Source organism: Triticum urartu, chromosome 5A (genome assembly GCF_056163025.1).
Source record: "Triticum urartu cultivar PI428250 chromosome 5A, HENAU_Tu73, whole genome shotgun sequence".
Classification (NCBI taxonomy): Eukaryota; Viridiplantae; Streptophyta; class Magnoliopsida; order Poales; family Poaceae; genus Triticum; species Triticum urartu.
Genome location: NC_141877.1, coordinates 452,904,749 through 452,976,837, shown reverse-complemented (window position 1 = coordinate 452,976,837; position 72,089 = coordinate 452,904,749). Strand labels below are relative to the sequence as shown.

At 46.6% G+C, this 72,089-nt stretch overlaps 1 long non-coding RNA gene and 1 pseudogene across 10 annotated transcripts; one reads left to right on the top strand and one right to left on the bottom strand.

Annotated features, from left to right (window-relative positions):
* The first annotated feature begins 50,896 nt into the window (after positions 1 to 50,896).
* On the top strand, positions 50,897 to 52,918 carry LOC147971874 (uncharacterized; annotated as a pseudogene).
* A 5,912-nt stretch (positions 52,919 to 58,830) lies between these two features.
* Positions 58,831 to 65,919, bottom strand: LOC147971873 (uncharacterized). 10 transcript variants are annotated; one of them, XR_015604877.1, is made up of 12 exons: positions 65,325 to 65,919; positions 64,917 to 65,237; positions 64,714 to 64,813; positions 64,559 to 64,633; positions 64,401 to 64,474; positions 64,072 to 64,304; positions 63,158 to 63,748; positions 63,023 to 63,040; positions 62,028 to 62,239; positions 61,687 to 61,813; positions 59,699 to 60,996; positions 58,832 to 59,582 (listed from the first exon to the last, which is right to left on the bottom strand). It is a non-coding gene; the product is annotated as an uncharacterized LOC147971873 (long non-coding RNA). The 10 variants fall into 10 exon arrangements; XR_015604882.1 differs by having other exon boundaries at positions 58,833 to 59,582; positions 63,158 to 63,242; XR_015604876.1 differs by having other exon boundaries at positions 58,831 to 59,582; positions 63,158 to 64,304.
* Between the last annotated feature and the right edge of the window lie 6,170 nt (positions 65,920 to 72,089).

The window sequence follows — 72,089 nt, the reverse complement described above, 5'->3', positions numbered from 1 at the left end:
ACATTATATTAACGAACTGGAGCTAGTGCCGTATCGCCCTAGGTTATAACTGTCTCATGATGGATATCATCCAATAAGTCACCGATCCCATGCCTACGAATTTATCTTATATTGTTCTTGCTAAGTTAGTACTGCTATCATCACTGTTACACTTGCTACAAAATTACGGCTATCATTGTTACCGTTACTATTGTTGCTGTCACCACTATCCAAACTATCATATTACTTTGCTACTGATCATGTTGCTGCAGATAATTAATCTCCAAGTGTGGTTGAATTGACAACTCAGCTACTAATACCTTCAAATATTCTTTGGCTCCCCTTGTGTCGAATCTATAAATTTGGGTTGAATACTCTACCCTCAAAAATTGTTGCGATCCCCTATACTTGTGGGTTATCAAGACCTTTTTCTGGCGCCGTTGCCGGGGAACATAGCTATATTTGTTGAGTCACTTGGGATTATTATCAATTTATCACTATGAAGAATCTGAAGGATGCCAAGACTAAGATATTTCCCTCAAGGACGAGGGGAGGTAAGGAACTGCCATCCGGTTCTGCTTTAGATTCACCTTCTGTTATAAGTAAACTTGCAACACCACCACATGCTATTAATTCTGATATGTCGCTAGTTATTGATGATGCTACTTCTACTATGGATAATACTTACGATGATGCTAGTACCTTGCTTGATAATGATGATGTGCCACTTGGTGATTTTCTTGATAAACAAATTGCTAGAATAATACAACATGATGTTGTTGAATCTGATGATGAGCTTGAAACTGAATCTCCTGAAACACCTTCTAGAACTAGTCTTCCTAGATATGAATTGCCTAAGGTACCGGAAGGTTATGTTATGAGTGAGGAGACAACTAGAGATAGTTTCTTGATTGCAAAGATAGAAATGATCTAGAGAAATTATTATGCAAGTATAAAGAAAAATCTCTGAATGCTAGAATTAAATGTGATCCTAAGTTTGCTACTTCACCTATCTTTATTGATGATAAGGATTATGAATTCTCTGTTGATCGAGAGTTAATTACTTTGGTTGAATCTGATCCTTTCCATGGTTATGAAACTGAAACTATTGTGGCACATCTTACTAAGTTGAATGACATAGCCACCCTTTTTACTCATGATGAGAAAACTCACTATTACTTTATTCTCAAATTATTTCCGTTCTCATTAAAGGGTGATGCTAAAGCTTGGTACAGTACTCTTGCTCCTGGTTGTGTGCGTAGTCCCTAGGATATGATTTATTACTTCTCTGAAAAAATTCCCTGCTCATAAGAAACAAGCTGCCTTGCAGGAAATATTTAACTTTGTTCAAATTAAAGAAGAGAGTCTCCCACAAGCTTGGGGGAGGCTTTGCCAATTACTTAATGCTTTGATTGATCATCCTCTTAAGAAAAATGAAATACTTGATATCTTCTATAATGGACTAACCGATGCTTCTAGGGACTTCCTAGATACTTGTGTTGGTTATGTTTTCAGGGAATGAACTGTTGGACAAGCTGAGGAATTATTGAATAATATATTGAAAAATTATGATGATTAGACTCTTCCTGAACCACCGCCTGAACCCACTCCAAAGAAGAGGGGTATATTATATCTCAGTCCTGAAGATATGCAAGAGGCAAAGAAATCTATGAAGGAAAAAGGTATTAAAGCTGAGGATGTTAAAAATTTACCCCCTATTGAAGAAATACATGGGCTTAATACACCACTGCTGCCTAAGGTGGTAGAGGTAAATTCTCTAATGAGGTTCAATGATAATGACAATCCTCACAATATGCATCCTAACCAATGCCTTTATGAGTTTGAAAATTATATTAGAAAACATGATCACTTCAATGCAAATGTTATGAAACAATTGAAATACAATTCTGATATGATTGCTCGCTTGAGTGACTTGTTATTTAGAATATCAAATGATGTTAGAGGTGTTGGAAAGCATGCTTCTATGGTTCGAACTCAGTTAGAACAAGTTGCTAAATCTCAAAGAGAATTTCTTGATGAAATGAATACTAATATGCATGACTTTGTTGTTAGAGTTGCAGCTAGAGGAGGTAAAATGACTCAGGAACCACTTTATCTTGAGGGACACCCAAAAAGAATAGAACAAGATTCACAAAGGAATAACACTCCTGCACCTAGTTCTTCTAAAAAGAAAAAGAAAAATGATAGAACTTCACATGCTCCTAGTGAACCTGAAATAGAGAAACCTCCTGACAATGATAATGAAACTTCTATCTCTGATGCTGAAACTTAGTCTAGTAATGAACACTCACCTAGTGATAATGAAAAAGATAATGATGATGTTCATGAAGACTCTCAACCAAATAATAAAGAACCAGACAATGATGTTGAAATAGAACCACCTGTTGATCTTGATAACCCACAACTAAGAATAAAAGGTATGATAAAAGAGACTTTGTGGCTAGAAAACACGGTAAAGAAAGAGAACCATGGGTTCAAAAACCTATGCCTTTTCCACCTAAGTCAACTAAAAATAATGATGATGAAGAATTTGAACGCTTTGCTGAAATGCTGAGGCCAGTCTTTTTGTGTACTCGCTTGACTGATATCTTGAAAATACCTCCTTATGCAAAGTATATGAAAGACATCATCATTAATAAGAGAGAAATACCGGAAGCTGAAATCTCCACTATGCTTCCTAATTATAGTTTTAAAGAAGGAGTGCCTAAAAAACTTGGAGATCCAGGAATACCAACTATACCTTGCTCCATCAAAAAGAATAATGTGAAAACTCCTTTGTGTGATTTAGGAGCTGGTGTTTGATAGGTCTCCAACGTATCTATAATTTTTTATTGTTCCATGCTATTATATTATCAACCTTGGATGTTTTATATGCTATTTTATGTGATTTTTTGGGACTAACCTATTAACCTAGAGCCCAGTGCCAGTTTCTGTTTTTTCCTTGTTTGAGAGTATCGCGGAAAAGGAAAATCAAACGGAGTCCAATTGACCTGAAACTTCACGAAACTTATTTTTGGACCAGAAGAAGACCACAGAGCATTGGAGATGGACCAGAAGAGTCCCGGGCTGCCCACGAGGGTGGGGGCGCACCCACCCCCTTGGCGCGCCCCCTGCCTCGTGGACAGCCCGGAGACCCCCCTGACTTGTTCTCGGCACCAAAACCTCTTATATATACTGAAACTTCCAGAAAGAAACCTAGATCGGGAGTTTCGCTGCCAGAAGCCTCCGTAGCCACGAAAAACAATCTAGACCCATTCCGGCACCCTGCCAGAGGGGGGAATCCCTCTCTGGTGGCCATCTTCATCATCCCAGTGCTCTCCGTGACGAGGAGGGAGTAGTTCACCCTCGGGGCTGAGGGTATGTACCAGTAGCTATGTGTTTGATCTCTCTCTCTAGTGTACTTGAGGTGGAACGATCTTGATGTATCGCGAGCTTTGCTATTATAGTTGGATATTATGATGTTTCTCCCCCCTCTACTCTCTTGTAATGGATTGAGTTTTCCCTTTGAAGTTATCTTATCGGATTGAGTCTTTAAGGATTTTAGAACACTTGATGCATGTCTTGCATGTGCTTACCTGTGGTGACAATGGGATATTCACGTGATCCACTTGATGTATGTTTTGGTGATCAACTTGCGAGTTCCGTGACCCCGTGAACTTACGCATAGGGGTTGGCACACGTTTTCGTATTGACTCTCTGGTAGAAACTTTGGGGCACTCTTTGAAGTTCTTTGTGTTGGTTGAATAGATGAATCTGTGATTGTGTGATGCATATCGTATAATCATACCCACGGATACTTGAGGTGACATTGGAGTATCTAGGTGACATTAGGATTTTGGTTGATTTGTGTCTTAAGGTATTATTCTAGTACGAACTCTAGGATAGATTGAATGGAAAGAATAGCTTTGTGTTATTTTACTACGGTCTCTTGAATAGATCGATCAAAAAGGATAACTTTGAGGTGGTTTCGTACCCTACCATAATCTCTTCGTTTGTTCTTTGCTATTAGTGACTTTGGAGTGACTCTTTGTTGCATGTTGAGGGATAGTTATATGATCCAATTATGTTATTATTGTTGAGAGAACTGGCACTAGTGAAAGTATGAACCCTAGGCCCTGTTTCCTAGCATTTCAATATCGTTTGTGCTCACTTTTACCACTTGCTACCTTGCTGTTTTTATATTTTCAAATTACAAAAACCTTCATCTACCATCCATATTGCACTTGTATCACCATCTCTTTGCCGAACTAGTGCACCTATACAATTTACCATTGTATTGGGTGTGTTGGGGACACAATAGACTCTTTGTTATTTGGTTGCAGGGTTGTTTGAGAGAGACCATCTTCATCCTACGCCTCCCACCGATTGATAAACCTTAGGTCATCCACTTCAGGGAAATTTGCTACTGTCCTACAAACCATTGCACTTGGAGGCCCAACAACGTCTACAAGAAGAAGGTTGTGTAGTAGACATCAAGATCTTTTCAGGCGCCGTTGCTGGGGAGCTTAGCGCTTGAAGGTATAACTTTAGATCTTGCAATCGAATCTTTTTGTTTCTTGTGTTATACTAGTTTAGTTTATAAAATAAAATTACAGAATAATTGGAATTGAGGGTGCCGGCGTTCTGGGAACGGGGGTCCCCAGACTTGCCTGCCTGCGGCCTGTGGTGTGGCTCAAAGGGGGGCCCAGCACGGCCCATTTTCATCGACACAGACCCAAGACCCTCGCGAGGGGCCAAGCCTCGCGGGGCGGACGACACGGAGCTTCCTCAGGCACGGCCTCATCAGGCTGGCTCGTGAGGAGGCGGAGAGATCAAGGCGGGGTACCTCACGAGGTGCCTATGACGCAAGCAATGCGATCAAGGGCGCCAGGCGGGCGCCAGCCCGCGCAGTGTCCTTATTTCCTCTTTGGTGCAAAGGGAGCAAGCGCAGGCGAGAGCATCAAGCAAAGGCACCCGTTTCGGTGCAACGAGACCAAGAACAGCCCAACGGCAGGGAGGAAGTCATTGTGGAGCCCAAGCCAGCGTCACCACCAGAGCCTTTGGCAGGCGAGGACCAACTTTAGTCAGGATAAGTGTACCAGATGTTCCCCTTCAAAATGGCCAATTGTTGGCGCCCTTCCCGCTCAATATTTGAGAAGAGGCCCAGGGCCTTTGCCTATAAATAGGACTAGCCACCACCAGGGTAGGGGGGATCGAGGATCGGCCAACCCAGAAACAAGCTGGGATCGGATCGAGTAGCATCACACAGAGAGAGAGAGAGAAGGGTGATTGAAATCCTCCTAGCAGTTCATCCCCCAAGCCAAGCACAGACCCTTGCGAGGCTGTTCCTCCTTGTATTGCTCATCATCATCAGCCCAAGAGGTAATCCACCACACCACAAACTAGAGTAGGGTATTACACCACAATGGTGGCCTGAACTAGTATAAACCCTGTGTCTCTTGTGCTGTTCTTTCCATAGCTTAGATCTTAGCGTGGAGGTGGGGTGCAGGTAGGTAGAAGGAGAAATCTCCGTGCGCACCCCAGTGTTCGAACCTCAAGAGTCTGCCGGAACCCGAAATCCAACATTTGGCGCGCCAGGTAGGGGTGCGCCGGGATTCGTCTTCCACCGCCCCGTTCTCCTTCGACCATCGCGTCCATGTCTGACGCTTGTTGGGCCCGCGCCGAGCGCCGAGCCGCTCTCACTTCCCGCGTCGCCCAGACGGCTCCTGTTGGCGGGCGTCTCGCCGTTCCCCGTCACCTGCCGTCAACGCAGCCACCGGCCCGGCGGGAAACGAGCAGCAAGCGTCGTCTCAGCATCCGTCCGTGCGGCAAGACGGCCGCACCACTACTCCCTCGCTCACCCCAGCTGGTTCTTCGTCCCGCGCACTCCGCGCACCCATGGAGGCTCGAGCTGCGCTCATCGCAGCAAACGAGCTCCTGCGCTACCGTCCCGTCGACGACGTCTACGAAGAATGGCTCGACCCCGTCGCCGAGCTCGTCCGTGCCGCAGGGGGCTCTCCTGCGCCGTCCGTTCAGCTGCACCGCACCCCGCCCTGCGCGGGCGACGAAGCTCCAGGGGCGCCCCAGCCGCCTCCTCCTCAAGAAGGCGCCCAGGCTCCAAGGCACGTGGCCCCTGGGCGGAACCCGCTCCGTCAGGTGCCAGCGCGGCAAGAGCAGAGCTGCCAAGAAGTCCCTCGCCCGCAAGAAGTTGCCCGGGCGCTCCCTACTCCGGCACGTTGCGGCCATGCTCCTGCTCCCGCACGTCAAGACCCCGCGCTGCTCCCAGCTGCAGCGCATGGGGACCTGCAAGACCAAGCTCTCCGTCACACAAGGCCTCTTGTGGCCACAGCAGGCTGCCGTGCCTTCACCATCGAGCTACGCAGCATCGCGTGGCCTGGCAAGTTCAAGCCAGACCTGCCTCCTCGTTACGACGGCACGGCCGACCCTGCGGAGTTCCTCCAGCTCTATGAGCTGGGCATCGAAGCTGCCAACGGAGACGAGAAGGTCATGGCGAACTTGTTTCCCATGGCGCTCAAGGACGGGGCCCGCACCTGGCTCCTGAACCTAGCTCCAGGCACGATCTCCTCCTGGGACGAGATGCGCACCCGCTTCATCGCCAACTTCCAAGGTACTCGTGACCGGCCACCCGCCGTGAGCGACATGCGCCGCATCAAGCAACAACCCGGAGAGACCCTGCAGAAGTACATCCAGCACTTCAACAACGCACGCCTCAAGATTCCCAAGGTGACCGAGGAGGCCATCATCTCAGCCTTCTCCGATGGCGTGCGCGACGTCAAGATGAAGGAGGAGCTGGCGATGCATGAAGGCCTGTGCACTTCCTTGGAGCTGTTCAACTTGGCGACCAAGTGCGCCAGGGCTGAGGAAGGGCGTCTCTCCCTCCTCGAGCTTCCTGCCGCAGACCCAGAAGAGAAGAAGCCCAAGGCCAAGGATGTGAAGCGCAAGGGGGATGCCGTGCTCGCGGCAGAACCAGACACCAAGCGGGGCAGAGATCAGCCCGAATCTTCCAAGGGCAGTCGGTACTGTGTGTACCACGACCTCCACACCCACAACACCAACGAATGTCAAGAGCTCCGAGCTGTGCGAGAAGGAAGGATCGGCCGTCGTCCCGACCGCGGTGACCGGGGCTACGATCGAGGAGGAGGAAGGAACGCAGGACGCTGGGAAGACCGCTGCCCGCGCCAAGGGTGGCGCGATTGACCTCGCGAGGATCGCTGGCAAGACCTGCCTCGCAAGGGAGACTGGAGGGATCAGCCTCGCGAGAATCGCCCGCAAGGCAACGTAGGCCTCCCTCCGCTGCTACCGCAACCAAGGAGAAACGAGGACCGCCATCAGGACGAGGGGGCTGGGGGCTTCCAGGAGCCGCGCGCGATCGCCTACATCCTGGGCGGGGCTCAAGCCCCAGCCTCTCAACGCATCTTCAAGCAGTTCGCCCGCGAAGTGAATGCAGTCCTCCCCAAGCTCAAAGCCACGCGCCCTCTCAGGTGGTCGGCGTGCGCCATCACGTTCAGCTCAGCGGATCAGCTCAAGTGTGCGGCCACGGCCGGAGTCCTCCCGATGCTTTGTTCCCCAATCATCAGCAACGTGCTGGTCACCAGGACCCTCATCGATGGCGGGGCAGGGCTCAACGTCCTGTCCGTGGAAACATTCAACAATCTCCAAGTGCCTTACAACCAGCTTCAGCCAACCAAGCCTTTCTCCAGAGTCACCGACGGCTCCACGGTCCCGATTGGGCAGGTCCGCCTCCCTGTCACCTTCGAGGCACGCAACAACTACCGCACCGAGCTCATCGACTTCGACGTCGCTCACATTCGCCTGCCGTACAACGCCATCCTCGGGTACCCAGCGCTGGACAGGTTCATGGCCGTGACTCACCACGGCTACAACGTCCTCAAGATGCCAGGAAGTGGCGGAGTCATCACGGTGCCCTGTGAAGAGAAGGACGCAGTGTGTTCCCTGGAACGAGCCTTTCAGGCCGCATCACTGGAAGACCCGGATCGCGGAAGCAGGAGGCTTCCCGAGGCCACCCCCAAGAAGAAGAAGACATCGTCCGGCCCGGCTCCTCAGGAGGCAGGCCCCTCAGGGCCCGCGCCTGCCCAGGGGGGGACCTCCTTCCATCGCATAGGAAAGCGCACCCGGCGCCCTCCTCAGGAAGGGCTCGGGGGCTCTCCCCTGGAGGGCCACCGACCTGGCTAGGGTCACGAGGGAGGCGCTTGGGCACCACATGGAGGCGTGTTTCGAAGCACGTTTCCCTCAAGAAGGAGTAAGGCAAGGAGGGCCAGACCCTCAGGAGTTCGTCAGCAAGGCCATTCAGGAGCTACAGGAGTCGAGAGTCATGAGAGGCGGCCGCCGCCTACCAGCTGTGGCTCCCCATCCAGGCGAGGATGGTGGGATGCGCGTCTGCATCGACATACCAGGGCTCAATCGAGTCACCTCTCTGGAGCGCCTCTGGCCCTCATGAGTGGGGCGCTGTGAAGGTCCGCCCCACAGCTACGTTTGCATGCCTTACGGCTTGCCGAGCGCGACTGCCACGTACCAGCGCCTCATGAGGGGCATCATGGAGGCTCAAGAGGCCAGGCGTTCCACAGCCCTGGCGGAGATGGAGATGGTCCGCGAGGAGCCACCACCGCCTCCGGAGCCTCCCGAAGCCCCTGGGCCTGGGGGCTCGTGAGGATCGGCTTCCGCAGCCACCAAGTCTGCTACACCAACGCTGCTTCGTCCTCAACATCATCAGGTGACATCTTTCAAGTTTCATTTCCAGCTGGGAGCGCCCCCGGGGCTGCATTATTCCCAGGCCGCATGGGTCCGTCCTTGCGGCATGTATCCCTTTTATTTCATGTTGTTAGCTTACTTTGTTGGGGGCGCCCCTCGGGCTGCATCATCCCCAAGTCACTCGGGCCAGACCCAGCGGCACGTATCCCTTTAGCGTTTATTTCCGGCTATGCGTTCGACCCACCATGCTTGATTATTTGATGCCGGTCCACGGCACCTCTTCTTCTCCATGCCGACCACTTGCACGTTAAAGGGGGGTACCTGAGCATCGCGACTCAGGGCTCTTACTGGCTCTCCAGCCCTCACCCTCTGGCCTTGTCCACGGCATCGCGACATGGCATACCAGCGACGGCTGAGACCAGCTCGAGGGCCGGGACCCGAGGACGTAGAGTGCCGGCATCTAACCAAATTTGCAGGAACACATCACAAGATAAGGCCCAGTGCCAGGCACAACCCGCCTAGAGGTAGGGCCCCGTGAGTCCCGCGCTGGCTCACGGGTGCCCATATACACCTCGCCAGGCCCTACCGTGCCAGCCACGTGTCAGGGCGGGGCTGTACACGCCCCGGGGGCTCCTCCCGGAGGGGAGCCCCCTCCCACGTACCAGTGGAAGCACCATGCTCTGCGCTAGCTGACGACACTGCCGAGGAGCGGCTATGCCCGTACACATACGGAAGCGCTATGCTCCGCGCTGGTGATAAACAACTGAGGGTGGCCCCCGGGCCGCATTAACCTCAGGGAGCCCAGAGCTCAGTGTCTAGCCTCATCGTAACGCCTCCCCTCGGGAGTGCCGCGCGAGGGGACTGGGCACGGGGGCTGCGCTTGGGTCACGCCCAGACGCACGCCACCTAGCCAGCCCCCCCCCCCCGGGCCTGGTTCGTCGCGCGTCTCTCCCCGAGTGGAGCCAAGGTACGAAGGCCGTTTGAGCATCAAGGGGGACTCCTGAGCATCACGACTCAGGAGCCTAACTGGTCACGTAGCCCGTCACTCCTTGGTCCCGTCCTGGTTTTCGGTCGGGGCTAACGGCGGCTGAGGTATGCGCGGGGCCGGGCTCTGCAGACGTAGAACGGTAGATTCACCCACATCTCACCTCCCTACTTGTTGTTCATGCGCCAAGGGGGACTCCTGAGCATCGCGACTCAGGAGCCTAACTTGTCACGTAGCCCCTCACTCCTTGGTCCCATCCTGGTTTCCGATCGGGGCTAACAGCGGCTGAGGTATGCGCGGGGCCGGGCTCTGCCGGCGTAGAACATAAAGCAAGTAGGAAGGAAAAGCGCAAATTTCAAGGAATTCAAAAGCAAATATTACAGTCCACACTGTTATCTCAATGCCAAACGCAAGTTTAAACGCCTCCCCGAGGCATGATACATGTGCAGGAATTGAAGGCAGGACAGGAGCCACAACAGAGTCACTTGTCGGCGGCGGAGCAGCGCGGAGTGGCTTCGCCTCATGGAGCAGCAACCGGAGAAAGCAAAAAAGCAAAGCCTAGGCAGATGCCGCTCCTTTATCAACATGCGCGGTTGCTGAGGCGCTCACGTCCAATCAACCGCCACGCGGCGCCCAAGGCCACAGGCTATTAGGGCCCGCGGCGCTTCGCTCTTGCCTTTTCACCTCCCTGCATGGCCAAGTCCGGGCGCGCCTTGGGCCCGGGGGCTACTGTCGGCGTTCTGGGAACGGGGGTCCCTAGACTTGCCTACCTGCGACCTGCGGCATGGCTCAAAGGGAGGCCCAGCATGGCCCATCTTCATCGACACAGACCCAAGACCCTCGCGAGGGGCCAAGCCTCGTGGGGCGGACGACACGGAGCTTCCTCAGGCACGGCCTCGTCAGGCTGGCTTGTGAGGAGGCGGAGAGATCAAGGCGGGGTACCTCACGAGGTGCCCGTGACGCAAGCCATGACGATCAAGGGCGCCAGGCGGGCGCTAGCCCGTGCAGTGTCCTTCTTTCCTCTTTGGTGCAAAGGGAGCAAGCGCAGGCGAGAGCATCAAGCAAAGGCAAACGTTTCGGTGTAACGAGACCAAGACCAGCCCAACGGCAGGGAGGAAGTCATTGTGGAGCCCAAGCCAGCGTCACCACCAGAGCCTTTGGCAGGCGAGGACCAACTTTAGTCAGGATAAGTGTACCAGATGTTCCCCTTCAAAATGGCCAATTGTTGGCGCCCTTCCCGCTCAATATTTGGGAAGAGGCCCAGGGCCTTTGCCTATAAATAGGACTAGCCACCCCTAGGGTAGGGGGGATCGAGGATCGGCCAATCCAGAAACAAGCTGGGATCGGATCAAGTAGCATCACACACACACACAGAGAGAGAGAAGGGTGACTGAACTCCTCCTAGCAGTTCATCCCCCAAGCCAAGAACAGACCCTCGTGAGGCTGTTCCTCCTTGTATTGCTCATCATCATCAGCCCAAGAGGCAATCCACCACACCACAAACTAGAGTAGGGTATTACACCACAATGGTGGCCCGAACTAGTATAAACCCTGTGTCTCTTGTGCTGTTCTTTCCATAGCTTAGATCTTAGCGTGGTGGTGGGGTGCAGGTAGGTAGAAGGCGAAATCTCCGCGCGCACCCCAGTGTTTGAACCTCAAGGGTCTGCCGGAACCCGAAATCCGACAGAGGGTACCTCATATGCTTCATCTTTTTAATATCTTTCATGAAAATAAGGATTCCGATAATTGTGCCAAAATGCTAGAGGAAGAATGCATTAGAATGTTTGGCACTAAATCTTTGGATAATGAGCATGATTGCAATGTTATTAGTGTGAATTCCTTGAATATCCATGATACTAATAATGATTGCACTAGTCATGATGAAAATATCTCTTATAAGCATGTCAACTTTTGTGGAATACATAGAGCTTGCAAGAACACACCAAATAGGGAAGATAGATTTTGTAAGAGGCATAAGTATTTGGAAACTAAATGGTTGCAAGAAAGGCTAGATAATTGTGCTGAAAGATTCAATATTTATCGCCATCCTTGTGAACTTTGCAATGAACATGGTCATTTAAAGCTCCAATGCTATCTGTTTCATGATCAAATCGTGTCCAAAAATTGTGATAGCTTGATTACCCTTGAGCGTCATAAAGAGCTTAGTATTCTTTTGGGGTATGAAGAAATGAAATGTATAACTGAGGGTATTCCAAAATTTAATCTTGATAGATTTCTTGATTTTGATCTAGAGAAATTTATATATATTGTGCGGTGAATTGCATTGAAAATCCTTATATTGCCAATTACATAAAGACAAGAAAAAATAGAAGATGAAGAGAATACTAATGAAAGGGAAGAGACTTCCCAATATCTTCCTATTATTTCTTATGATGAATCAGGTAACGAGGAGGAGCCTTCTATTCAACCAATCTCATTAATAAGGAGCTCCAAAAATAGGATTAAACCCTCACATAATGTGAAGAAGAAAAAGAAAAGACGGAGAAGCAAAGGTGAAAAGGTATCCCTCCCAAATGTTGTTGCTCCTATTACTCATTGTGATGATGATAATTGCTATACTATTGGTGCTATCCATACTATTAATGATGAGAGTGATTATACTTATGATATGAAAAGGCCCAAGCTTGGGGATGCTATGCTTGATAAGAATGACAAGTTTGAAAATATATTTGCTGCAATTAATTTTTGTCCAAAGCTTGGGGACGCTATGTTTAATGAAGATGATATTTTTAGGCTCCCAAATTTTGATATGCAAATTTATTATGATGATAGCATGCCTCCTACTTATGGTGATTATATTGATGAAAGTGCGTTTAGAAGAGTGTCAACTTTAGGAAGTAATGAACCCACTATTTTGGAGGATGTTGAATCTTATTGTGATAATTATGAAAGTAGATTTGGAGAGGTCATGACTTTATTTAGTAATGATTCCACTATCTTGGAAGAGGTTTCAATTGATTATGATGAGAACAAAGTTGCTAACTATGATGATTATTGTGATGACACTTATGCTATAAAAAGTAGTGGTGATTATATTTATAAAACTTATCATGATTATGATAACCCTTTTTGTGAACATTACCCTTTTAATGTGGAAACAATTTATAGTATTCGAGTCTCTTATGATACTCGCACTATTCGAATGAGAAGAATTTTGCTTATGTGGAGAGTAATAAAATTTCTATGCTTGTAGATCATGAAAAGAATGCTTTAGGTGCTGGTTATATTGTTGAATTCATTCATGATGCTACTGAAAATTACTATGAGGGAGGAACATATGCTTGTAGGAATTTCAATAATATCAAGTTTCCTCTCTATGTGCTTAAAGTTTTGAAGTTATGCTTGTTTTGCCCTCCTATGCCAGTTGATTATTGTTCCCATAAGTTGTTTGCTCACAAAATCCCTATGCATAGGAAGTGGGTTAGACTTAAATGTGCTTGTCATATGCTTCATGATGCTCCCGTTATGTTTCAATTCTTATATTTTATGTGAGCATCATTGAAATCATCATGCCTAGCTAGGGGCGTTAAACGATAGAGCTTGTTGGGAGGCAACCCAATTTTATTTTTGTTCCTTGCTCTTTGTTCCTGTTTAGTAATAAATAATTCATCTAGCCTCTGTTTAGATGTGGTTTTATGTTTTAATTAGTGTCTTTTCCAAGTAGAACCTTTGGGAAGACTTGGGGAAAGTCTTTGCGATCTTGCTGTAAAAAACAGAAACTTCAGTGCTCACGATATTTGCTGCCATTTTTTACTGGAGAGTGATATTTAGTTAATTCTTTTTGAATATGATTAATAGATAAATTCTTCACGTCCAGAAATTTATTTCAGAATTTTTGGGGTTCCATAAGTATACGTTTGATACAGATTACTACAGACTGTTCTGTTTTTGATTGATTCTGTTTTCTATGTGATGTTTGCTTATTTTGCTGAATCTATGAGTAGTATCGGAGGGTATGAACCATAGGGAAGTTGGAATACAGTAGATATTACACCAATATAAATTTAGAATGAGTTCACAACAGTACCTAAGTGGTGATTTATTTTCTTATACTAACGGAGCTTACGAGTTTTCTATTGAGTTTTGTGTTGTGAAGTTTTCAAGTTTTGGGTAAAGATTCAATGGACTATGGAATAAGGAGTGGAAAGAGCCTAATCTTGGGGATGCCCAAGGCACCCCAAGGTAATATTCAAGGACAACCAAGATTCTAAGCTTGGGGCAGCCCCGGATGGCATCCCCTCTTTCGTCTTTGTTCATCGGTAACTTTACTTGGAGCTATATTTTTATTCACCACATGATATGTGTTTTGCTTGGAGCGTCATTTTATTTTATTTTGTTTTGATTGCTGTTTGAATAATATACCAAGATCTGAAATTCTTAAATGTTAGAGAGTCTTCACATAGTTACATAATTATTCAACTACTCATTGATCTTCACTTATATCTTTTGGAGTAGTTTGTCGTTTGCTCTAGTGCTTCACTTATATCTTTTTAGAGCATGGCGGTGGTTTTATTTTGAAGAAATAGATGAACTCTCATGCTTCACTTATATCTTTTTAGAGCACGGCGGTGGTTTTATTTTGAAGAAATAGATGAACTCTCATGCTTCACTTATATTATTTTGAGAGTCTTAAACAGCATGGTAATTTGCTTAGGTTATGAAACTAGTCCTAACATGATAGGCATTCAAGATGAGTATAATAAAAACTTTCATACAGAGTGCATTGAATACTATGACAAGTTTGATACTTGATGATTGTTTTGAGATATGAAGATGGTGATATTAGAGTCATGCTAGTTGAGTAGTTGTGAATTTGAGAGATACTTGTGTTAAAGTTTGTGATTCCCGTAGCATGCACGTATGGTGAACCGTTATGTGATGAAGTCGGAGCATGATTTATTTATTGATTGTCTTCCTTATGAGTGGCGGTCGGGGACGAGCGATAGTCTTTTCCTACCAATCTATCCCCCTAGGAGCATGGTGTAGTACTTTGTTTTGATAACTAATAGATTTTTGCAATAAGTATATGAGTTCTTTATGACTAATGTTGAGTCCATGGATTATACGCACTCTCACCCTTCCACCATTGCTAGCCTCTCTAATACCGCGCACCTTTCACCGGTATCATACACCCACCATTTACCTTCCTCAAAACAGCCACCCTACCTACCTATTATGGCATTTCCATAGCCATTTCGAGATATATTGCCATGCAACTTTCCACCGTTCTGTTTATTATGACACGCTCCGTCATTGTCATATTGCTCTGCATGATCATGTAGTTGACATCATATTTGTGGCAAAGCCACCGTTCATAATTCTTTCATACATGTCACTCATGAGTCATTGCACATCCCGGTACACTGCCGGAGGCATTCATATAGAATCATATTTTGTTCTAAGTATCGAGTTGTAATTCTTGAGTTGTAAGTATATAAAAGTGTGATGGTCATCATTATTAGAGCATTGTCCCATGTGAGGAAAGGATGATGGAGACTATGATTCCCCCACAAGTCGGGATGAGACTCCGGACAAAAAAAAAGAGAGAAAAAGAGAGAAGGGGCAATGCTACTATCCTTTTACCACACTTGTGCTTCAAAGTAGCACTATGATCTTCATGATAGAGAGTCCCCTATGGTGTCACTTTCATATACTAGTGGGAATCTTTCATTATAGAACTTGGCTTGTATATTCCAATGATGGGCTTCCTCAAAATGCCCTAGGCCTTCGTGAGCAAGCGAGTTGGATGCACACCCACTTAGTTTCTTTTTGAGCTTTCATACACTTATAGCTCTAGTGCAACCGTTGCATGGCAATCCCTACTCACTCACATTCATATCTATTGGTGGGCATCTCCATAGCCCGTTGATACGCCTAGTTGATGTGAGACTATCTTCTCCTTTTTGTCTTCTCCACAACCACCATTCCATTCCACCTATAGTGCTATGTCCATGGCTCACGCTCATGTATTGCGTGAAGATTGAAAAAGTTTGAGAACATCAAAAGTATGAAACAATTGCTTGGCTTGTCATTGGGGTTGTGCATGATTTAAATATTTTGTGTGATGAAGATAGAGCATAGCCAGACTATATGATTTTGTAGGGATAGCTTTCTTTGGCCATGTTATTTTGAGAAGACATAATTACTTTGTTAGTATGCTTGAAGTATTATTATTTTTATGTAAATATTAAACTTTTGTCTTGAATCTTATGGATCTGAATATTCTTGCCACAATAAAGAAGACTACATTGATAAATATGTTACGTAGCATTCCACATCACAAATTTTGTTTTTATCATTTACCTACTCGAGGACGAGCAGGAATTAAGCTTGGGGATGCTTGATACGTCTCCAACGTATCTATAATTTTTTATTGTTCCATGCTATTATATTATCAACCTTGGATCTTTTATATGCATTTATATGCTATTTTATGATTTTTGGGACTAACCTATTAACCTAGAGCCCAGTGCCAGTTTCTGTTTTTTTCCTTGTTTTAGAGTATCGCAGGTTTTTGGTTAATAGGTTACCTCAAAGGTTTTTGGTTGATTTGTATCTTAAGGTGTTATTCTAGTACGAACTCTAGGATAGATTGAACGGAAATAATAGCTTCGTGTTATTTTACTACGGTCTCTTGAATAGATAGATCAGAAAGGATAATTTTGAGGTGGTTTCCTACCCTACCATAATCTCTTCGTTTGTTCTCCGTTATTAGTGACTTTTGAGTGACTATTTGTTGCATGTTGAGGGATGATTATATGATCCAATTATGTTATTATTGTTGAGAGAACTTGGACTAGTGAAAGTATGAACCCTAGGCCTTGTTTCCTAGCATTGCAATACCGTTTGTGCTCACTTTTACCACTTGCTACCTTGCTGTTTTTATATTTTCAAATTACAAAAACCTTTATCTACCATCCATATTGCACTTGTATCACCATCTCTTCGCCGAACTAGTGCACCTATACAATTTACCATTGTATTGGGTGTGTTGGGGACACAAGAGACTCTTTGTTATTTGGTTGCAGGGTTGTTTGAGAGAGACCATCTTCATCCAACGCCTCCCACGGATTGATAAACCTTAGGTCATCCACTTGAGGGAAATTTGCTACTGTCCTATAAACCTCTGCACTTGGAGGCCCAACAACGTCTACAAGAAGAAGGTTGTGTAGTAGACATTAGTGTTAGTGTTATGCCTTTCTCTTTATATAAAAGACTTGATTTGAATAAACTCACACCTACTGAAATATCAATGCAAATGGCTGATAAATCATCTACCAATACCTGAAACCGACGCTATAAAATCCTATTTTTCTAGAAAAAAATCAGGGAGAAAGAATTATCGCGATCCACAAGACGGAGCCGCCGTCACCTCCTGTTCTTCATCGGGAGGCCAAATCTGGAGTCTGTTTGGGGCTCCAGATGGGGGAATATTCGTTCTTCGTCACCACCAACCCTTCTCCATCGCCAATTCCATGATGCTCCCCACCGGGAGTGAGTAATTCTTCCGTAGGCTCGCTGGTCGGTGAGGAGTTGGATGAGATTCATCATGTAATCGAGTTAGTTTTGTTAGGGCTTGATCCCTAGTATCCACTACATTCTTAGATTGATGTTGCTATGACTTTGCTATGCTTAATGCTTCTCACTTTGGGCCTGGGTGGCATGGTTTCAGATCTGAACCGTTTATGAGTTCATCATTATATCCATGTTTTAGATCCGATCTTGCAAGTTATAGTCACCTACTACGGTTATGATCCGACGACCCAGGAGTGACAACAACCGGGCCCACTCTCGGTGATCACCATAGTTTGAGGAGTTCATGTATTCACTATGTGTTAATGCTTTGTTCTGGTTCTCTATTAAAAGGAGACCTTAATATCCCTTAGTTTCCAATATGGACCCCGCTGCCATGGGAGGGTAGGACAAAAGATGTCATGCAAGTTCTTTCCATAAGCACGTATGACTATTTACGGAATACATGCCTACATTATATTGACGAACTGGAGCTAGTGCTGTATCGCCCTAGGTTATAACTGTCTCATGATGGATATCATCCAATAAGTCACCGATCCAATTCCTACGAATTTATCTTATATTTTTCTTGCTAAGTTAGTACTGCTATCATCATTGTTACACTTGCTACAAAATTACTGATATTACTGTTACCGTTACTATTGCTGCTATCAACACTATCCAAACTATCATATTACTTTGCTACTGATCACGTTGCTATAGATAATTAATCTCCAGGTGTGGTTGAATTGACAACTCAGCTACTAATACCTTCAAATATTCTTTTGCTCCCCTTATGTCGAATCTATAAATTTGGGTTGAATACTCTACCCTCGAAAACTGTTGCGATCCCCTCTACTTGTGGGTTATCAAGGCAAGGCATGCGCGAGGCGAGGTGGGCGGCGGAGGAGGAGGAGCGCACGTGTACAGCTCCTATTTCCAACTCCCAATTGCAAGTGATGGAGCAGCCCTTATAAAGAGGTCTCACTCTTCTTACTGTGCCAGTATGGTACTAAACCTCCCACACTTCCCACTGTCGGTGTCAAAACCGGTAGATCTCAGGTAGGGGATCCTGAACTGTGTGTCTAAGATTGATGGTAACAAGAGACAGGGGACACGATGGTTACCTAGGTTCGGGCCCTCTCTATGGAGGTAATACCCTACTTCCTGCTTGATTGATCTTGATGAGTATGAGTATTGCAAGAGTTGATCTACCACAAGATCGCAGTGGCTAAACCCTAGAAGTATAGCTTGTATGACTATGGAGAGTCCCATCCGGACATGGGTACAGTCTTCGGTCTTCATACCTTCACAGCCCATCAGTCCGGCCCATAGATAATAGGCCGGACGTCCGAGGACCCCTTATTCCAGGACTACCTCAGTAGCCCCTAAACCTGGCTTCAATGACAAGGTATCCAGCGCATAGTGCTGTCTTCGGCATTGCAAGGCGGGTTCCTCCTTCCGAACTCCCGGATAGTCTCCAAACGAATTGATCGTGTCCGGACCTGTAACACACACCGCACACAACCGCAAAGAGAATATAATAACACACGAGTCCAATCTACTGACAACTTTAGTAATGTGACGTCACGCTTGTCCGGTCATAATTTCGAACCGTTTTTAGCCCCCATGTTTCGAGACGCGGTTGTCATTGGCATGTCTTGTCAAAGTAGAGATCGTGTCCCCTTATTACGGGATTCATCAATACGAGAGTGGGTAACCCAACCGTCCCACAAGAAAGATTCCTTAGGAATAGGCAGGTTCTTACTCTTAGGAGGAGACATTCAATACCAGAGGTGTTTATAAAGGAACCAAGGGCCGTCTTTTGATGCCAAACCTCTCCTCAGCCTCCCCAACCCCGAGTTCCAGCACCCAAGGTTCGACTCCATTGCTTTTAGCCTTCCCATCATGTCTAGATCCAGCTCCCCAGGCTGATGGGTGGCTTCCTCCGTTACAGAGGAGGATATCACAAAGCTTCGGGCGGCCAGATATCTGACCGCAGAGATCCACCACCGACTTCCTGCTCAAGGACAAGTTATTCCGACCCCCAGATCTGGCGAGAGGGTGGTATTCGTCTCCCACTTCCTCGAGGGGTTAGGGTTTGCTCTCCACCCCTTTTTCGGAGGGCTAATGTTTTATTACAGATTAGATTTTCACGATCTTGCCCCGGACTCTATCCTCCACGTCTCGGCGTTTATCATTACATGCGAGGCCTACCTTCGAATCCCCCCTCACTTCGGCTTATGGCTCAAGACTTTAGTGTGAAGCCGAAGGTAGTCGATGGGGAACAGGCGGAGTGCGGCGGTGCTACAATCAGCCAACTCGCCAACACTCCCTGGCCAAAAGGTTCTTTTCCCGAGGCTTCCAATTACTGGCAGCGGGAGTGGTTTTACATTACAGAGCCCCGCAGTGGTAAATGGGTAGCTGCCCCCACCTTCCGTCTCGGCCCACCGCTACAGCTCGCGTCATGGGTCAACAACGGGCTAGACTGGGGATTAGTGGATGAAGTGCGGACCTTGCAAGCCGTATCCGAACCCTCCTCAAGAGAGATATCGATATCGTCAGTGTGATCCAAGTGATGTTAGTTTGCCGAATCCTGCCCTGCCAGCGTAAGCCTCGCCGCATGTGGGAGTTTAATCCAGAAGGACCACAAACCCTCCAACACTTCTTCGGCGCCACACACGAAGGGATGTGTAAGTTATTTTTGGGAAGCGGAAACATTGGCCGGATACTGCTGAGGACGCTGACCTTAACTGTAATCGTCTGGATACCTCGGTAAGCACTTGGCTTTCGAATACTTTGTGGTCATGCATACAATAATATGGTACTAAGCAAGCTATCTTTTTCTAGGGCTGGATAAAGAAGGCGAAACTGATTATGAGTTCGTCCCCTCTGCCTGAGGGTCCAGCGAATCCTGTCCTAACAAGGATGCTGGCCCCAGCACCATACCAGATGCCAGAGAAGGAGGACGAGGCGGAGGGCAAGAGGACCAAGGATGGCCTCTATTCCCAGAGAACCTCGGACTTTGTTTCCGGAGGAATAAAAATCCCGTCACCCGAAGACAAAAGTGAAGGGGGGCCACTATCTCCTTCCCTCCCAGGAAGAAGAGGGCCGCCTCCGAAGATTGGGAGAAGCAGGCTCCTAAGCGAGGCAAGATGCCTCTGGGGGCGGCCCGGGCCTGGAGGACGTCGAAGCGCAGTCTCATGACGAGGACAAGCCTCCGGCCAAATCGTAAGTGAACAAGGCTATTTTAAACCTATCCCGTTCTTTTCTTATGATGCCTAGAATATATATATATATATATATTTGCAGCTCAATGCGCAGTCCCCTTCAACAATCCTCTTCCTCGGGGGACCTTCTCCCGGAGATGATGGAAAGTGAGACGCCCCCACCGGCTTCTCCGTCCAATAGGGCAGACGACCTTGAGGTGTTGTCGCGGAGGGTCTCCCCCGACCAACAAGTGGTGCAAGGGATGACGAAGACGCTACACGAAGGTGATACTTCAGCGGTCAAGGTGCTGAATGAGCGGATGTCCCAGTGGGCTGAGCTTCATAGGATAGCTGGTGCTGCCATGAAGAACGTCATAATCCGGTTAGGGCCAACTGAGCCTGTTCCAAACAGTTACTTCGGCTTGGTGTAGCGGCTTGTTGACGCAGTGCCGCGTATCGACGCTGTGAAGCGATCGGTGTGCATCGAGGGTGCACGGATGGCTTTTACCCGAGTCAAGATGTTCTGGGGGAATATGAAGGCCATCGACGTTGCGGTGAAGAGTCCACCCAAGGGCAAGGACCGCCACGAATCGGAGCATTATTTTGAAGACGTCCTTGTAGCCGCCCGCTTGATAGAGGGTTAATGCTCGAAAGACATAATGTTCGAGTGAATTGTATGAGAATTGTATGAGACAATTTTATAGTAAATCTATTTGTATATTTTGCTCGAAAGCTTGTGTTCCTCCTGTGCGGCCGTTTTAATATAATCTGAAAGTTTTCCAGTCGTTGGCTTCAGCCCCCTTGTAGGAAGTACAGGGGTGTTTGAAAAAGCATATGATCACTCTTTACCCAACGTCTTGGTCCGTGAAGGACGTGTCAATGCGACAAACCAGGCAACCAGACTATAGGGCGTTAACACTTTCACTTAGCCATAGGAGTTTTATGGTGGGTCTATGACATAGCCCCTAGTATGTATGTCACTTACTCATGCGATGCGTTTACATAATTGACCGGAAAAGAGGTCCTTCGTGTGACACGGAGGAATCGCTAGAGAGTCCGATAAGTCATCGAGTGGTTGACCAGCTCTCGCCGCATCATGAGAGTCAGTTTTCTGCTTTCTCTACTGTGGTGCGTCACCGGGTGAACTGGTAGCACAATCGTGTAGTTCTCCCTTTACTACCCTAGCCGATAGAGCGGAATGTAGGATAGCAAGCACAGGAGCCGGGCAACCCAACTATTGACCCAAGACATGATTCAGAGCTGATGCATATAAGGCCAAACTCGTGACGCCGAAGTACGCTGTAAAAGCTGTTCGGACTTTGTTGGCAACTCATTTGTTCCCGTACCGAGCCCCTGGCAAGTTAAGCAGGGGTATATCTATGAAACAACCATAGGAGGCGTATTCATTTTGCGAAAAGACGTGAGTGATTAATTCGGATAATTTGAACTGGGACCTGAGTGATGTGCCAATGGTTACTTGATATACATAAAGGCCACGACCCCGACAATTTGATATGACCTGGGTCGAAGGCAGAGGAAAAAGGCATGTTACAAGCTCGAAAAGAGAGTGCGGTCTACAAAAAGTTATTTTGGACCTCCTGTCACATGTCTGCGCCGCCTGTCCTCGGGGAGGGGAATCCTTGAAGGGAGTGGCCCCGTAGGTGAGTGTACGGATCCAAACTCCTATGGGGTCGGTCGTAAGTGCTTCCCCTTTGCGCCACCTGCTTTTAAGAGATAAGGAAACAAAAGAAAATAGGAAAGCGGTTAAAGAATGTTACCGAAGTGCCTGCAGACTTGTCTGTATTGTGCTTCCGTCAATGCCCATGGTATCTTGAGTGCGTAATTATGTATGCGCGGTATAGTTTTAACGGATATATGAGATGGGCAGTGGAAGCCGAACTGCTATTTCTGTTCCGGATTTGATCGATCTTCAGGGGGAAATTGCTTCCGCCTTCCGGCTTTTAGCTGGTGAGCCGCTCCGTTGTCCCTATTGCCTGGTAGCCCATTTCCATTGTGTCCGGCATTGAGTCTGCCGGCCTACTTGAGGACCCAACAGCTTCTGTTGGTGTGATTAGCTGGTTTATTGGGGTGGCCATGAATCTGGCAGGGCCGGTCCAATATCATGTCTAGTTTGGATGGTCTATTTCTGTTTGCCTTGAATGGCTTTTTCCGTTGACCGGGCTTGGGATTGCTAAATCCGGTGTTGACCGCTGTGTCGCGTGATCTTTCATTATCATTGTGACTATTGTGTATGCTTCGTCGTGGCTTGACATTGCCGTCTCGGATTTTGGAAGTGTCCGAGTCGCTGGCGCTGTTGCTTCTATGAGCGAGCCAGCTGTCTTCTCCCACGCAAAAGCGGGTCATTAGAGTGGTAAGGGCTATCATGGATCTAGGTCCTTCTTGACCGAGGTGGCGTGCAAGTCATTCATCCCGGACGCTATGTTTAAAGGCCGCAAGGGCCTCCGCATCCGGACAGTCGGCAATTTGGTTCTTTCTAACTAGGAACCTGGTCCAGAGCTTCCTGGCTGACTCTTCGGGCTGCTGGGCAATGTTACTTAAGTCATCGACGTCCGATGGCCGGACATATGTTCCTTGGAAGTTGTTGCGAAAGGCGTCCTCCAAATCCTCCCAGCTGCTGATAAAATTTTCCTGTAGACTGTTTAACCAGTACCGAGCTGGTCCTTTGAGTTTTAGTGGTAGGTATTTGATGGCATGAAGGTCGTCTCCATGGGCCATGTGGATATGGAGGAGGAAGTCCTCGATCCATACCGCGGGATCTGTTGTTCCATCGTATGATTCGATATTCATGGGTTTGAAACCGTCTGGGAATTCATGCTCGATTACTTCATTTGTGAAGCAAAGAGGGTGTGCAGCGCCTCTATGTTGGGCCACACTGTGGCATATCTCCGACATAGTCCATTTGCGATTTTCGGGCCGGGTGTGGCTAGGTTTGTCACGTCCAAATAGGTGGCCGTCGTCATGTGTCGAGGTATGTCCTTGCGATCTGTAGATCGCTCTTGAGTGTCCTTCTTTGCTACCCAAGTCTTGTTGACGGTCGTATGTGTAACCCCGGGTTGTTTTGTTCTTTCTTTTACTATGAGGTGGAGCGGTCTGGTGTTCGGCTTGAATTGCCGCTTTACCTGGGCCTAGTTGTGGTCGACCTGCCGCATTGTGTGATGATGGTATGGGCTCCAGCGCCTTATCGTCGAACTGGGGTAGCGATCTATGCTTCGGGTAGCTTTTGGCTGGTCCACTAAGGCCGTATTTTTCGGCGGCTAGGACTTCGGTCCATCTATCATTGAGCAGATCTAGGTCAGCTTGAAGCTGCCGCTGCTTCTTTTTCAGGCTCCTTGCAGTGGCTATTAGTTGGCGCTTAAAGCGCTCCTGCTCATGAGGTTCCTCAGGCATGATGAAATCCTCAGTGCCGAGGCCCACCTCATCCTCAGAGAGTGGAAGGTAATTGTCATCCTCCGAATCTTCGTGTGTGGCCTGTTTAGCAGGGCTGACCTGCCCATCTTCCCATTCATCTTGTTCATTAGTTGTATCAACGTGGTCTTCGTTGTCATCAGCATCATTGTCCATGCCGTGGATATTCTCGGAGTTGTAATCAAGTTCGTCGGTCAAATCCTCGATCATGGATATAAAGTGGGTGGCGGGTGGGAAGTAAAATTCTCCATCATCAGCCCCTAGTTCGAGCCGGATATAGTTCGACTGAGAGTCCTCCACCAAGGACATGTTTTTTAATGAGTTTAGCACATCGCCCAAAGGCGAGTGCTGGAAGGTGTCTGCGGCGCTGAATTTGAAGATCGATAAACGATCAAGCTTGGTGTCCGTGGGCTCGTGCGATTCGGAACCTATAGCCGGAGACGATTCCGGCATTCTGGTGGCGTAGGCATCGTATGAGACCAGGTCCATGTGCGGCTCCAACGCCGTGGAATCTACGGCCTTCGAGGCGGGGTTAATCCTCCCGTCTTTGTATGGTGTGGCTTGCTCCGGCTCTAGGGCCAGAGCGGTTACAGGAGCAATCTCCTCGATGCGGCTTGATGACAGATTTAGGTCATGATCATCGGGGGGCCGGGAGCGGCCACCGCGGTATCGAATCCGGCAAAGATCAAGTCTCCACGGATGTCCGCGACGTAGATCAAGCTCCCGAATCTGACCTGATGGCCAAGGGCATAGCTTTTGATCTGCTCCAGATGGCCAAACAAGTTGGCCCGCAGTGCGAAGCCGCCGAACACGAAGATCTGCCCGAGGAGGAAAGTTTCTCCGCAGACAGCGTCTTTATTGACGATTGAAGGAGCCATCAAACCTTTCAGTGACAACATAGAGGAACTCTCAATGAAAGCACCAATGTCGGTGTCAGAACCGGCGGATCTCGGGTAGGGGGTCCCGAACTGTGCGTCTAAGGTTGATGGTAACAGGAGACAGGGGACACGATGGTTAACCAGGTTCGGGCCCTCTCTATGGAGGTAATACCCTACTTCCTGCTTGATTGATCTTGATGAGTATGAGTATTACAAGAGTTGATCTACCACGAGATCATAATGGCTAAACCCTAGAAGTCTAGCTTGTATGACTACGGTATTGAGTATATCCTTTCTGGACTACACCCTCCATATAGACACCGGGGGGATCTAGGGTTACATAGAGTCGGTTACAAAATATGGAATCTTCATAATCGTTCGCCAAGCTTGCCTTCCACGCCAAGGAGAGTCCCATCTGGACACGGGTACAGTCTTCGGTCTTCATACCTTCACAGCCCATCAGTCTGGCCCATAGATAACAGGTCGGATGCCCGAGGACCCCTTAGTCCAGGACTCCCTCACCCACCACTTTCTATACACATGCATGGGCCTTAGAGATTAACCAGGGATTATTGTCTTATATGGGCCTAAGCCCATCCATAATCCAACATCATCCACACCAGGTTGCTTTGTGTTAACCCTGTAAGTTCTTAAACAACCTATCTGAGTAATGCTCCAAGCCTTTCTTGCACTCCATAATTAATTCAACAGTTCTAGACTGGAAGTTGAGCCAGGACATTCTAGTGTGTGTGCCGCAGTTATGTAGAAACATTCCAGCATGTACGTCAATTTGGCAGCCCAGCAGTTGTGATTCTCAATGCGGCGGCCAATGGAGCAAGATGGACCTTTTGCGTGTAATATATTGGATTGGAAGGAGCCAAGCGCCAGGATAACACGGCCTGGGTGCGTAGGCTTTATATAAATTTGCATTCCAAACTCACTTCAGCTTCTTGTGCGAGGGGATAAGAGAGAGGAAGAACATAGCAGTAGAGACGGTGCGACAATCTTCCCGGCTCTACGATCGCGCTCAGCAGTCGCCGCTCAGTGGTCGGGCTCACGGCTAACCCTCTCTGGGGCTCCTTCACATATCCATGAGCCGCAGTTGGTGGACCCACGTGAATCCCCTGTGCCCCTCCTTAGCCTAAGGACACAATAGGACCTCGCGCCCGAGGGCCTTGATGACCTCGAGCCACTGTTTGACATCCCTAACCCCGACGACGTCGATCATTGTCGGCGCTCTCGGCTCGCCCTCTCTGGAGCTCCTTCGCGTCTCGATGCTACCTCTTGAGCATGCGTTGATTTTCCCTTAAAGAAGAAAGGGTGATGCAGCAAAGTAGCGTAAGTATTTCCCTCAGTTTTTGAGAACCAAGGTATCAATCCAATAGGAGACAACGCACAAGTCACCTAGTACATGCACAAACAATCAAGAACCTCGCAACCAACGCGATAAAGGGGTTGTCAATCCCTTCGCGGTCACTTGCGAAAGTGAGATCTGATAGAGATAGTAAGATAAATATTTTTGGTATTTTGTTGTATAGATTGGAAAGTAAAGATTGCAAAAGAGTAAACGAGATGCGATAATAAAAGAGAAGCAATATAATAAGAAAGAGACCCGGGGGCCATAGGTTTCACTAGTGGCTTCTCTCATGATAGCATGTATTACAGTGGGTGAACAAATTACTGCCGAGCAATTGATAGAAAAGTGCATAGTTATGAAGACATCTAAGGCAATGATCATGAATATAGGCATCACGTTCATGTCAAGTAGGTCGAAATGATTCTGCATCTACTATTATTACTCCACACATCGACCGCTATCCAGCATGCATCTAGAGTATTAAGTTCATAAGAACAGAGTAATGCATTAAGCAAGATGACATGATGTAGAGGGATAAACTCAAGCAATATGACATAAACCCCATCTTTTTATCCTCGATGGCAACAATACAATACGTGCCTTGCTGCCCCTACTGTCACTGGGAAAGGACACCGCAAGATTGAACCCAAAGCTAAGCACTTCTCCCATTGCAAGAAAGATCAATCTAGTAGGCCAAACTAAACTGATAATTCGAAGAGACTTGCAAAGATATCAAATCATGCATATAATAATTCAGAGAAGAACCAAATAATATTCATAGATAATCAAGTTCATAAACCCACAATTCATCGGATCTCGGCAAACACACCGCAAAAGAGTATTACATCGAATACATCTCCAAGAACATCGACTAGAACTTTGTATTGAAGATCAAAGAGAGAGAAGAAGACATCTAGCTAATAACTATGGACCCGAAGGTCTATGGTAAACTACTCATGCTTCATCGGAGAGGCTATGGTGTTGATGTAGAAGCCCTCCATGATCGATTCCCCCTCCGGCAGATCACCAGAAAAGGCCCCAAGATGGGATCTCACGGGTACAGAAGGTTGCGGCAGTGGAAAAGTGGTTTCGTGGCTCCCCCTGATGTTTCTAGGGTATAAGGGTATATATAGCCGAAAGAAGTATGTCGGTGGTGAAGGAAATATGCCCTAGAGGCAATAATAAAGTTATTATTTATTTCCTTATATCATGATAAATGTTTATTATTCATGCTAGAATTGTATTAAATGGAAACATAATACATGTGTGAATACATAGACAAACAGAGTGTCACTAGTATGCCTCTACTTGACTAGCTCGTTGATCAAAGATGGTTAAGTTTCCTAACCATTGACATGGGTTGTCATTTGATTAACGGGATCACACCATTAGGAGTATGATGTGATTGACTTGACCCATTCCGTTAGCTTAGCACCCGATCGTTCAGTATGTTGTTATTGCTTTCTTCATGACTTATATATGTTCATATGACTATGAGATTATGCAACTCCCATTTACCGGAGGAACACTTTGTGTCCTACCAAACGTCATAATGTAACTGGGTAATTATAAAGGTGCTCTACAGGTGTCTCCAAAGGTACTTGTTGGGTTGGCGTATTTCAAGATTAGGATTTGTCACACCGATTGTCGGAGAGGTATCTCTGGGCCCTCTCGGTAATGCACATCACTTAAGCCTTGCAAGCATTGCAACTAACGAGTTAGTTCCGGGGTGATGTATTACGGAACGAGTAAAGAGACTTGCCGGTAACGAGATTGAACTAGGTATTGAGATACTGACGATCGAATCTCGGGCAAGTAACATACCGATGACAAAGGGAACAACGTATGTTGTTATGCGGTCTGATCGATAAAGATCTTCGTAGAATATGTGGGGACCAATATGAACATCCAGGTTCCGCTATTGGTTATTGACCGGAGACGTGTCTCGTTCATGTCTACATAGTTCTCGAACCCGTAGGGTCCACACGCTTAACGTTTCGATGACAGTTATATTATGAGTTTATATGTTTTGATGTACCGAAGGTTGTTTGGAGTTCCGGATGTGATCACGGACATGACGAGGAGTCTCGAAATGGTCGAGACATAAAGATTGATATATTGGAAGCCTATATTTGGATATGGTAAGTGTTCCGGGTAAAATCGGGATTTTACCAGAGTACCGTGGGTTACCGGAACCCCCCCCCCCCGGGGGGGGGGCTTAATGGGCCTACCTGGGCCTTAGTGGAAATAGAGGGCAGCAAGGGGAGTGTGGGGCGCCACCCCCCCAAGGCCCAAACCGAATTGGTTTAGGGCAAGGGGGGTCGGCCCCCTCTTTCCTTCTCCTACTCTCCCTTTCCTTCCCCCTCTCCTACTCCTACTAGGAATAGGAGGAGTCCTACTCCTAGTGGGAGTAGAACTCCCCCTTGGCGCGCCTCTCCCTGGTCGGCCGCCTCCTCCCCTTGCTCCTTTATATACAAGGGAAGGGGGGCACCCCATAGACACAACAATTGATCGTTTGATCTTTTAGCCGTGTGCGGTGCCCCCCTCCACCATAGTCCACCTCGATAATACTGTAGCGGTGCTTAGGCGAAGCCTTGCGTTGGTAGAACATCATCATCCTCACCACACCGTTTCGTGCTGACGAAACTCTCCCTCAACACTCGGTTGGATCGGAGTTCGAGGGACGTCATCGGGCTGAACGTGTGCTGAACTCAGAGGTGCCGTACGTTCGGTACTTAATCGGTCGGATCGTGAAGACGTACGACTGCATCAACCGCGTTGTGCTAACGCTTCCGCTTTCGGTCTACGAGGGTACGTGGACAACACTCTCCCCTCTCGTTGCTATGCATCACCATGATCTTGCGTGTGCGTAGGAATTTTTTTCAAATTACTACGTTCCCCAACAGGTGGAGCTCCATGGGGCCCACGATGGTGGGAGGCGCGCCTACCCCCTGGGCACGCCCTCCTGCCTCATGGCCGCCTCACGGAGTTCCAGACTTCCACTCCAAGTCTCCTGGTTTGCTTTCGGTCCAAGCAAGATCATCGCGAAGGTTTCATTCTGTTTGGATTCCGTTTGGTATTCCTTTTCTGCGAAACACTGAAATAGGCAAAAAACAAAAACTGACACTGGGCCTCCGGTTAATAGGTTAGTCCAAAAAATAATACAAAACAGCATATTAAAGCCCATTAAACATCCAAAATAGATAATATAATACCATGGAACAATCAAAAATTATAGATACGTTGGAGACATATCACTCCACGAGCCGTCGTCAATCTTAGTGAGTACCATGCGCCCCTCCTCCACCCAGGGATGCAGCTGAACCTCGCACCTGAGGGCCTCACCGACCTCGAGCCGCCGCTCGACCTTCCCGACCCTGACGACCACTGGGGGAGCTTAGTGCAACAAGGCCCCCCCCCCTACACAAAGTTTTGCACATATGTGAAGAAAATTTCAAGAGAGAGCATATATTAGTGATAGTTTTGTGTTTTGTGCCCAACAAAATTCAGATTTTGTGTTTAGGCCCCCAGCTAGCTTTGTCAAGCTCCGCCACTGTCGACAACGCCGCTGGGTGGCTGGCGCTCATGACTCATCCTCTCCAGAGCTCCTTAACGTCTCCATGAGCCGCCACCGATGGACCGTCATGAGTCCCCTGCGCCCCTCTTCCGTCCAAGGACATAGCCAGACCTCGTTCCCGAGGGCCTCGCCGACCTCGAACCGCCACTCGACCTCCCTGACCCCTACGATGCTGCTTCCACCATCGTCATCTCCGCCCCTGCAGTTGCTGCCATCGCCGATCCCACCCTCTTCGTCATCACCTAGGTGTGTACGGCTCACTCCATCGGTGTTAGCCAGCGGCCAGTAGTTGAGAGCAACTAGTTGTCCCTTTTTAAACATGTTTTGAGGGTGGTCCAGATTTTGGGTTCATCGTCGTGCACTACACTGACTACTGCGTCGTGCCCATACTTCGGCCGTTGTCGTAGCTCGTCATCGACGACATTCCTGGCCACCCCAGCACCTCCCACTGCCACCACTCGACGCGCCATAGTGCACTGGTTCGGCAGAGCTGCTCCGTTGCTCAAATGGTCATTGGAGGAGCATTTTTGATGCCCTCCGCCGTCCCTGGTCACCGCCGGCGACTAAATGCTGGTTAACCCCGGTCTAGCTAGTGCCTAACCACCCCTCCGTGTCAATGACAGGTGGGCCCCTCTATTAGTTACCCAGCTAAAATAATAGTTAGTTTAGGTTAACTAACCCTGTTTAGCCACTGTGTCAATGACAAATGGGTCCCACACGTCAGGTTTGACTATGGTTGATTGCTGATGTCAGTGTTGACTCTGCCGAGTCTAAACTTCTAAGAATCATAGAAATTCAACTGCAACTCCAAATAAAATAAATTATATATGAAAAATGATCAGAAAAATATCAAGAATCTATTTATGCTATGATCATACATGTTTGAACAAGTTAACCTCACTGAATAGGAAAAGCATGATTAGGCCAATTTATGAAATAACATTTGGAGTTGGAATTTGATCTTGTTTGAATTCCACTTCAATTAACATGGCTAAATATTGCATTAGGTGAATAATGAATTCAGTACCTTAACATGACATGTCATTCATATGAATGTGCATTCATTGATTGTGTTTCTTCTTTGCTAGTCGGTGTTGTTCCTTCTCAGTAGCCGACGTTTCCGACGTTGTGATCATTGACACCAATGAGGAGCTATACTATCTTCTAAAGTGCCAGGCAAGCAAACCCCCTTGAACATTCTGATACAATCCTACTCTCTTGCTCCTGCTCTCTTTTATTGTATTAGGACAACAACGATTCAACTGTTACTTGTTACGGTAGTTGAACCCATTCCTTTGCATGACCCGTCATTGTCACCGAATAGCTAAACCATCCTAGCATGCTTAGGAGTTGCTTGAGCTTTGTTGTGACTACTCATCCATGCTCGCTTGCTATGCTTAGAGTTGAGTTGGTCTGATCCATCTAGGTGATGAATTGGAATGATCATGTCCTAACTACAAAGGCATTGAAAAATCTTCTGTATATTTCAGGCTAATGTTGTTTTCGGCTTCAAGTTGGTATCCTTATTCCGTACAAGAGTAGAGCGGGTCGGTAGCAGATAAGTTTCATATGTATATGTTTGTCAAATTGTCCATATATGTGCATACTGAAGCTTTTAGCGTGGATGTGTTATGGACATGTATGCAGTGTTCTATAAGATATACAAAGTGAAACTACAGTTATAAAATTATACTACATAGAATTGCTAATACTTTCTAATTCAAAATTCTATTTCTAACTTGTTTTGTTACTCAACATGAACAAGTGTTGATATGCTTGCTAGTGAAGGAATGTATACGGATTACCCCCTGGGAGACATGCACATGACACATCCACCTTCGTAGAGGAGGGATCAATTATGCAGAACATTGATTACTTACAAGCCAGACCACAACGTCGAGTATGCTGCCCCTCCTTCTCTATAGTGAGTTATTTTGTATGAAACAGGTGTTATTATCTTACAAAAACTTGCTCATGTCTATCCCCTAAAATAACTTGCATTTGTCTATCTTTTAATCTTATAAAAACTAAATGTTTCTATATTTTATAATCCACATTCCTATGTTGATGAAGGTGATATTACGATTTCTGTAATGTTGGTTGCAAGTCAACATCGGAAGATCCCATTGTTTTACAGAACATTACTCAAACAAAAGTCAACACACATTTCCTCGGTCAATTATGAGTCAACATGCTTGTGCTAGGCTGTAGTATGGAGTAATATTCTTTTAGTTCTTTACTACACATTGAGTGAGTGTGGCTTCAGATTTAATATGATGACACCCTTTGGTGTGTATTGTCATTTGAATTAAGTACATGTTTGTAATTTACCAGAATGGTTAAGCCTTATCCTGTCTTTTTATTTGGACTTGACTTAGTAGTGCAGTTTGAAAGCGGATTTTGTTTCTCCGGGCATGGTTACTCCCTACCAATTTAAACTCTGCAGGTTGCGTGGGCGCATAAGCATCTCATTTGGGCAACTTGGTTGGGCTACTGCAAATGTCCATGTAACACTTGAAGTATAGTCGGGTAGAAGCTGTAAACTTATTAATTGTACCTGCGTCCAGACTTGGCTCCGTCACATGCGTATTGGGTAGTGTATTGACATAATTGAAGTGGTCCTTTGTGTGTGGCAAGTACAATATTAATTGCACTGGCTTCATTGACTCTAGCTATCGTACTGTTAAGACCCAATGCAGTTAATTACTACTATTTACCCCTTCTCAATCTTTTTGTTGCATTGCATCGTAGTACTTGCTTGAGAAGGATAACTCTGCCCACTGCTACCGATTACCATAAAACATTCTAATGTGAATCATCACAATGATCTAGCAGGGTAGCAAAGCGCGTGATTGCATCTAGTATGTTTCATGCTTACCAGAAAGGAAAGGTGGTCGGTAGACGCGTCCTAGTTTCTTACTGTCTGTCTCTAGTACTATCTCCTCCCTTCTTTCCTAGACTTGAGTATATTTAGCAGTGAGTAGCTGGTATGTAGGAACAATCAACTACTCTAAGTATATAACAACTAAAAGGAAAAAATACGCGGAAGCGCTAGCTCGCGACCCATCCACTCCCCTTCTCCTCCCTGCATATTTAGCAACGAGCCAGCGATCGACTACCATCATAAAAAACAAAAAAAAGACTCGTAGCAGCGCCCGTCCTAGCTGCCGCAACTCGACGAAGAACCCCTGGCGCGCGGGGGTTAGGTGTTATTCTTTAGCTCTTTTCTTTCCTTCTCTTCTTACTGTCCGTACCCATGAACTCACCATTTTTCTGCTTGTTATCAGAAAATCAGGAAAAGAGGCCTCTCAGCGGCAGGAGACGGATCAGGGTAGCCTTGGCTGGGGGGGCTGTGCCCCCCCACCCCCACCCCCCACCTTTGAAGCAACTTATGAAGAATGTTTTGGAAGGACTTGGATGATAACTCTTTTTAGCTCCCCCCCAAACATTCGTATATTCCTTTTTGACCCCACAGCACATTAGTTCTAGCTCCGCAACTGGTCCCGTGGTTGTTCCCTAGTAATCCACACCGAAACGAGGATGCGGATAAGTTCTTCGGAAACTCAGCTGGGCGCTGTGCTGCATGCATGCAGAATTCACACACACACACACCGGCCCCTTTCCTCCACCTATGCGATGGGTGGCGGCGGAGGCTTTGGCTTGATGGTTTGAATGAGAAGGGGGCCATAAGACTCTATTGTACTGTTAAAACCCAATGCAATTATTATTTGCCCTTTTCAATCTTTTTATTGCATTGCATCGTAGTACTTGCTTGAGAAGGATAAGTTTGCCCACTACTACCTATTACCATACAACATTCTAATGTGAATCATCACAATGATCTAGCAGCGCAGCAAAGCGCGTTATTGCATCTAGTATGCTTCATGCTTACCAGAAAGGAAAGGTGCTCAGTAGACGCGTCCTAGTTTCTTACTGCCTGTCTCCAGTACTATCTCCACCCTTCTTTTCTAGACTTGAGTATATTTAGCAGCGAGTAGCTGGTACGTAGCAACAATCAACTACTCTAAGTATATACCAACCAAAAGAAAAAAAGACTCGCGGAAGCGCTAGCTAGCGACCCATCCACTCTCCTTCTCCTCCTTGCATATTTAGCAGCGAGCCAGCGATCGACTACCATCATAAAAAACAAAAAAAAGACTCGCAGCAGCGCCGTCCCAGCTGTTGGCAACTCGACGAAGAAGCCCCGACGCGCGCGGGTTAGGTTTTTTTTGTTTTGGACAAGTTCTTCGGAAACTTAACTCTAAGTATTCACCTAACCCTCAAGTCAAAGCTTCCGCCACCCATCCATCGCACATGTGAAGGAAAGGGGCCGGTGTGTGTGTGAATTTTGCACGCATGCAGCACAGTGCCGAGCTGAGTTTCTGAAGAACTTGTCTGCATCCTTGTTTCGGTGGGGATTACTGGGGAACAACCACGGGAGCAGTGGCGGAGGTAGACCAAATGTGCTCGGGGAAAAAAGGAATATATGAGTGTTTGGGGGGAGGGGGGCAAAAGCTAAAAAACTTATCATCTAAGTCCTTCAAAAAAAAATCTTCACAAGTTGCTTCAAAGTTGGGGAGGGGGGCACAGCCCCCCAGCAATACATATAGCTCCACCATTTTTCTTTTCTGTCTTTTTTCCGTTTCTTTTTAATTTATTTCAATTTTATTTTTCAAGTTTTTTATTTTTGCCAAATTTTCTGAAAATTTAAAATGTTCGCATTTCTTAAAATGTGTTCATTTTTCCAGATTCTCTTCATGTATTCATATTTTATTCAGAAACTCTAAAAAAGCTTAAGTATTTTAAGTTTTGTTCACTTCTTTTCAGAAAAGTGTTTGAAAATTTAAACAACAACAACAACAAAGCCTTTAGTCCCAAACAAATTGGGGTAGGCTAGAGGTGAAACTCGTAAGATCTCGCGACCAACGCATGGCTCTTGCACATGGATAGCAAGCTTCCACGCACCCCTGTCCATAGCTAGTTCTTTGGTGATAGCCCAAGCCTTCATGTCTCTCTTAACAGACTCCTCTCATGTCAAATTCGGTCTACCCTGACCTCTCTTGACATTCTCTGCACATTTTAGCCATCCACTATGCACTGGAGCTTCTGGGGCCTGCGCTGAATATGCCCAAACCATCTCAGACGATGTTGGACAAGCTTCTCTTCAATTGCTGGTACCCCAACTCTATCTCATATATCATCATTCCGAACTCTATCCTTCCTCGTGTGACCACACATCCATCTCAACATACGCTTCTCCGCCACACCTAACTGTTGAACAGGTCGCCTTTTAGTCAGCCAACACTCAGCGCCATACAACATTGCGGGTCGAACAGCCATCCTGTAGAACTTGCCTTTTAGCTTTTGTGGCACTCACTTGTCACAGAGAATGCTAGAAGCTTGGCACCACTTCATCCATCTGGCTTTGATTCAGTGGTTCACATCTTCATCAATACCCCCATCCTCCTGCAACATTGACCCCAAATATTGAAAGGTGTCCTTCTGAGGTACCACCTGCCCATCAAGGCTAACCTCCTCTTCCTCACACCTAGTCATACTGAAACTGCACATCATGTACTTGGTTTTAGTTCTACTAAGGATAAACCCTTTTGATTCCAAGGTTTGTCTTCATAACTCTAACTTCCTATACCCAACCCGACTATCATCAACTAGCACCACATCATCCACAAAGAGCATACACCATGGGATATCTCTTTGTATATTCCTTGTGACCTCATCCATCACCCAGGCAAAAAGATAAGGGCTCAAAGCTGACCCTTGATGTAGTCCTATCTTAATCGGGAAGTCATCAGTGTCGACATCATTTGTTCCAACACTTGTCACAATATTACCGTACATGTCTTTGATGAGGGTAATGTACTTTTTAGGGACTTTGTGTTTCTCCAAGGCCCACCACATGACATTCCTTGGTATCTTATCATAGGCCTTCTCCAAGTCAATGAACACCATATGCAAGTCCTTCTTTTGCTCCCTGTATCTCTCCGTAAGTTGTCGTACCAAAAAAATGGCTTCCATGGTCGACCTCCCAGGCATGAAACCAAACTAATTTTTGGTTATACTTATCATTCTTCTTAAGGGGTGCTCAATGACTCTCTCCCATAGCTTCATTGTATGGATCATCAGCTTAATTCCACGGTAATTAGTACAACTCTGGACATCCTCCTTGTTCTTGAAGATTGGTACTAATATACTCTGTTTTCATTCTTACGGCATCTTCTTTGCCCGAAAAATGAGGTCTAAAAGCTTAGTTAGCCGTACTATCACTATGTCCCCGAGGCCTTTCCATACCTCAATGGGGATACAATCAGGGCCCATCGCCTTGCCTCCTTTAATCCTTTTTAAAGCCTCCTTGACCTCAGACTCTTGGATTCTCCGCAGAAAACGCATGCTGGTCTCATCAAAGGAGTCGTCCGGTTCAATGGTAGAACTCTCATTCTCCCCATTGAATAGCTTGTCGAAGTACTCCCGCCATCTATGCTTAATCTCATAGTCCTTCACCAAGAGTTTGGCCTACTCTGTCCTTAATGCATTTGACTTGACCAATATCCCTCGTCTTCCTCTCTCGGATCTTGACCATCTTATAGATGTCCCTTTCACCTTCCTTCATGCCTAACCGTTAGTATAAGTCCTCATATGCCTGACCCCTTGCTTCACTGACAGCTCGCTTTGTGGCCTTCTTCTCCATTTTGTACTTCTCTATGCTGTTTGCACTCCTATCCAGGTATAGGCGTCTGAAGCAATCTTTCTTCTCTTTAATCGCTTTCGGAAAATTTAAAAAGGATTAAAATTTCTAAAAATGTGTGCATTTTTTAATTTTGTTCACAAATTCCAAAAATGTTCACGGATTTCAGAAAATGTTTCTGTTTTCAAAAATTGATCACAATTCAAAAAAGTTCACGTTTCCAATATTTGTTCACAAATTGATTTTTTTTTCGGAAAGTTACATAAAATGTTCGTGTTTTACTAAACGGAGCTGCTAAAAATCAGTCGACTGAGACTTCGTCGACTGGCCAGCCGTTCGATCCAAAAGCTATACGATTCGCGCAAGCGCACGTGAAAGTCACCAGCGCGTGCTTCCTTTTCAGACTAGCTGGTTCGGCGGCCCGTTTATTTATTCTTTGTTTGTTGTTGGGGCTGGGCTGCGTGATGGGACGGCCGTTGTCAGCTGGGCTTTTTCCATGTTGTTTTTTCCAGTGATCATTTTGCCTGCAGCAGTAGGGAGACACTACTAGTCTACTACGGTTGGCTTTCCTCATTCTTCCACAAATACATCCCTTTTGTGCTGGACCCATTCAAATCACAAAAAGGAAAAACAGGGCTGACCATCAGTACTCTCATTGTTCATTCTTTCTGTTAGTGTTTTTCAATGATTTATTTTCCCCAAATATACATTTAACGTGATACTTACCCCTAAAAAACTTGATACGAAACTATTTCTCTCTATTTTGTTAGACAAACTATTTTTCTCTTTTTTGTTAGACAAACTATTTTTTATTTTGTTTTATTCTCATTTCTTTTTTTTGTTAATTTGTTTTTTGTAATTTTCTTGTTTTACCAAACTAGTTTTGATTTATTTTTTTACATTTCCTCGGTGGACAGAGAATTAGCTAAAACTCAGTCGATTTGGCAGATGTGGATTCCGGTCGTCGGGTCCGTGTATTGTTGATGGATGTGTTTTGTTTACGGCCTAGTTGATGCGTTGCTGTGTTGGATTTTCTCTTTCTCGAGATGGGTTTTTATTTCACGCTTTTTGAAACAAGTGAGAAGGAGGGGCTAGTTCATTTCGCCCCGCATCATCGTCTTCCTCCTCATTTTTCCTCTCTTCCTTTCAATAAGTGGTGGTCTTTCCATAGCTAACGGGTCGCCGATTGTCAAACTCGTCAAGAGGGTGGAGGGGTGACATCTACCCCAGCGCATGTTGTCTCCATCAACTTGAAAAAAAATGGTACATAGAGCAAAGATGACTATTTTGTTAAGCCTAGTTGTCTTTTTTAACTTAGTTTTTTTCCTACTTTTATAATTATTAGTCATTGACCATCTGTATATGCCCCAACTTATGTGCAATTGTAAGTGTTACAACACACACTTGATGGGCGCATTCTTGACTTTTTGTTTCTTTTTGTATAGGGAGATAGTGAAGTTGTCTGTCTGATACTAGGCATGCAACTGCAAGTGTTGCCCTTGACTGCAACTAACTTTGTTTTATCGAAGGACAGCTAGAGAGACAGGAAGTTGCATGTCTAACACTAGGCATGCAACTGCAAGTGTCGTCTTCGAGTGCAATTGCATGTCTACTCAAATGACTACAACTAACATTTGTTTTAGATGAGCGACGGGAGAGGCGCAGTTGCATATCTAAGACTAGGCATGCAACTGCAAGTGTCGCGCTTGACCGCAATTGCATGTCCCCCAACATGGTTGCAACTGGACCTTTGTTTTGTCAAAGCGGGCGGGCTAGTTGCATGTTCGACACTAGGAATGCAACAGTAAATGTTGCACCCGACCGCGACTGCATGTCTTATAACCCTACCACAACTGTACTTTTTTGTTCTGTCGGAGGGGGCACCGCTAGAGGGGGCGGGCCAGTTGCAAGCCCGACAACAGCCCCGCAACTGCAAGCGCCGCACCCGACCACAACTGCAATGTCCCCAACATGGTTGCAACTGGGCCTTTATTTTGTCGGAGGGGCGGCGGGAGAGGGGGCGGGCCAGTTGCATGTCCGACACTAGGCATGCAACTGCAAGTGTCGCACCCGTCCGCAACTGCATGTCTTCTAGCCCTAGTACCACTGAACTTCTTTGTTCTATCGAAGGGGGCGCCAGTAGAGGAGGCGGGCCAGTTGCAAGCCCGGCAACATCCCTGCAACTGCAAGCACCACACCCGACCGCAACTGCATCTCCCCCAACATGGTTGCAAATGGACCTTTGTTTTGTCGAAGGCGGCGGCGAGAGAGGGGGCGGGCCAGTTGCATGTCCGACACTAGGAATGCAACTGCAAGTGTCATACCCGACCGCAACTGCATGTCTTGTAACCCGACCACAACTGGACATTTTTATTCTGTCGGAGGGGGCGCTACCGTAGGGGGCGGGCCAGTTGCAAGCCCGACAACAGCCCCGTAACTACAAGCGCCGCACCCGACCGCAACTGCATGTCCCCAACATGGTTGCAACTGGACCTTTGTTTTGTCGGAGCGGGCGACGGGAGAGGGGGCGGGCCAGTTGCATGTCTGACACTAGGCATGCAACTGCAAGTGTCGCACCCGAGCGCAACTACATGTCTTGTAACCCGACCGCTGTTGGGGAACGTAGCAGAAAACAAAAAATTTCCTACGGTTTCACCAAGATCCATCTAGGAGTTCATCTAGCAACGAGTGATTAGATGCATCTACGTACCTTGTAGATCGCGAGCGGAAGCGTTCAAAGAACGGTGATGATGTAGTCGAACACGACGTGATCCAAATCACCGATGACCAAGCGCCGAACGGACGGCACCTCCGCGTTCAACGCACGTACGGAACGGATGATGTCTCCTCTTTTCTTGATCCAGCAAGGGGGAAGGAGAGGTTGATGAAGATCCAGCAGCACGACGGCATGGTGGTGGATGCAGGGCATCACAGTAGCAGGTCTTCGCCTATACTATGAGAGAGAGAGACGTAACGGGGAGAGAGGGAGGCGCCAGGGGCTGGTGTATGAAGTCCCTCCTCTCTCCCACTATATATAGGAGGGCCAAGGGGGGTGGTGCGCAGCCTAGGAGATCCAATCTCCTAGGTGCGGCGGCCAAGGGGAGGTTTCCCTCCCCCCGAAGGCACCTAGAGGTGCCTTCCACCACTTGGACTCTTCCTTTAAGTGGAACCCTAGGCGCATGGGCTTTTGGGGCTGGTGCCCTTGGCCCATGCAGGCCAAGGCGCACCCCCTACAGCCCATGTGGCCCCCTGGGACAGGTGGCCCCACCCGGTGGACCCCCGGAACCCCTCCGGTGGTCCCGGTACAATACCGATAACCCCGAAAATTGTCCCGATGGCCGAAATAGCACTTCCTATATATAATTCTTTACCTCCGGACCATTCCGGAACTCCTCGTGACGTCCGGGATCTCATCCGGGACTCCGAACAACATTCGGGTTACTGCATATACATATCTTCACAACCCTAGCGTTACTGAACCTTAAGTGTGTAGACCCTACGGGTTCGGGAGACATGCAGACATGACCGGGACGACTCTCCGGTCAATAACCAACAGCGGGATCTGGATACCCATGTTGGCTCCCACATGCTCCACGATGATCTCATCAGATGAACCACGATGTCGAGGATTAAACAACCCCGTATACAATTCCCTTTGTCAATCGGTATGTTACTTGCCCGAGACTCGATCGTCGGTATCCCAATACCTTGTTCAGTCTCGTTACCGGTAAGTCACTTTACTCGTACCGTAACGCATGATCCCGTGATCAACCACTTGGTCACCTTGAGCTCATAATGATGATGCATTACCGAGTGGGCCCAGTGATACCTCTCCGTTATATGGAGTGACAAATCCCAGTCTCGATCCGTGTCAACCCAACAGACACTTTCGGAGATACCCGTAGTGCACCTTTATAGTCACCCAGTTACGTTGTGACGTTTGATACACCCAAAGCACTCTTACGGTATCCGGGAGTTACACGATCTCATGGTCAAAGGAAAAGATACTTGACATTGGAAAAGCTCTAGCAAACGAACTACACGATCTTGTGCTATGCTTAGGATTAGGTCTTGTCCATCACATCATTCTCCTAATGATGTGATCCCGTTATCAATGACATCCAATGTCCATAGCCAGGAAACCATGACTATCTGTTGATCAACGAGCTAGTCAACTAGAGGCTTACTAGGGACATATTATGGTCTATGTATTCACACGTGTATTACGATTTCCGGATAATACAGTTATAGCATGAATAAAGACAATTATCATGAACAAAGAAATATAATAATAATGCTTTTATTATTGCCTCTAGGGCATATTTCCAACAGTCTCCCACTTGCACTAGAGTCAATAATCTAGTTACATTGTGATGAATCGAACACCCATGGAATTCTGGTGTTGATCATGTTTTGCCCTAGGGAGAGGTTTAGTCAATGGATCTGCTATATTTAGGTCCGTATGTACTTTACAAATCTCTATGTCTCCATCTTGAACATTTTCACGAATGGAGTTGAAGCGACGCTTGATGTGCCTTGTCTTCTTGTGAAACCTGGGCTCCTTGGCAAGTGCAATAGCCCCTGTGTTGTCACAAAAGAGTTTGATTGGCCCCGACGCATTGGGTATGACTCCTAGGTCGGTGATGAACTCCTTCACCCATATTGCTTCATGTGCTGCCTCCGAGGCTGCCATGTACTCCGCTTCACATGTAGATCCCGCCACGACGCTCTGCTTGCAGCTGCACCAGCTCACTGCTCCACCATTCAACATATACACGTATCCGGTTTGTGACTTAGAGTCATCCAGATCTGTGTCGAAGCTAGCATCGACGTAACCCTTTACGACGAGCTCTTCGTCACCTCCAAAAACGAGAAACATTTCCTTAGTCCTTTTCAGGTACTTCAGGGTATTCTTGACCGCTGTCTAGTGTTCCTTGCCAGGATTACTTTGGTACCTTCCTACCAAACTTACGGCAAGGTTTACATCAGGTCTGGTACACAGCATGGCATACATAATAGAACCTATGGCTGATGCATAGGGGATGACACTCATCTCTTCTATATCTTCTGCCGTGGTCGGACATTGAGCTGAGCTCAATTTCACACCTTGTAACACAGGTAAGAACCCCTTCTTAGAATGATCCATATTGAACTTCTTCAATATCTTATCAAGGTATGTGCTTTGTGAAAGACCTATGAAGCGTCTCGATCTATCTCTATAGATCTTGATGCCTAATATATAAGCAGCTTCTCCAAGGTCCTTCATTGAAAAACTCTTATTCAAGTAGGCCTTGATGCTGTCCAAGAGTTCTATATCATTTCCCATCAAAAGTATGTCATCTACATATAGTATGAGAAATGCTACAGAGCTCCCACTCACTTTCTTGTAAACGCAGGCTTCTCCATAAGTATGCGTAAACCCAAACGCTTTAATCATCTCATCAAAGCGAATGTTCCAACTCCGAGATGCTTGCACCAGCCCATAAATCGAGCGTTGGAGCTTGCACACCTTGTCAGCATTCTTAGGATCGACAAAACCTTCCGGCTGCATCATATACAATTCTTCCTTAAGGAAACCATTAAGGAATGCCGTTTTGACGTCCATTTGCCATATTTCATAATCGTAGAATGCGGCAATTGCTAACATGATTCGGACGGACTTTAGCTTCGCTACCGGTGAGAAAGTCTCATCGTAGTCAACCCCTTGAACTTGTCGATAACCCTTAGCGACAAGCCGAGCTTTATAGATGGTCACATTACCATCCGCGTCTGTCTTCTTCTTAAAGATCCATTTATTTTCTATGGCTCGCCGTTCAACGGGCAAGTCAGTCAAAGTCCATACTTCGTTTTCATACATGGATCCTATCTTGGATTTCATGGCTTCTAGCCATTTGTCGGAATCCGGTCCCGCCATCGCTTCTTCATAGTTCGAAGGTTCACCGTTGTCTAACAACATGATTTCCAAGACAGGGTTGCCGTACCACTCTGGTGCGGAACGTGTTCTTGTGGACCTTCGAATTTCAGTAGGAGCTTGATCAGAAGTATCTTGATCATTATCATTAACTTCCTCTCTAGTCGGTGCAGGCACCTCAGTAACATTTTCTTGAGTTGCGCCATTTTCCGGTTCAAGAGGTAATACTTCATCAAGCTCTACTTTCCTCCCACTTACTTCTTTCGAGAGAAACCTTTCTCTAGAAAGGATCCATTCCTGGCAACAAAGATCTTGCCTTCGGATCTGAGGTAGAAGGTATACCCAGCAGTTTCTCTAGGGTATCCTATGAAGACGCATTTTTCCGACTTGGGTTCGAGCTTTTCAGGTTGAAGTTTCTTGACATAAGCATCGCATCCCCAAACTTTTAGAAACGACATCTTAGGTTTCTTCCCAAACCATAATTCATACGGTGTCGTCTCAACGGATTTCGACGGAGCCCTATTTAAAGTGAATGTGGCAGTCTCTAAAGCATAGCCCCAAAAAGATAGCGGTAAATCGGTAAGAGACATCATGGATCGCACCATATCTAATAGAGTGCGATTACGACGTTCGGACACACTGTTACGCTGAGGTGTTCCAGGCGGCGTGAGTTGTGAAACTATTCCACATTTTCTTAAGTGTGTGCCAAATTCGTGACTCAAGTATTCTCCTCCACGATCTGATCGTAGAAACTTGATTTTCCTGTCACGTTGATTCTCAACCTCACTCTGAAATTCCTTGAACTTTTCAAAGGTTTCAGACTTGTGTTTCATTAAGTAGACATACCCATATCTACTCAAGTCATCAGTGAGGGTGAGAACATAACGATAGCCACCGCGAGCCTCAATACTCATTGGACCGCACACATCAGTATGTATGATTTCCAATAAGTTGGTTGCTCGCTCCATTGTTCCTGAGAACGGAGTCTTGGTCATTTTTCCCATGAGGCATGGTTCGCACGTGTCAAATGATTCATAATCAAGAGACTCTAAAAGTCCATCTGCATGGAGCTTCTTCATGCGTTTGACACCTATGTGACCAAGGCGGCAGTGCCACAAGTATGTGGGACTATCATTATCAACCTTACATCTTTTGGTACTCACACTATGAACATGTGTAGTAATACGCTCAAGATTCATTAAGAATAAACCATTGACTATCGGAGCATGACCATAAAACATATCTCTCATATAAATAGAACAACCATTATTCTCGGATTTAAATGAGTAGCCATCTCGTATTAAACGAGATCCCGATACAATGTTCATGATCAAACATGGCACTAAATAACAATTATTGAGGTTTATAACTAATCCCGTAGGTAAATGTAGAGGTAGCGTGCCGACGGCGATCACATCGACCTTGGAACCATTCCCGACGCGCATCGTCACCTCGTCCTTCGCCAGTTCCCGTTTATTCCGCAGCTCCTGCGGTGAGTTACAAATATGAGTAACGGCACCGGTATCAAATACCCAGGAGTTACTACGAGTACTGGTAAGGTACACATCAATTACATGTATATCAAATATACCTTTGGTGTTGCCGGCCTTCTTGTCCGCTAAGTATTTGGGGCAGTTCCGCTTCCAGTGACCCTTCCCTTTGCAATAAAAGCACTCTGTCTCAGGCTTGGGTCCATGCTTTGACTTCTTCCCGACAGCTTGCTTGCCGGGCGCAGCAACTTCCTTGCCGTCTTTCTTTAAGTTCTTTTTACCCTTGCCCTTCTTGAACTTAGTGGTTTTATTCATCATCAACACTTGATGTTCCTTTTTGACTTCTACCTCTGCTGATTTCAGCATAGCAAATACTTCAGGAATGGTCTTTACCATCCCCTGCATATTAAAGTTCATCACAAAGCTCTTGTAGCTTGGTGGAAGCGACTGGAGGATTCTGTCAATGACCGCGTCATTCGGGAGATTAACTCCCAGCTGAGTCAAGCGGTTATGTAACCCAGACATAGTGAGTATGTGCTCACTGACAGAACTATTTTCCTCCATCTTACAGCTGAAGAACTTATCGGAGACTTCATATCTCTCGATCCAGGCATGAGCTTGAAAAACCATTTTCAGCTCTTCGAACATCTCGTATGCTCCATGTCTCTCAAAACGCTTTTGGAGCCCCGGCTCTAAGTTGTAAAGCATGCCGCACTGAACGAGGGAGTAGTCATCAGTACGTGTCTGCCAAGCGTTCATAGCGTCTTGGTTCTGTGGGACGGGTGGATCACCTAGCGGTGCTTGTAGGACATAATCTTTCTTGGCAGCTATGAGGATGATCCTCAGGTTCCGGACCCAGTCCGTATAGTTGCTGCCATCGTCTTTCAGCTTGGTTTTCTCTAGGAACGCGTTGAAATTGAATACAACGTTGGCCATTTGATCTACAGGACATATTGTAAAGATTTTAGACTAAGTTCATGATAATTAAGTTCATCTAATCAAATTATTAATGAACTCCCACTCAGATTAGACATCCCTCTAGTCATCTAAGTGTTACACGATCCGAGTCGACTAGGTCGTGTCCGATTAACACGTGAGACGGGCTAGTCATCGCCGGTGAACATCTTCATGTTGATCGTATCTTCCATACGACTCGTGTTCGACCTTTCAGTCTCTGTGTTCCGAGGCCATGTCTGTACATGCTAGGCTCGTCAAGTTAACCCTAAGTGTTTTTGCTATGTAAAACTGTCTTACACCCGTTGTATGTGAACGTAAGGATCTATCACACCCGATTAACACGTGGTGCTTCGAAACGACGAACTGTAGCAACGGTGCACAGTTAGGGGAGAACACTTCTTGAAATTGTTGTAAGGGATCATCTTATTTACTACCGTCGTTCTAAGTAAACAAGATGCAAAACATGATAAACATCACATGCAATCAAATAATAATAGTGACATGATATGGCCAATATCACATAGCTCCTTTGATCTCCATCTTGGGGATCCATGATCATCCTGTCACCGTCATACTCATCGACATGTAAGTTGTGATTCCTTGTACACTAGCATGAACATCTCATACATCACATATAGATCATTCATCATTCATCACAACTTTGGCCATATCATATCACAAAGCACTTGCTACAAAAACAAGTTAGACGTCCTCTAATTGTTGTTGCAGGTTTTACGTGGCTGAAGTAGGGTTCTAACAAGAACGTTTTCTTACCTACGTGAAAGCCACAACGTGATTTGTCAACTTATATTTACCCTTCATAAGGACCCTGTTCATCGAATCTGCTCCAACTAAAGTAGGAGAGACAGACACCCGCCAGCCACCTTATGCAACTTGTGCATGTTAGTCGGTGGAACCGGTCTCACGTAAGCATACGTGTAAGGTTGGTCCGGGCCGCTTCATCCCACAATACCGTTGAAGCAAGATAAGACTAGTAGCGGCAAGAAAGTTGACAACATCTACGCCCACAACAAATTGTGTTCTACTCGCGCAAGAGAACTACGCATAGACCTAGCTCATGATGCCACTGTTGGGGAACGTAGCAGAAAACAAAAAATTTCCTACGGTTTCACCAAGATCCATCTAGGAGTTCATCTAGCAACGAGTTATTAGATGCATCTACGTACCTTGTAGATCGCGAGCGGAAGCGTTCAAAGAACGGTGATGATGTAGTTGAACACGACGTGACCCAAATCACCGATGACCAAGCGCCGAACGGACGGCACCTCCGCGTTCAACACACGTACGGAACGGATGACGTCTCCTCTTTTCTTGATCCAGCAAGGGGGAAGGAGAGGTTGATCAAGATCCAGCAGCACGACGGCGTGGTGGTGGATGCAGGGCGTCACAGTAGCAGGGCTTCGCCTATACTACGAGAGAGAGAGACGTAACGGGGAGAGAGGGAGGCGCCAGGGGCTGGTGTATGAAGTCCCTCCTCTCCCCCACTATATATAGGAGGGTAAAGGGGGGGTGGTGCGCAGCCTAGGAGATCCAATCTCCTAGGTGCGGCGGCCAAGGGGAGGTTTCCCTCCACCCCAAGGCACCTAGAGGTGCCTTCCACCACTTGGACTCTTCCTTTAAGTGGAACCCTAGGCGCATGGGCTTTTGGGGCTGGTTCCCTTGGCCCATGCAGGCCAAGGCGCACCCCCTACAGCCCATATGGCCCCCCGGGACAGGTGGCCCCACCCGGTGGACCCCCGGGACCCCTCCGGTGGTCCCGGTACAATACCGATAACCCCGAAACTTGTCCCGATGGCCGAAACAGCACTTCCTATATATAATTCTTTACCTCCGGACCATTCCGGAACTCCTCGTGACGTCCGGGATCTCATCCGGGACTCCGAACAACATTCGGGTTACTGCATATACATATCTTCACAACCCTAGCGTTACCGAACCTTAAGTGTGTAGACCCTACGGGTTCGGGAGACATGCAGACATGACCGGGACGACTCTCCGGTCAATAACCAACAGCGGGATCTGGATACCCATGTTGGCTCCCACATGCTCCACGATGATCTCATCGGATGAACCACGATGTCGAGGATTAAACAACCCCGTATACAATTCCCTTTGTCACTCGGTATGTTACTTGCCCGAGACTCGATCGTCGGTATCCCAATACCTTGTTCAGTCTCGTTACTGGCAAGTCACTTTACTCGTACCATAACGCATGATCCCGTGATCAACCACTTGGTCACCTTGAGCTCATAATGATGATGCATTACCGAGTGGGCCCAGTGATACCTCTCCGTTATATGGAGTGACAAATCCCAGTCTCGATCCATGTCAACCCAACAGACACTTTCGGAGATACCCATAGTGCACCTTTATAGTCACCCAGTTACGTTGTGACGTTTGATACACCCAAAGCACTCTTACGGTATCCGGGAGTTACACGATCTCATGGTCAAAGGAAAAGATACTTGACATTGGAAAAGCTCTAGCAAACGAACTACATGATCTTGTGCTATGCTTAGGATTAGGTCTTGTCCATCACATCATTCTCCTAATGATGTGATCCCGTTATCAATGACATCCAATGTCCATAGCCAGGAAACCATGACTATCTGTTGATCAACGAGCTAGTCAACTAGAGGCTTACTAGGGACATATTATGGTCTATGTATTCACACGTGTATTACGATTTCCGGATAATACAGTTATAGCATGAATAAAGACAATTATCATGAACAAAGAAATATAATAATAATGCTTTTATTATTGCCTCTAGGGCATATTTCCAACAACCGCAACTGGACTTTTTTGTTCTGTCGATAGGGCAGGCCAGTTGAAAGCCCAACAACAACCCTGCAATTGCAAGGGCCGCACCGGACCGCAACTGCATGTCCCCCAACATTGGTTGCAACTGGACCTTTGTTTTGTCGAAAGGGACAGCATGAGAGGGGGCGGGCCAGTTGCAAGCCCGAACAGCCCCGTAACTACAAGCACCACACCCGACCGCAGCTGCATGTCCCCAACATGGTTGCAACTGGACCTTTGTTTTGTCGGAGCGGGCGACGGGAGAGGGGGCGGGCCAGTTGCATGTCTGACACTAGGCATGCTACTGTAAGTGTCGCGCCCGAGCGCAACTACATGTCTTGTAACCCGACCACAACTGGACTTTTTTGTTCTGTCGATAGGGCAGGCCAGTTGCAAGCCCGACAACAACCCCGCAATTGCATGGGCCGCACCGGACTGCAACTGCATGTCCCCCAACATTGGTTGCAACTGGACCTTTGTTTTGTCGGAGGGGGCAGCGGGAGAGGGGGCGGGCCAATTCCATGTTAGGCACTAGGAATGCAACTTCAAGTGTGGATCCTGGCTGCAACTGCATTTTTTCAACACGACTGCAACTTAGTGGCGTTCTGCTAATTGTTTATGAAGAAACTATTGCACGCCATATCTCAACTGTAACTACATGGTGTAGCATGACCCACAACAAGGGATACAAGTACCAGCAACTAGCCGCTCCCTACATCTTCATTATCTTTTCAAATACACATTGAATATTTTAAAAATACATTTTTATATTTTAAAATATATGGTGAATATTTTTAAATCTTTTTGAATATTTTATAATTATACAACTATTTTATCAATACATGATGGACATTTCTGAAATGTACAAACACTTTTTCTGAAGTATAACGACAAATGCAAAGATGTGCTTCCTTTTTTTGGTGAACATGTAACTTAAAATGAAATATAATAAAAACATTGAACAAACAACAGGAAAAATTAAATCAGAAAACCCAAGAAATAGAACGGTAAGCTAGACAACACGCAAAAAAGAGAACAAAAATGATACACATGTGCACATTAGTCGGACGCATATAGTTGCTTATCTGTCGATCAGATGCAACTTCTTTTCATTTTGTTTGTTTTTCTATTTATTTTCTTTGTTACATTAAAGATTTCTTTATCATTTAAAATATAAATAATATTTTTAAAAATGATAAATAAAGGAAAAAATAACAAGATGAAAAGAAAAGAAGGAACAGAGCATTAGCAACACTAGCGTAGAAAAAATACAAACTACATCGTGCTGTATAGCAATACACCTAATGGGACAATGTTCTAGCGATCCAGTAAAAAGCACAAATAAAAAAAGGGGAAAAAATACAGCCCAACAACAGCCCACGTGGTGAGGCAACACAGGCCAACACAGGCCAACAGGTAATGCGAACTCCAGCCAAGCGAACGGAAATTAAACGTGCGACTAGTTTAGAGATGACTTCAGTTGACTTAGACTTCGCAAAGTCTAAGTCGACTGAGACCTAGATAGACCCTTTGCTAAAATTATTCATTATCATTTTTCAGAAAATGTTCCTGTTTTCGGTTCACAAATTCAAAAAATTCATGTTTTCATAATTTGTTTACAAACTGAAAAAATGTTTGGGAGAATTTCATAAAATATTCACCTTTTGAAAAAATTATTCATAATTTCCAAAATGGTTAGAGTTTTTCAATTTAGATCCTGTTTTTTTAATGTTTGCATTTTGAAAAATTTGTTCGTAGTTTCGAAAGATGTTTTCATTTTCAATTTTGTTCCTTTTTTACAAAAAAGGTTTTAGATTCCAAAAAAATCTTTGAAGTTTGTGAGCAAATTGGGAAAATGTTCGTTTTTGTAAATATATTTACCTTTGTGAAAAAGAAAACCATGTTCGAGATTTTAAAAAATGTTTATTTACTTTCGCCACTTAATGTTTATATCAACAGAGCTGGCATTTTAGACAAACAAGTCTATGGCCACAGTGACCAGCGATGGTGGTTCGGTCACTTGAGGTTGTGAGATCGGTCCTGCCATTGACTCACTCCCTGCGGCAGGCACAAGTGGGACAAGTGTCGATGATTTTACGTCCATGCACACCAATTTTGGTAGCTTGACCTCTTTGGTTCGTTCCGTTGAAGGTGGTCCAATGAGCAGACTTATTCAAGATCAGGTAAATTTGACTAGGTATCCTCACATGCTGTTTTTGCTCAATAATTATTTGGAAATTTCACTAAGTAAATTGGTATATAACGCTTATTTAAATCTTCAATGGGTATATATTCTTTCCACACACATCATGCAATAGACAAATGATGTTTCATTTGAACTAAAATCAGGAGTCACTAAAATGTGCAACTATCAAAGGGAGAAATAAATACGGTTGTTTGACTATTAACTAGAAACATGTAAATGCGAGGTGACAGTGTCACACAATGTAGTATGTTGGGGTAACTATTGCAATAGCTGAACAGATGTAATTGCTGCTATAACCATCGTATGCTATGTTATGAACATTCTCTCTAAAATATAGCAGCAGTACAATTCTCTCTAAAATATAGCAGCAGTACACATCGTTAATCCATTATGTGTTTCACACTTTTACCCATCTGCGTGTTGACTCTGGTAATATATTTTGTACAGTGCGATCTGCAACTTGGATTTGGTGCACAGAAGCAGCAAATTTATCCTAGTTTTGCGGAGCACCTTCGGATGGCCTCAGCTGGAGCTCCTGTTGGCAATAAGCCATGTCCGTGCGCTGGCGACCGGCGTCGGATGCGCCGGGTGCGGTACATTCAGGGCGTGTGTGCACGTGTGCCGCGATGGTGTGTGTGCACCTGAGTTCACCATGTAAGACTGCGGCTGTTGACGATCTGTTGCGAGTCTAGGCGCGTATGAGCGGGTCGTCTGAGCCGGCCATAGCGTGCTGATCGGGCGGGCTAGCAACAGTGGAGGCGCGGCGTTGCGTGCATGTGGCTTAGTGGTTAGTGCATGCTAGGTCGATCAGTTAGCGGGTGCGTGCGTGGATAGTGGCCAGATGCTTGCAACGGCTGGGGCGTATGCTGTGTGCTGGGCTATATAAGCTAATGTAATGGACTTGTTCGGTTTGAGCCTGAGTTGGAAAAATACAGAGAAAAGGCCAGCGTTCGTCGCTGGGGGTGTCCGTCGCCCGACGGGCGTTCGTCGCCCGGTAAACCATCATGTCTCGTGTTTTTGTCTGATCGTTCGTTGATACTCGGTTCCAACAATTGGTATCAGAGCCACAAGGTTCGAGGGGCGGCCGTGGCGCGCGGTGGCGTCCGCAGCGGACGCGGCGTCCGCGGCCCATATGGAGGCATCGGCTGCGGCGCGCGGCAAGCGCGTGGCGACGGCGACGCGCGATGAGTCCGCGGCTGTGCGGTGTGATGTCGTGCGTGCGAAGAGCACGGTGATCGCGGAGACGAGGAGGTCGCGGAGGACCTGCGTGGTGGCGCAGAGGTCGCAGAGGCTCGGCGTGACAACCGTGGAGCGTGGCACGGAGCCGCGGCGGACCTGCGTGGTGGCGCAGAGGCTGCGGTGGCGCGGCATGGCGGCATGGAGGTGACGCGCTGCGGTTGAGGCTGCAGCGGTGCAAGGCAATAAGCCGCGGCGGCGAGCCGGACGCGACCGGTGCGTGTTATGGGTGCGCACTGGAAGCGTCGGGCGCGTCGGACCGCGGGCGCGCGTACGAGCGTGCGGTTAACGTTGGGAGGAGGCGTATGTCGCCGTTGGCTCGAGTCCGTGCTTGAGTTCGGCTACATCCTTCCGGCGTTTGTCGCTGGCGGCTGCCATGGCGGACACGGAGGCGGCGCGCGGGAGCGTCTGGTGCAGTCGGGCTCGTCGGGCGCGTCGGGTGCGCGCGGGATGTGCGGGACGCACTGGTGCGGTCGGCCTCGTCGGGCGCGCCGGGTGCGCGCGGGACGTGCGGGACGCAGAAGGACGCTAGGTGTGTCACCAGCGGAAAAGGAGCTCGGCATATGTCGCCGGAGTCGTGACGAAGCACAGTGCGACCGGCGTCGATGTGCTAGGTCGGGCCCGCGGGCTGGGTCATGGCCGTAACGACGACAACGACGTGAGCTGCATCAACTCCGGCAACGGCGAGCACACGGCACGTCGCAGCGGGCGCGAAGGTGCGCGGTGTCATCGGGCGGACGAGACGACGACGGCGAGTCAGAGCTCCTGTCGGTAGGCCGTGCGGCGATGTCATGGCTTAGGGGGTGAGTGTTGGCAATAAGCCATGTCCGTGCGCTGGCGACCGGCGTCGGGTGCGCCGGGTGCGGTACGTTCAAAGCGTGTGTGCACGTGTGCCGCGATGGTGTGTGCACCTGAGTTCACCGTGTAAGGCTGTGGCTGTTGACGATCTGTTGCGAGTCCAGGCGCATATGAGCGGGTCGTCTGAGCCGGCCATAGCGTGCTGATCGGGCGGGATAGCAAGAGTGGAGGCGCGGCGTTGCGTGCATGTGGCTTAGTGGTTAGGCTGGTTGTAATGGTAGTATCATAGCTAGTATCATGTATGTTAACTAGGCAGTTTTGATGAGATGTCATAATATTAAATGAAGAAAAAGATGATGGAGTATCATATCATGATACTGTATCATAATAAATGCTATGCTACTTTGTGTCATGCATGACAATAAATAGAGTACTACATGATACTGATATATGATACTATGCATTAGGAAGGTAGTATCATACACTAGTATCATATGCATGATACTAGTATATGATACTCCCCATTACAACCAGCCTTAGTCATGCTAAGTCGATCAGTTAGTGGGTGCGTGCGTGGATAGTGGCCAGATGCATGCAACGGCTGGGCGTGTGCTGTGTGCTGGGCTATATAAGCCAATGTAACGGACTTGTTCGGTTTGAGCCGAGGTGGGAAAATACAAAGAAAAGGCCAGTGTTCATCGCTGGGAGCGTCCGTCGCCCGATGGGCGTTCGTCGTCCGGTAAACCATCGTGTTTCGTGTTTTTGTCTGATCATTCGTCGATCCTCGGTTCCAACAGCTCCGCAGTTCGGGAACATGGGCAGACACAATCCCATGCCTGTGCCTGTGCCGGTGCCCGAGCCAACACTGATGCTAGGGTATGAGCCAACGTTGATGCTGGGTTATGCACCGCAGTTCGGGAGCTGCCCTCCGGTCCAGTTAGGTTGGGACCTGTCCAAGATGGTTGGCGTGCTCCAATCCGTATGTGTGTGGTGCAACACAAGGTTCCAGCATTTTGGCACGGCCGAGCAGCAGAACGATTCTGTTGGCTTCATGTGCCCCGCGTGCAAGGACAAGACATCCGGTCATCTTGGCACACTCAACAATGGTTCATTGCTTTAGCATTCGATCTCTGCTGCTGTTTTCTTCATATGTAGTCGGATCTTTTTTCTTTCTCGTGGGGATCATGTAGGGTAGACTTGAATCTGAGCTAGTGTGTGTGTGTGTGTGGTGGTTACGTTGACCGGTTTGGCTATGTTTAAATGACACTGGTTTTGGTCGTTGACTGATTTGGTTTTTGTAGCAACGTAGTATGTGACACTTCTAAATGCTGAGGTCCAGATTGAACCTGAGGTGCATGATTCTTTTCATTGGCCTTGGTCCTCCATGGATGAATATTCGGCAAGCTCGTATCGCCTGCTTTGCCAGTGTTGGGTTAGTTTGCCAGCTGCTCCGTGCATATGGAAGCTCTGGGCACCTTTCAAGTGCAAGATTTTTACTTGCTTGCGGTTCAACGTAGGCTTTAGACATTGAACAGAAGAACGACCCTATGAACATACGCACATACCCTATCCGTATGAGCACCTAAGACTGAGCTGGCATATCATCTTGAGATTTAATCTAGAAAAATGCGAGCACCAGGACTTGAACAACTGCTCCATGGATACCTTGTCCCTTTCTAAATACGTTTTGACCTTGCTTTTTGGTTTTATTTCACCAGCTCTGTTTCATGGGATAAGTACTTACTGAAAAGGAAAGCTGTTACGAAGCGCTAGCAAGCCAACGGTTGAACGAGTTTCTTCGCCGAGTTTCTCTCCACTCTCCAGATCTCCAAAAGTCTTTGTATATTTGCAATCAATTGCTATTTTAGCAATCTTGGCCAAAAAACCTCCTCCAACAATCTTTGTATGAGTGGTCCTCCACCATTTTTTTTACAAAGTTTGTTGTACTTGCACCCGGACTTTGTATATTTGCAAACTGGAGAGATCACTTGCTAGTGTGTATGTGATGCGTACGGTGGCGAGTTGTGGTAGTATATGTATTCATGTATCTAAGCTAGTTTGTAGTGTGTATGACAAACTGTGTCCCGTGTCATTGTATGTTTCGTACAAACTAGTAATAATGTACGTGCAATGCACGTTATATTATGTAAGATATATCGGTTGCACGTTGGTATTTGGTAAGATATCAATTACTTTTTCACGGAAATGGTAGGATATTAGTTACATGGCAAATTTCATGGGATAGCATTGAGTCAAAACGTGTTTATAACCAATGGCAGTGGTGGGTAATTAGAGCGTTAAACGTGTTTGGTGCTCAACATTGAAGCGATTTGAACCGCTCGATAACATGATTTGACGGTCGAGATGATTTGAATCTGCCCCTTTGGGTCTTTTTATATTGGTATAGATATAGCAATGAAATATACAAATGCTGCTAAGCACAACTTGGTTTGGATTGCTAAACCTTCTCTCTCCTCTTTCTATCACCATTTTTTAGCAATCCAATATACAAAGGTTGTTGGAGATGCTCTAAGGATCAAATGTACCATGCCCAGACGTAACTGGTTCCTTTGATGAGAGGTGGCTGGTTGCCAGGAAGATGTGTGGTTCGGGGCAAGGATCGCAAAGGTTTTGACTCATTTGCCATTCTTACTAGGTGGCACCGGCTGACCTATGTTGGGGCCGCCCCCCCCCCCCCCCCCCCCCCCAGCTTTGGTCAAAAGTCTGAAGAATTTTTTATTTTAATGGCTTAGATGAAGGAAAACTTAGCCTTTTGCCCTTTCCAGATCTTTGTCATTTAGCTTTTGCCCACCCCTTCCCCCCCCCCCCCCCCCCACCCAATGGTTTCTGTCTAGCTCCGCGACCGCTATGTGGCAGCTTTAGAAACAAGGGAATGCGAGAGCATTTGCCATTATTAGGCTGCAATGCACGATCAATAAAATGGTGGAATTGATATTTCAGAATGGCAGGAATAAAACTTGTTGGAGCTAACGTTTTAGATAGTTCGGTGAGAAGTTAGACTTGTCGATGATTTTATGTCCATGCAACCAATTTTGGTAGCCTGGCCTCTTTGGTTTGTTCCGTTGAATGTGGCTAATGAGCAGACTTAGTCAAGATCAGGTAAATATGACTAGATATCCTCAAATGATATTTCTTCTTTACAATTATTTGAAAATTTCACTAAGTCAATTGGTGTATAATATACTTAAATATTCAATGGATATATATATATATATATATATATATGTATATATATAGACCTGCTAAATTCAGTGTGCGCGCATTATAACTTACTCCAGCCGCCCATCGACCCAACTGGGCCATACGTGCTAATTAGCCGGAGTGCGCTCACTCCACCAGAAAATCAACCGTAAAGAATTTACGACCATCGTTTTGTACATGCACTTAACCAGGCCCGCGTTCCTCCGAAAAAATCAATAGTAACGTGTTACGATCAAGTTAACATATCCAACACCTCGCACTTGGACCATTAATTTATGGTAACTGACGATTGTCACATCGTAAAAGAGCCCAACAGTTAATTGCTACCATCAGTAAATTGGGCCTGCAGTAGTAGTAATGACATTACCATCTAGTAATTTGCATGCACTCCATTTTTTTTCCTACTGTGAGCATGTAGTAATACATTTCGACATGTCCACACTAGGTTTACTACATATCTCACTGCCCATCTGTTTGCATTACGATCCACTACAAGAGAAATTACTACTGCCAGTTTGTGAGCATGTAGTAATACATTACTACATATCTCGGCCATGTTTACTACATATCTCACTGCCCGGTAATAAAACTAACTTTATTACCGTGTACACTACATCTGTTACTTTCAATAATTACTAGCCACTTTCAAAAAAAAAAATAATTAGTAGCCCAAAAGAATGAGGTAACGGACCAGCACATGGTAACAGAATTAAATGCGTTACTTTTCCTAGAACTGTCGGTTACCCCCAAAATTTCTGTGGTGGTCAGCGCCATCCGCGCGCCTAAGTTGGTTCGTCCGGAGCGTAGATTAAGCAGAATGCGCGCTCGCTTACAACAATAGCGCAGCCGTATATATATATAGTTATTCGTCACCCTGGGTGAGGAATAGTTATTTTTCACCCTCCTCTATTTTACCATCAATGCACCGTAATTTTATGTTTCATAAGTTTGTCTTATTTCTGACGCAAAAAGAGACGGTAAAAAATATATAATCGCCGTAAAAAATATTTTATGTTATGTAAAATTACAAACGTAAAAACATAGTCTAAAATACACATAAATTACAAATTTTCTTGTCTTATGACTTATATTTTTATTTTCTTATATCAAATTTTACGTAGTGAATCAATAGAAATGTAACTATTTGAATTTCAAACGTAATTTAATTATAAAATGATCGTAAGATTACCTCGGGTGAACAATAACTTATTCTGCATCCTAGGTGATGAATAGTAGCACTAAATATATATATATATATATATATATATATATATATGTGACTCATCTTCTGTACTCTTGGGAGTATGTACTCTCATCCTCAATATACCTCATATATGCATTAATTATACCTCTTTATTATTCTCAATATACTTCATTAAATATTCTAAGATACCCCAATATGAATTTAGTTGAAAAAATATCATCTGCGACGTACTTTTTGTAATATACCTTTTCACGTACAAACATATAAGTATATACGTAAATATTTAAAAATATATAGACTCACATGAATTTTTTCATGAAACTCATTTTGGGGTATCTAATAATTATTAATGAAGTATATTAAAAATAATAAAAATGTATAAAAGATTCATCTATGTGGTATATGAGGAGCGGGAGTACGTACTCTCAGGAGTACACAACCATTTTCCTATATATATATATATATATATATATATATATATATATATATATATATATATATATATATATATATGACCCCTCGGCTGGTCTCCCCGTGCACTGCATCGACTACTGTGTCGCGCCCATACTTCGGCCGCCGCCGTAGCTCGTCGTTGACGTCGTTCTCGGCCATCCCAGCACCTCCCACCGCCACCACTCGACGCGCCATAGTGCGCTGTTTCGGCAGATCTACCGCTCAAATGGTCGTCGGAGGAGTGCTTCGGATGCCCTCCGCCCGTCCCTGGTCGCTGCCGGCGACTAAACGCCCGGTTAACCCCAGTCTAGTTAGTGCCTAACCACCCCTCCATGTCAATGACAAGTGGGCCCCTTTGTTGGTTAGCCGGCTAAAATAATAGTTAGTTTAGGTTAACTAACCCTGGTTAGCCACTTGTCAATGATAGATGGGTCCCGCACGTCAGGTTTGACTGTGGTTGACTGCTGACGTCAATGTTGACTGTGCCGAGTCAAAACTTCTAAAAATCATAGAGATTCAACTGTAACTCCAAATGAAATAAATTATATATGAAAAATGATCAGAAAAATATGAAGAATCTATTTATGCTATGATCATGCATGTTTGAACAAGTTAACCTCACTGAATAGGACAAAGGATGATTAGGGAAATTTATGAAATAACATTTGGAGTTGGAATTTGATCTTGTTTGAATTCCACTTCAATTAACTTGGCTAAATATTGCATTAGGTAAATTCGGTACCTTAACATGACATGTCATTCATATGAATGTGCATTGCATTGATTGTGTTTCTTCTTTGCTAGTTGGTGTTGTTCCTTCTCGGTAGCCAACGTTTTCGACATTGTGATCGTTGACACCGATGAAGAGCTATACTATCTTCTAAAGTGCCAGGCAAGCAAACCCTCTTGATCGCTCTGACACAATCCTACTCTCTTGCTCCTGCTCTCTTTTATTGCATTAGGACAACAACGATTCAACTGTTACTTGTTGCGGTAGTTGAACACATTCCTTTGCATGACCTGTCATTGTCACCAAATAGCTAAACCATCCTAGCATGCTTAGGAGTTGCTTGAGCTTTGTTGTGACTACTCATCCATGCTCGCTTAAGTTGGTCTGGTCCATCTAGGTGATGAATTGGAATGCATGTCCTAACTACAAAGGCATTGAAAAATCTTCTGTATATTTCAGGCTAATGTTGTTTTCGGCTTCAAGTTGGTATCCTTATTCCGTACAAGAGCAGAGCGGCTCGGTAGCAGATAAGTTTCATATGTATACGTTTGTCAAATTGTACATATATGTGCATACTGAAGCTTTGAGTGTGGATGTGTTATGGACATGTATGCAGTGTTCTGTAAGATATATAAAGTGAAACTATAGTTATAAAATTATACTACATAGAATTGCTAACACTTTCTAATTCAAAATTCTATTTCTAACTTGTTTTGTTACTCAACATGAACAAGTGTTGATATGCTTGCTAGTGAATGAATGTATACGGATTACCCCCTGGGAGACATGCACACGACACATCCACCTTCGCAGAGGAGGGATCAATTATGCAGAACATTGATTACTTACAAGCCAGACCACAGCGTCGAGTATGCTGCCACTCCTTCTCTATAGTGAGTTATTCTGTATGAAACAGGTGTTATTATCTTACATAAACTTGCACATGTCTATCCCCTAAAACAACTTGCATTTGTCTATCTTTTAATCTTATAAAAACTGAATGTTTCTATATTTTGTAATCCACATCCCTATGTCAATGAAGGTGATATTGCGATTTCTGTAATGTTAGTTGCAAGTCAATATCGGATGATCCCATTGTTTTATAGAACATTCCTCAAATAAAAGTCAACGCACCTTTCCTCAATCAATTATGAGTCGACATGCTCGTGCTAGGATGTAGTATGGAGTAATATTCTTGTAGTGTTTTACTACACATTGAGTGAGTGTGGCTTCAGATTTAATATGATGACACCCTTTGGTCCGTACTAGTGGACGGGGCACGCCCGTGGCGCGCCTCCTGATCAGTGCCTGTGCGATGCCAGGTTGCAAGCGCCCATTCTGCTGTCTTTTTCTTTATTTACTACACAGATGCATGTATAACTGACAACCTTGTTAATCAATGACAATAAAGCATGCCAAATCCATTATAGTAATCCAAATCATTAGAGCTAAAAGTAGATTAAATTTGGTGAACTAGCAATCAACTGTATAGCTGGTTCAAAATGAAGGGGACGCCAGTTTTGATCATTGCATACACTTTGTAGATACTGTCCAAAACAGGCGTAAGAAGCACACTACATTGACGTATGTACAACTCTGACGGGCTTAAGAATCACACTACATTAAGTATACATAGGTGGCAGTGACGGTCAGCAACGATCTGTCTGCAGGCGGTGAATGATGAATTCTCAAAATAAAGGACATTGGAGTAGACCCGACGACGCACTCCACGACGAGCTTGTTGAGGAAGAGGTCGTCAGTAAGGCGGTGCTCCCTGAGCCCTTGAAAGTGTAGCGAAAGGCGGTGCTCCCTGAGCCCTTGAAAGTGTAGCGAACAGCGAAGCAGCGGCGAGCAGGCCTCCATCTCATCACCCTGGCGAGATCGGGCGGCAAGTTCTCAAGCTTCCTCCTGGCCTGGAAAAATATGTTGCGCGCCAAGAAAGAGTTGATAACCTTGTCCTGTTATCAATTCAAACGATAGCTAACCTAAAAAAATAAGAACGATGCATTCCAAATAGCAAGAAGCATGCACAATAGAACTAGCCCAAGTGTGGCAACAACGTGATAGCAATAATAGGAAGTGGAGTGGAGTGTTGTGTCTCCTCCTCCCATCATATTCTTCCAACGCGTCACATAGCACGCCTGAATACACATCAATTTTTAGAACATAGGAAACCTGCAATGCAAAGAGCAGAAGTTGTTCACTTCTTCAGCTACCTACGGATCAAACTTTGTCCCTAGGATGCACAACATATACGAACCACTAATTTAGTATGCTACAAATTACTGTACCTTGAAGCACAATCAACATGCAGGAGCTACCTCCTAGTAACTCATAGATGGACCTCAGGGAGATCGACAAGTGCAGGCGACGTTTCCTTTGGCGCCAAGATGAAGAGATCACGGGTGCCAGCTGCAAGGTCAATTGGCCGACAATGTGTGCCCCCACGGAGCATGGAGGCCTAGGCATCCCCAACCTGCAGCGCTTCGGTAGAGCACTCCGTCTTCGTTGGCTCTGGATCGCCTGGCACCACCCGGAAAGGCCCTGGGTCGGCTCTGAATTGCCATGCGATGAGGCAGACTGGGCAATCTTCTCGGCCTCGATGAAGGTGACGATCGGAGACGGACGCGGGCATCCTTCTGGCGCTCCCCGTGGCTCGGGCATGCAACCCTCTCCCAACGCTTCCCCGAGCTCTTCACCCACTCTCGGAGAAAGCACCGATCGGTCCACGACGCACTCAGCGACGACACCTGGATCCGAGATCTTGCCCACAGGCAAAATCAGCACCTCCTCGAGGACGTTCTAGCCTTGCACCGCGAGTTGCAACGATCGGCGCCGCCCCTCCAACCAGGAGTGCCAGACGACCTGACCTAGAAGCATTCAAGCTCTAGGACGTACTCGGCTAGGTCCGCATACCAAGCTCAGTTTCAAGGCAGGACGGCGACCAACTTCGACCACTTGATCTGGAAAGCCTGGGCACCGGGGAAGATCAAAATCTTCTCGTGGCTACTGCTGCGTGACAGGCTCTGGTGCAACGACAGATTGCAGAGAAGGGGCTGGCCGAATGGCTACTTCTGCCAACTCTGCGTCAGAAGCCTCGAATCATCGCACCACCTGTTCTGGAACTGCCCGGAGTCTAGACAGGTCTGGACTGCGATCGGGCAATGGCACGGCTGCTCCGCCCTCTCCCCTGCGGATTGCTGGAGCCGCAGAAACTCCAGCACGATCATCCACAACATTTTGGCGCGCACTGATCCATCACGACGACATGGTGCGCGGTCAATCCTGCTGCTCACTTGCTGGGAAATTTGGCAAGAAAGAAACAACTGCACTTTTCGAAGCAACCTCCCGAGCGTGCGAGAAATCATCAGGCGCATCCGAGACAGCATCGAGCTCTGAAGGATCACAGGTGCAACGTGCATCGAGAGCCCCTTCGGGGAGCCACCCTGAGAGAAATTTTCCTTCTCCTGTACTAGGGTTTTCGGCCGCATGTGGCTGGCCCTACGCACTTGATCCTCGGATCTTCACCTCCCCTTTGTTTTCCCGCTGCTTCCTGCTATAATCAATGAAAAGCCAGCAATTGCTGGATCTTTCAAAAAAAAAACTATGTGACAACAGTATCTTCCTTACATTTACACTCGATCCAAACTAAAAAAATGAAACAAAGTGCAGTGAGAAACTAATCTAATAGACAATTTGAATGTTATATAAGCTCTGCTGAAGAGTGGGGATCTGTCTGACACATTTTATTAACCAAAATACAATAGATGTATTCACCAAAAGACTGCCATGTTTAAGATTTATAAATCCATAACAGCAACAACTGAAGTGGGTCTTTGAAATTTATACTATAGCACCTTCCAATAAAATCAAAGTTCATCCTATTGCATCCAGGAAAATTATAGGAAACTTCTTGCTTATTGGAAGTCCTATTAGCTGCTTCCTAATAAATACTCCCTCTATATACTAATATAAAACCTTTTATAGATCTCTAAAGTAGAGATCTATAAAAGGTCTTATATTAGTACCACAGTGAACATCCACATTTCCATCATATTCAGCAATAATAGGCATGTATAGGCAACAGTTCCAGAGTTCAAAAGATAAGCATATTTGCAATCATATTCACACTTTTGGCAATGGATCTTTGAATTAACCACAAGAAAACAAAAACTGAACAATGAGTGATTCAGAGAAGCAGTTTTCTGTGAACTCCTACTTTTGAATTGTGGACACTACAAGTTTTACAACGAACAGACTGAATGAGATGCATGTATACCAGCGAGGAGGGCGAGGTGGAGATTGACGTGGGCTATGGAGAAGCCCTAGTTTCCAATGTGGGCGTCGGCGGACTTGAAGTAGCAGGTGGCGGCAAGGGAGTGTGGCTGCATATACCAAAGGCTCATCTGCAATGTACCCAACAAAGGTACAAGTCATTAAATCAATGAACTAACGGCCCTAAAATAACTAAACAATTGAATTGCAAATAGATAATTAGCAAATACTACTTCTAGTTGAGTTTAGCTTATATATCCAAGAGATAGAAGTAGCATGCTATAACCAAAAATTCTGGAAAACAAAAAGACGCCTGTAAAAATTAGAGGATATGTTATTCAATACCTTGTATGGTGTATGTGTGACTTAAATGCGTGTTTACAACCTTCAAAAGAAGGAAGGTAACCACTGCCTGGCGTATATCTGAGTAATGCTAAGCAAGCTATGACAGTGACACCTAGAACAGATAAGAAGCAGATCATCATAGTGAAAGAAAGACCACAAAGATATAGCAGCATCATGATGTTGCTTCTCTCCATCGGCTCTGCACCAGATACCTGCAGCATAAAAATACTCAGAAAATGATGGCATAAGAAGGTTACCCAGCAATAGAAAAGCAAACTAATTATAGTCCATTGTATCTACTCCCTCCGTTCCCAAATACTTGTCTTTCTAGACATTTTAAATGACTACTGCATACGGATGTATGTAGACATATTTTAGAGTGTAGATTCACTCATTTTGCTCCGTATGTAGTCACTTGTTAAAATGCCTAGAAAGACAAGTATTTAGGAACGGAGGGAGTACTTGGTTAGTTTAATGCTGATCCTTGGTTAAATTGATGTACTAAATAATTAAGAACATAGACATCTGATTTTTGTACAATTTAATTATTCTGTTGTATGCAAGTTGGGCTTGCTTGCTAAGACCAAGAAACTTCCAATAAATTTATTTGTACTAATTGACTCCATGATACTAACTGTAAGCTATTGTAGTTGATATATATGTTATACATACATGTTTAGTAGACACGTATTGTGAGTAGATAAAGTTTGGTTTGTATTTCTTTACTTTAAGCAGAAAATATGGCCTTGCGTACATGTATTTCCATTCTCATACAATGGGATATATTAAAAGGAATAATCATGTGTATGCTCTAATATCTTATGCACAGTGAACTAGAGCACCTCTTCTAATTTTAGTTGTAAGTACACGAGTCGTTTTCGAGCAGGACATATTTTCTTCAGTCTACCTCTCTGTTTTAGGACTAAAATCTATGGTTTTGTTTACTTTCATATAACCTGCACTCATAGACATAATGCTAACTGAATACACCATACCTAATCCAGAAACCTCTTCTGAAGTTGTTGGGAAAGCAAGAGAGATCCCAGATGCAAAGCCAAGCTAATCCATGTCAAACCGCAGTAAATAATGCATAAGCGAAACAGTGTTCAAAGACAATCCAGTGAACTTACATCCTTAGCTCGGTTGGATCTTGCTTTGGTATACTCTTGCTCTAACAGGAGCAATGCTAACTTCCAATCATCAAGAGGAGCAAAACTGGATAAAAATATAATTCACCGCAATAGTAAAGCAATACAGAGTCAGAGAAAAAAATTGAATGCACGGTTGAACATCCTACCCTCTAAAAGTAATAAAATCCCCTATTGAAACCTTTCCCTTTCAAAGCTAAACGACATTCAAGGCGATGCTTCCAGTAACAACAAAATCATGGGCAGTAGATACTAATTAAGGATCAAATATCAAACATGAAAGAAAGTATAATTCTAAAAGAAAATTGGCACAGAACATCATCAAAGCTCTGTAGGATTTGGCATGAAGGCAACACAAAGTTGAGATAACACGAAGTGATTTTAACCAAGGTAGACACTTCAGAGCAATAACATCAGGAAAGCCAAGCTATGGTTATTCCAGTGGAGAACACAAAAAACACCAACCAAAATATTAGCATAGCACATGGGCTCAAAAATCAAGCAACATCTTCCAAGAACATTTATTCATCCTCTATATCGATGATGGTTAAACACCAATAAAACAAAGCCTTTCTGCAAGGTAAGTGGTATAAGCATTAGAGTCAAGTTCATCAACAAATCTATAAGCCCAAGCCTAGAACAAATTCTAGAAAAGCGTAACAATAGCCTGGTTGTTAGAAATTAACTATAGTTAAAACCCACTAAATATGGTTGGATATAAATTAGAAAAAATTTGTTTGCTTAATAACTACAATCTCTACCACATCAAGTCTTCTATGTCTGAATATACGATATTTTTCAGAGAGTTTATGTTCTGGTTCCCTAATTTTCTGATGTTCCACCCACTGTGAATCTCGAGACTCATGCTAAAACTATGAAACCTGATAGGGGCTTACCAGGGGACAAACAGGCAATGTCTTCAATTCTCTTGGCAGCATGAACATTCTTCAAATATAACGTCTGTTTTGGGTGCTTGCATCGTGGCTCCACCAATGGACACCCTATGGTTTACACCACCAATTGAGTGTCTAGGTGACTTCTTTATACTTTGAGTCTTGGATGGATTTTTTCTTAAACCGTAGAGAGCTTCCTGCTCAGCTTTGAGTTAATCCTGGAGCTTCTTCTGATCCTGCAGTTATGCACATTTGAGGAATTCAAACTTTTGACTGAAATGAAAAAATGATGCCGTAAGGAATTTAGATAGTAAAATGCAACTGCACAGTACTCTTTGTCTTTTCTTTCCTGTTCTTTGTCCTGCCAAACGATCATGTATTCATCCAGCATTGAGAGAAGGAGTACCTGCAAAATAGTTCACGAAAAAACCTCAAGGAAGAAAGAAAAACAAACACCATTTAGAAATGAAGTATCAGTAAATAGACGTACGCCATCATATCATGTGAACTCTTCCTCTTTCATTCTCCGAAGCTATGATTTTTGTGGTCAAAACATCTACCATTCCTGCCCAAGGTGAAGAAACTATAAATCACATGAAGTGGTAACAAAAAATAAGCAGTACATCATCTGAAACTAAGGAGTACCCAGAATCTTGTCAACCAAAATCCGATCTTTCTCGGCCCTCTTAAACGTAAGATGTGCCCCACTCCAAGAGCATTGTAACGATTGTCATCCTATATATTCCTGGTAAAGCAAACAATCAATAGTCACAAAAAAAGGAGCAACAATTATCCGAAAAACAAACATGTGAAGCGCAACTGAATATAAAATTGGCCAGCATTCATACTTTGTTGTAATCTTCTAGCCAACAACGAGCTAAATCATGTAAACCTGACTCCCCTGATCCATACTTCGAGGAAATCATAACAACACCCTTTGATGCAACACTCACTTAGAACCTTCAGGGGACATGCAAATTCAAGCCAACAATGTATCCACCACTTGACGTTGACGCACCAAAACTGCAACTATGACTACTGGTGAGCATCTCACCACGCGAGCTACAATTTTTTCCCCAAGAACATGGTTGCCCACTGCCCTATGGACGCCACGAGGATTTTGATATGCCACCCATGCCGTTCAGCCTGCCATTGGGTGCTGCCGAGACCTGCACCGTGATCCAAATTCAAACAATAGAACGTCACCACAGCGACACAGCCAAACGGTACAGCCTACAGAGAGATGCAGGTCATACCTTCTTCTGTGCCCGGTCATGACGCCACGCCTGCAAATTCGCCAGGCGCCCACAAGCACCATGTCGGCCCTGGTCCACTGCTTCTGCATCTGGTCCGCCACGCCCGCGCCTTCCTCGAGCGCGACCCTGCTGGTGCCGATGTTGGTAGCGCTGGCGTCGGGCTCGCCGCCGATCTACCCGTGCGTGCAAACGGTGATCCCCACCTCGTCCTCGTCCTTCGCCTCGTATCGCAGCGCCTCGTCGACCCGGACGCCCCCTTCCCACTGGCCCGCCGCCACCATGTTCTCCTCCTCCCGTCGGAGGAGTCGCAGGTCTGCATGCTTGCCGCGCGGTCCCGGCACGGCAGCTCCCCCTGGCCGCGGCGCAGATCGGGAACCACCGCTGCGGCCGGGAGTGCATGCCCTCGCGCTCGACGGCCTCAGTGATGCAGTAGAGCGGGCAGGATACCTCGATGAGGAGCGCCATGAGGCGTCGGAGCCGCGCTGGCATCCAAGACAGCGTAGTGCGCTGGCGACGGTGGCGGCTAGGGTTAGCCATAGGCGTAGGAGAAGAGGCTTGATGTACGTGGGGGAAGGGGGAGGTGGGGGACGTGGGGCTTGATGTGCTTCTCCGCTTCCAATGACTTTATTTTTTTTATCTCGACACAGTAAAAACGAGAACGTGGCTCTCACCAGCGTTCGCCCTTTGCGCCACTCTTATTGGGTTTAATTGTCATTTGAATTAAGTACAGGTTCGTAATTTACCAGAATGGTTAAGCCTTATCCTGTCATTTTAGATGTCTACTGTTTGCCACTACCCTTTTAATGGGCCAGGTCATTTCCTACATATTTCCGTCATGTTCAGTCTGGAATATCATAACAGTGAATTTATTTTGAGCTGTACATAATGTTATATACATGAGAATTGCTCCTATGTAAATCATACTAGAGCAGAAAACATAGTACGGATGAACTGGTCACAAAAGTCACCAACATATCATAGATGGATGGCAACAAAACCATTTCTGACTCCCTCAAATACAAATCTATAATATTTTTATTTTTCTGAAAACACAGACTCTATATTCTCACCCGAAATGCCAATCAGTGTTTCATTTATTAGCCCAACCAGAAGATTTGGGTAGCTAAAATGGGTAACTACGCATGAGAAGAACATACTATAGTCATTTTATTTTGAAATTTACATGGTCAAAACTTAAAGTATAAGCCATTTCTATCACAAAGCCTATATGAAGAACGAAACTTTGGACTTGACTTAGCAGTGCAGTCTGAAAGCGGATTTTGTTTCTCTGCGCATGGTTACTCCCTACCGATTTAAACTCTGCAGGTTGCGTCGGTGCATATGTATCTCATTTGGGCAACTTGGTTGGGCTACCGCAAATGTCCATGTAACACTTGCAGTATAGTCGGGTAGAAGCTGTAAACTTATTAGTTGTACCTCACATGCGTACTCGGTAGTGTATTAACATAATTGAAGTAGTCCATTGTGTGTGGCAAGTACAATATTAATTGCATTGGCTTCATTGACTCTAGCTATTGTACTGTTAAAACCCAATGCAGTTTTTTTTAGAAATGGAGGAGGACCCCCGGCTTCTGCATCTGGACGATGCATGCAGCCACTTTATTAATTATTCACATAAGACCTTACAAAGTCATACAATAGTAAGTCGAAGCCACCGTCTAGGCAACAAAAATGTCTCTACTCCTATCCAAATGATGAAGGGATGCTGATAGTCTGGGCCTAATACCAAACAGACCTCGCAGCCATACCTAACATCTAAGACCTGAGGTCCCAACCAGGACGCCTGCCGGGTATGGGCACCCACAAGTCCGGCGAGCTCCTCAACCAGGACGTCTGCCGGGTATGAGACCGCCGCAGCCACCTGCCACCAATCCATCTTCAGAGCTGTACTGCTGCATGAACCTTGCCCGGTCTAGCTGCCGCCGACGCCACCACGACGCCAGACATTGTCGACCTCCTGCGCGAGTCCATCATCGCACATCAGACGCCTAATCTCCAGAGCGCCGTGCCATCGAGATCCGACACCATCAATGTGTGTGGTGAAGCACCGCTCCTCCTCTTGTCACCTCCAGCCATCACTTGCTCCAAAACGATGCCCCCATGAGGGAAAGCGCTACTAAGAACGCCATCATCGTCCGATCCGGGAGACCCAGATCTAGGGTTTCCCCCGGAGCAGCTCGAGCCTGATGAAGCAAACTGCAACGACGTTGCCTCGATAAGGGAACGACATCTAAGGCGCCGCCATCATCTGCCATGACCGTAGTCGGCGCGATTTTCATCGGTAGTTGCTCCACTAGACGTGCGCCGCCAGCGTCGCTGATCCCTTCAACCGGAGTAAGCTCCAAAACGATGCCCTGAAGAGGGGTTACGACGCAAAAGCACCGCCATCACTCGATCCCAAGGAGATCTAGGGTTTTCCAGGAGTTGCCCGCGTTGTCAAGGACCAGACAAGGGACGAATCTCTGCGGATCCGCCCAATTGCCAACGAGCCGCACCCACCACCGCGCCGACGGCAATCCAATGACCAAGGCCCACTGGACCCAGATCCGGCCGTGCCGCCGCGAACCCATCTGGTCGCCGCCGCCGTCCCTGGCAACCCCGACGCACCAGACCATGAAGCCGCCTGCCGCGGAGGAAGAGAACCGCCGAAGCGCCGCCACCACCCGCCGTGGCGTCCGGCCCGGTGCCACGCTCTGGCACGGGGGGCCGGCCCGCGCCAGCCCCACGAGCGGGAGGACCACGAGTCCCCGCCGCCGCCGGCAACAGCAAGGCTTTGCCTGGCCGTGCCCTTGGGCGGCGGCGAGGGAGGAGCAGGAGATGTGGAGACCGGCGGCGATGAGATCTGGGAGCCACCTGGCTGCCACGCGGGGGGCGTGCGATGGGCACGTGACGTGAACACCGAAAGTTGTTATCTCAAGGACATCTTGTGACCCAATGCAGTTAATTATTACTATTTGCCCCTTTTCAATCTTTTTATTGCATTGCATCGTACTACTTGCTTGAGAAGGATAACGTTGCCCACTGCTACCGATTACCATAAAACATTCTAATGTGAATCATCACAATGATCTAGCAGCGCAACAAAGCGCGTGATTGCATCTAGTCTGTTTCATGCTTACCAGAAAGGAAATGTGCTCGGTAGACGCGTCCTAGTTTCTTACTGCCTGTCTCCAGTACTATCTCCTCTCTTCTTTCCTAGACTTGAGTATATTTAGCAGTGAGTAGCTAGTACGTAGCAACAATCAACTACTCTAAGTATATACCAACCAAAAGGGAAAAAAAAGACTCACGGAAGCGCTAGCTAGCGACCCATCCACTCTCCTTCTCCTCCCTGCATATTTAGCAACGAGCCAACGATGGACTACCATCATCAAAAACGAAAAAAGACTCGCAGCAGCGCCCGTCCCAACTGCCGCAACTCGACGAAGAAGCCCTGGCGTGCGGGGGTTAGGTGTTCTTCTTCAACTCTTTTCTCTCCTTCTCTTCTTATTGTCCGTACCCATGGACTCACCATTTTTCTGCCTGTTATCAAAAAATCAGGAAAAGAGGCCTCTCGGTGGCGGGGGACGGATCAGGCTAGCCTTGGCTCCACAGTGCGCATGCGGAAGCCGACGTGACGACTAGTTCGTCTCTCTCCATTCTCGAGAAAATGGACTTGCAGCAGTGCCCGTCCCAGCTGTCGGCAACTCGACGAAGAAGCCCCGACGCGTGCGGGTTAGAGCAACTCTAATGGAAGGATCCGTTTTGTCCGTTTGAATCATCCGGACAGAAAACTTGGCCCAACAGGGCTGTTGGAATAAGCCACAACGTCTGGTGCAGTCGGACTCGTCGGGCGCGTCGGGTACCCGTGGAACATGTGGGACGCAGCACCGTGGCGAGTGTGCGTGCTAGTGGAACTGGGCATCGGTTCGTGGCCATATCAAGTCTGTAGGTGTGCGTTGTGTACGTAGTCTGAGTTAGACTCTAGTTTGTTAGTGCATGCAAGATTGGTCAAGTCGTGGAGTTAGTTAGTGGCCGTGAGAAATGGCCGTAGAGTTAGCCCATGCATTAGTTAGTTATTAGACTAGCTGTGCATGATGGGCGTGACGTGAGTTTAGAATTAGTTGATAGTGGATATATTCTTGTAATGTCTATATAAAATGAGTACGTGAATGAAAGCCGATGCGGGCTTGAGAAACAATGTAGCCACGGTGTGATCACCAAGGGAGCCTCTTGGCAAAGTTTGTGTGTTCTTCCTTAATGCATGTGTGAGTGGGTGTGTGTGGAGTTTCTTCTTGTGTGAGGCAAGAGGTAGAAGAAGAGCGGCGTCGTGCGAGGCGGCGCCAACATTTGGTATCAGAGTTGGTTCATCTTGGGCGTCTTTCTCCTTGCCGGAGGCGTGCCGGCGGTGGGGGAGTTCGCCGGCTACTGCGTGATGCTTCGGGCCGTGTGTCGGTCTATGGAGGAGCGCGGCGCGGCGAGGAGGCCGCGGTGGCGGCGGCACGGTAAGGAGGCCACGGAGGACCTGTGTGGTGGCGGCTTCAACGACACACAACGGCATGAAGGTGCCGCGCTGCGGTTGAGGCCGCAGCGGTGCAGGGCAATAAGCCGTGGTGGCGAGCCGGGCGCGACCAGTGCGTGTTATGGGTGCGCACTGGACGCGTCGGGACCGCAGGCGCGCGTATGAGCGTGCGGTTGACGTTGGGACGAGCCGTATGTCGCCGTTGTGCTCGAGTCCGTGCTCGAGTTCGGCTACATCCTTTCGGCGTTTGTCGCTGGCGGCTGCCATGGCGGACGTGGAGGCGGCGCACGGTGAACGTCTGGTGCGGTCGGGCTCGTCGGGCGCATCGGGTGCGCGCGGGACGTGCGGGATGCACTGGTGCGGTCGGGCTCGTCGGGTGCGCGCGGGACGTGCGGGGTGCAGAGGGACGCCAGGCGGGTGTCGCCGGCGGAGAAGGAGCTCGGCGTATGTCGCTGGAGACGTGACGGAGCACGGTGCGACAGGCGTCAGTGCGTCAGGTCGGGTCCGCGGGCTGGGTCACGGTCATGGCGAGGACATCGACATAAGCTACTCCGTGACGGCGAGGTCGTGGCTTAGGATGTATGTGTTGGAATAAGCCACGACGTCTGGTGTAGTCGGGCTCGTCGGACACGTCGGGTGCGCCTGGAACATGTGGGTGCGTTGTGTACGTAGTCTAAGTTAGACTCCAGTTTGTTAGTGCATGCAAGATTGGTCAAGTCGTGGAGTTGGTTTTTTTAGCATCAGTATAGACACGAGCGCTCATATACACATGCATACACTTACCTTTATAAAGGCACACACGCACACCCTACCCTTATGAGCACCTCTGAGAGACTGAGCCGGCATATCATTTTAAGATTTACGAAGTCATCATAGACGCCTCGTCGTCGATGAAAACGTCTCCTTTCACTGAAAGCGCATCCGCCGGAAATCCTAAAATAAATTCAGAAATAATGCGAGCACCAGGATTTGAACCCTGGTGAATTGGGGATACCACTGTCCAGCTAACCAACTCAACCACAGGTTAATTCGTGTTGTGGAGTTGGTTAGTGACCGTGAAAAATGGCCGTAGAGTTTGCCCATGCATTAGTTAGTTATTAGACTAGCGTGAGTTTAGGATTAGTTGATAGTGGAGATATTCTTGTAATGTCTATATAAATTGAGTACGTGAATGAAAGCCGATGCGGGCTTGAGAAACAATGTAGCCATAGTGTGATCATCAGGGCATGTACAATGATGCTATCTTAGAAGTCCCACGTAGGATAAATGATGAGGTGGAGGAGAGAAAACTCATAAAAAAAGATTTGTCTTCTCTTATTTAAGATAAGACAAGAGATGATCTCTTAACACAATTTGTCTCACCATGTTTTAAGGAATTGCTAGTTATTAAAGATAAGGCTAAGATATAACCCATTGTAGATATATTTTTTGTCATCTCTAAATTACATGCAAGACTTAAGATAAGACTATCTTATCAACCATTGTACATGCCCTCAAGGGAACCTCTTGGCAAATGTTGTGTGTTCTTCCTTGGTGCATGTGTGAGTGGATGTGTGTGGAGTTTCTTCTTATGTAAGGCAAAAGGTAGAAGAAGAGCGGCGTCATGCGAGGCGACGCCAACAACGGGGCGACCCAAATGGACGTCCGTGTCCACCTGCTGTCCGTCCCCGACCCAAATCTGACCCAAATCTGGAAACAAATGGGTACGAAGCAGACGGAAGCGGACGCTCTCGTCCATCGCTGTCGCCCGCTCGTGTTCGCCCCTGGTCCTATATGTCAGCGACTGCAACACCCGCAGCAAGGCCACCGGTGCTGATCGCCACCGCGCGCTCGGGCGCTCCTCCACACCGCAGCAAGGCCACCGGAGCGGGTCGCCGACGCGCACTCAGCCGCTCCTCCGCGCCGCGAGGCCATCGGAGCAGGTCGCCACTGCGCGCTCGGCCGCTCCTCCACGCCCCTGCAGCAGAGGCGCGAGCAGAGAAAAATCTCGCGGGGGAGGGGATCCGCGAGGAGGATAGGAGGGGCGGTGCGAGGAAGAGAGAAGGGGCGGCGTGAGGGAGATAGGACAGGCGCCGCGACAAGAAGGGGACGGGCGGCGCGAGGGAGAGAGAAGGGGGCGGGCGGCGCGGGGAGTTTGGGTCTGTTTTTGTGCCGCGCGTTGGATACAAGGCTTGTCCGCCTCATGTCCGCTAGACGGACAGGTGACCCAAACGGACACGAAACGGACAAAATCGGTGTCCATT